The sequence below is a fragment of the Papaver somniferum genome, unplaced genomic scaffold, assembly GCF_003573695.1.
Source record: "Papaver somniferum cultivar HN1 unplaced genomic scaffold, ASM357369v1 unplaced-scaffold_46, whole genome shotgun sequence".
Lineage (NCBI taxonomy): Eukaryota > Viridiplantae > Streptophyta > Magnoliopsida > Ranunculales > Papaveraceae > Papaver > Papaver somniferum.
Window position 1 is genome coordinate 367,134 of NW_020647193.1, and position 71,500 is coordinate 438,633.

A 71,500-nucleotide genomic window follows, 5' to 3' on the forward strand; every position below is an offset into this window, starting at 1 on the left:
TGACCTACATTATATTAAGATGTCATCGAAAAAGACTAAAACAAGCTTTTTTAATGAGCTTTGGATACCTCATTCATAAGTGTTTGGAATGTTGAAGGAGCATTTGTGAGACCGAAAGGCATCACCAAGAACTCGTAGTCCATGATGAGTTCTGAAGGCTATCTTCTCAATGTCACTAGGATGCATCCTCACTTGATGATAATCGGAACGCAGATCCAACTTCGTAAAAAACTGAGCGCGATTAATTCATCCAAAAGCTCGTTAATCACCGGTATAGGAAATTTATCCTTAACTGCATCTAATTTAGAGCCTTATAGTCGACACACATCCGCCAAGAACCATCATGCTTCTTAACTAAGATCACTGGTCATGAGTACGGGTTGTTACTCAAACGTACGACCCCAGTAGACAACATTTCATCAACCAACTTCTCTATCTCAGTTTTTTGGAAATAAGGGAAACAATACGGCTTGATAGAGACAGGTCCTTGTCCATGGTAGAACGAAATCTTATGATCTTGTTCACGTTTAGGAGGAAGTCCTTGAGTTTGATCTAGCACCCTATGATATTTAACAAGAATCCCATGTACTTGTGCATTAGGACGATGCAAAGAATTAGTTGGTGCAGCTGTTAACGAATATAATTGCAAAGAAAGGCCTTCCCTCTTCTTACTTGCAACATGTTGGATTTTCACATCATTAACCACCACATTTTCCGGTGTCGATAACCCTTGCAGAATTACCTCATTTCCATCCACATTGATTCGCATATGCAGTTTGAGTCCTAGTGTACTCAGCCATTGAGTTCCCAAGACAGCATCACAACCCTCCAGAGGTAAAACATAAAAATCAACTAGCATAGGAAATCCTTGTAAGCTTAATAGGGTTTGGAAACACTTACCAAAACTGATTAGCTTCTCACCTGATGCCACCATCTCCTCCAATCGACCACTGAAACAGGCCGCAATCCCACCTTCTGCGCTACCCTTTCACTTATAAAATTGTGAGTACTTCCAGAATCTATGAGTACTGTGATAGCCTTATTACAGATACTACCTTGCACTCACATGGTCTGAGGTGCTAGAGTTCCAACAATTGCGTGCAAGGAAATTTCAGGTGTCTCATCATTTTGGTCGACAACATTATCAACTTCGATTTCCATTTCAATATCATCATCACTATCTTCAATATAAGCTTGAATCATGAATAATTTCTTGCAGCAGTGACCAGGCCCAAATTTCTGATTACACCTAAAACAAATTTCTTGTCTTCTTCGCTCATTAAGCTCATCAGTAGTCATTCTCCTCACAATGGTGCTTACTGAATTTTGTATGTTAACTGTAGTATTTTGGGTAGTAGAATGACGAGGCACTTGATTGATTTTTGAATAACTAGGTGTCTGTTTCATATGTGATTCATCTCTAGTCTCATAGAGACGTGCTAGACTAATGGCATATGCAAGGGTAGTGGGTTTGTTTGCTTGAACATCAGTACGAATATTAGGAAACAAACCACTAGTAAACATACCGACCTGCTGAATTTAAGGTATTGGCCTTGCCTTAGCCAACAATTTTTCAAACTTGATACGGAAGTCCTGAACGGTGGTGGTCTGTCTTAGCTTTGACAACTCCCCGAAGAAATCCATGTATTGATTTGGACCAAATCTAACATACAAGTTCTCCTTATACTCATCCCAAGAAATATAGATAATCTCTTGTTTCAATAGATGGTACCAAAACTGTGCATCTCCTTCGAGGTGGAACCCTACCAAAGGAACTTGGTCTACTAGTGGAGTTTCATGGAGTTTGAACCATTGCTCTGCCTTACAAATATATATAGTTGGATCTTCTCCTATCACAAAACAAGGAAAATCTAATACTACTCATGCAGGTCTAAGAGCTTCAGAAACAAAAATTTTGAGGAATTCTACCTCCAGTAATTGGTCGAGCACCTGATGTTCGTTTTACATTTGTAGAACATTCGGCCTTCTGATTAGTTTGTAGTTCCATAAACTTTTGAAACTGCTCAATCAACACATTCAACTTATTTGCAATTGAGTTTTTCCATTTCTCCATAAAAGTTTCGAATGGTATCTCATGGTCCTTTGATGCTTTCTTTGCTTCATCATCCGGAGACAAACCTGGCTCTGATACCAAATGTTACAGTTCGGAGATTGGGTACCTGTAAACTGTAGACTGAAATATAAAGATCTGAAATATGATAATTAAAAGTAAAGATAAATGAGTTCTTCGAGGGACTCAATCCTCCAACAACATAATATTTTTAATAGAAATTCATTGATGCTTCTCTTGAGAACAGACTGGGATTATATGTCGCACAACCAAAGTTATAGTCCCACCATAATAGGAGACTTCCTAAAAATTAGGAACACTACTAACTACCACTACTACTTATTCAAAGCATTACTAGCTAACAACTACGACTACTTCAACTGAAATTAAGCGACTCACAGAAACAATACTTGATTGGAATGTAACAGTACATCCACCGATTTAGTTCCTTGTTTTCCCAGAGTTGCCGAACTATTAGATAAGTGCGTTGTTGAATCTATTGTCTCAAAATAAATTGAAGTAAAAGAAGTATCCATTCCTTCGCACTCATATACCATCATAGGATATATACTGATTATAAATAATTTAAAGTCAAACTTAGTTCCATCTTATCGGTTTATTCTTTTTCGTTCAGGAAAACGTACGTAAAGCAGGGGAGAAATTCATTCATTTTTATGCCTTATGCCTCATCAAGTAGTGCTAGTATTGACTAAATGACCACCTTAAGTTTATATCAGATTACACTATCAATGAAAAAGCTCATTATCGATACAATTTCAAAAAAAAATTACCTTGTCTGCAGCTGCTGTGCGGAGATTTCAACTCAGGAAGAACTTGTCTCTCACGCATTTTCTCAAACACCTTGCTGGTGATTCATGAAATGCAGTTGCTGGTGATTCGTGAACCCCTGTATCTCCTTCCCTGCATTGAATTCCAAATTTAACATCAACCCAGCTTCCTAATCTATCCCAAACACTCAAACCACACCTTTATATTCTACCACTAGATTAATAACTTATCTGTATAACACCTTCTGCTACCACCATAACCTCCTCCTTTGTAGACACAATTACTGAACCATTTCCACTAATTAATTTTGTTCCTTAAATTTCATTTATACTACCATTAAACGATGAATTCATCTCTGTTACACCTTATTTTTCTTTAGAAATTGAGTCTGCTCTACAACTGATCCAAATTCATCACCAAAACCCAATAACTATAACATTCTAACAACCTGATAAAATCATTAAAAACAGAAGTGGGTTTCTGACAAACCTCTCTTTAAACTGTCTTTTGCGCCTCGTCACCTTCACTACCACTAAATCTTTAATCCAATGATTCAATCTCTTATAAACAACCACGATTAACGTTAATTAGGTTTGATTTGATAAAAATCCCCCAGTTGTCTCTCGATTTTAGCAGAAGAAAAAATTGATTTAGATGAACAAGAGAGAACCATAGAGAAAAAGGAAGAAGAAAAGGAGAATCTATCCCGCTCTCTCTATCTCTTCTGCTATTAGATGGGTTTTCCCCCGTATCATCTAACCATCTAAGCATGTAGACCATCTAATTTCTCTGAGATCTAGATATCTCAGATTACTGATTTTGAGACCAATACATGTGACGTTAATTCCTATGGATGTCCATCTTAGCCGTTCAATTATCTTCGTGATTTCAGCGATCTTAGATTAGGCATTCAGATCGACACACCTGGACAAGATTAACTGTGCTACTGACAGACGTACAGAAAGGGTAATTTAGTAATCTTAACACCTTCACGAGATCTCTCTATACGATTTTGGCGAGATATTGACTAGTTAACACGAGAAATTGACTGAGATAACGGATTCTGATGAAATCCTTTGATTGTCCTAGATTTATAAGAAATAAAAAAGAGGCTTACATTTGAAAACGAGGATCCAGAACAGACCAACTTTTGTATATATTCCAAGTTTTTTCTTTTTATAATAGTATTGCTTCAATAATTTAATAATAGGTCGTTTGGATATTAGTTTAAAAGTAACTTTTCGACTTTTAAAAATTAAAAAGTCGAAAGTCAGTTTGAAGATGCAATATGAAAACGACTGTTATAAGTCAAAAAGTTGCTTATTTTTGGAGCAAATATTCTTTGTTTCCGAGCTTCTTGTCTGTTTTCTTTTCTTTTTTTCTCTCTCTTTCTCACTCATCTCACATACCCCGCATACAACAAATTAGAGATGAAGGAGAAGAGGAGTAAACCCTACTTACGAATTTCAAAGGTTCGATGAGACTTTTTCTAACATTTTTCTTCGATTTTCCTTTAGTTATATTATTTTATTTTGTCCTTCAAATTTTGATCGTAATTTTTTTTTAATATTTTTTTTAATAAAATTATTATGTGTACAATGGATGAGTTGGTAACCTAGCTACAAGTTATGCACCAACACCCTTTTGAATACCAACACCCACTTTATGAAAAATAAAACTGCCTAAACCACTAGCAGCATCATTGTTAACTAAACAATTCTTCAGCCTCTTCAAAAAGGTCGTTGTATCTTCGCCCAAGTCACCTAAGATAGTGAAAGCAAGCACATCGAGCCCATACCCATGTTCAACACATTTTTCCAAATATTTGTTGCGCTTACGCATCACAGCCTTGGAAATAGCCTGCCTAGGGGTGAAGGCACTCACACCACCTCCTGTGAAAGGCGAGACTCCCGTAACATCCATACAAACATCTTGACTGCTTTCCTAATTGTAGACTAGGATATCGAATGGAAGTAAAGCACTACCATCATCAGACAAGAAACCTAACGCCACTTCTTTGCGTGCTGGCACACCCGTCGTGTAACATATATCCGCAAGAACATCACGAACCAAATCATGTCGGAATTTGAGGCCAACATCACTAGCCCAATGCAAAGCATGATCTCCATTTATATCCATTCGCCTGTTACATCTTGAACATTGTGCACGTTCAGCAAATAACAGTATACCCAAACGATAACAAACTACAGGATAGAACTGTTTTGGCCCAAGGCTTTGATTATTAAGCCCGCTGATGGGTATACCTAGAAGATAATACTGAGCGTGTTTAAGCCTATTACACTGCCACAGTACTAAATCTCATTCAGTCATTGTGAAATTGCCAGGAATTCGCTTCTTAACAGCATCGAAGTAGGTTACCGCCAATGAGAGTGCATAGACACAGGTCGATGTTGTAGTTAGAAGTCAAACTACATATGATTATTATTGGAATACTGATAGAATTTTAGTGCCATTTAATTACTACTTCTTCTTTAACTTTTCTTTGATGTTGAGAATAAAGAAATTAAAATAGGCTTGTGGACTAGAAATCCCAATTCAAAGGCTTACTTATTTGGGAGTGCAATGTTCTGGGAGTTTTTTCCATCACGTGAAATTTAGTCCAATTAAGATAGGATGCAGCTTTCAAATGGTTGTTAAATGAATTGAATTAAATTGCCTGTAAATCTAAATGTGTAAGAATGATTTCCGAAGATTGTGAATGGTTTTTAATTCAATCAAGTTCTCAGCCCATCACATGTTTGTGAAAAGAACCTGAAATTTCTGAAAAAAATGTAATCAAATTCTCAGCCTATCAAACTCATTATTGCTTATCATTTTTATGTTGAGGAGGGTTTCCTAGGCTTTATAAAGAGACCAAATTTGCTGAATTCCATCCCCTAATGCATTTTCTATTAGGGACTTTCAAAACTGAAAACTTATGAACATGTGCTGTGATATCCTGTTTTGTCCTGTTTTGTAGAGACTCTTTGATAGAGCTACAAACCCCCATAATTTCTCCTATCATTTTTAGGTTAAGGAGGGATTACTTAGCTTTCCAACAAGACCAAATTAATTTGACCAATTTCATTTTTAGGTTTAAAATCAAACCACCATTTTTTTGAAGAATTCCTCCTTGAGTTCCATGTGCTTTTTTTTCCTGTATCCCCATTATATCCAGAAGCCAGTCACAAGACTCACAAGTAGAATAAATAAGCTAAGGCAGGCCCCTGCAAGCAATACAAGAGAACTTAATAGATATCCCGCGTCTGCAATATGCTAGTAGGATTCAAAATTATAATTGTAATACCACAACATTTCCGCTAGAAAACCACAGTGATCATACAATCTAATTTAATCTAAGGTTTTTATAGTTCATTCATACTATTAGTGTAAGATGCCATTCAAAATCACTGCTAGCACTTACCAACAACAATCTTGTTGACGTTATTATTATTCTGAGTACTCCGACTCTCGGGAAGATCGCTCTGACTCTCGAGAAAGCAATCTGTAATATTATTTCTGATATCAATACTATATCCCTTGTTGCAAGAACAGTTGTAGCTTCCTTCTGTGTTTTTGCAACTACCTCTATCTCCCTTACATACCTCTAGCTCGTTACATTCATCGATACCTGTCCCGCCAAAAAGAAGAGTCAGTTCAATATACTGCAATTGTAGTTTCATTTCATTACTAGCAGAAGAAATCTGTAAATATTGCCTTGACATCCACCAGCAGTACTGCTGTTCAGATAAGGATTTCCTCTATAGCCATTTTTACAGTTACACCGATAACCTTGAGTACTATCGCCTGCAGGTACTGTACAGTCAGTGTTAGGTCCACAGGCATAAAACGTCGAGTTTCTTTTAGCTTCATTGCATGTCTGGAAACCAACGGTCCATTCAATCACCACTGGAACAGTTCCGGTTCCATTATTTTTGAAATCCATGAAATACGACGAAGAAAATTTAAATGATTTTTCTTCAATAAAAAGGCATAACTACATGGATTGAAACTCAAAGTTCTACCGGTATTAGACATGCTTCCAACACTGTAGTTTAAATTTTGAAGTCCAGCTGGGACGGAGGCCTGGCAACAACCGACACCATTGCAAGACCCATCAGTGCTATCTTCTATTTTATCACAGACTGACAAACATCCGGCACTAATAGATCTATTACCATCTGGTTTTAGATACGCCCAGGTATTGCAACCCATACCAACGAACCTGTTTTTTGTATTAGAGAAGGTGAATTTTCCCAAGTAAGCTGTCGAGAATAAATTAGGAGATTCCCTATCTGGACAATCGCTGGCTATGAAGATTTCGGTTATCATATCTCCGTCGAGTATTGATATATTTGAGATATTTAAGTTTTTGCCATAAACTGGCTTGGTGGAATTGAGGAGACTCTCATCGCAACGTATTTCGAAATAATCGTCTAAGAAACAACCAGGACCAATACCGAACGGATAGGGTATGCTAACATTCCCGCAGTGACTTCGGCAACCAGGCTTGGTTATTACTTGGGAACCAGTGATCGGTATTTAGCAGATGCTATGTATATCCACAGTAACAAGACAAAACACTGAAACTTTAAGAGAACTTGCAGAGCCATGGTTTATGAGTTTGGTTATTTTAATGCTTAGGGTACCCATATATATGCACACACCATTCCTTAGCCGGCACAAACTTCGCGATCACAAATCTTTTAATTTGTATTTTTATTTTTATTTCCTGTGAAGCATCATCCTCTGAAACGCATTGAAGATATATCAGCCTTAATTAACAAGGGTTGTTGGGAGGCTTCTAGGAAATGCTGGAGATAACTTATTTAGCAGTGCACTCAATTTCAAAAATATTGCAACCCACACGAAGATGACCTTTTCAAAGGTGAAGATTTTGAAAAAATGAAGAACCGAATGAGCTATTTTGAATGTTCAGTTTGATGTCAACCTTTACAACTGGAACTAAATATTAGTCATTAATTACCTGGTCATTTAAGTTGTGAAGTTGTTATTATCTAGTTACATCACTTGCTATTTTTTTTTTCTTGGTCACTTGCTACAATTGAATGGGCAAACTCTGATTGATGTTGCGCATATCCCTGTCATAGACAATTTCCGTCGATGTTTCTGACTAGTAAAGTTGATTGATGTTGCCAGGTAAGTTGACAATTCCGGTTGATCTTTCTAGGTAGACTATTTGTATCGATGTTGCTACCGGACTGGTGGATAATGTACGACTTCTTCTAGCCGTCTCTGTGATACGGCACGGCGGAAGCAATATGAATGATTAGTAGCACAAGGAGAAGCCACTCCTTAGAACAGTAAACTCACTCTAATTCAGGAGCTACGGCAACTCTAATCCAAGAGTTAAAAATAGACAATGGTTTATAACCAAACTAAATCAATAATATTATCAAGATGATGAGCATCAAGCTGCTTTACAATGAAAGGGAAATGACTATTTATAGCCTGCAAACATAAACCTAGAAATCTAAATATTCCTAAATATTCTAAGAGAATATATTATTCACATAAAAGAAGATAAACCTAATAAAACAAATGATAATCCTAATAAATAAAATGCCATAATTAATAAATATCCAAGATATGGCTATATCTTGGAATATACTTCTAACTTTCCTAATACGTCCCATATCAAGCTCTCCCACTGCGATAAAACTCGTCTCGAGTTTATATTGAAAATGGCAAGTCGATGAAAACAATTTAGAGCTTCCACTAGTAGCACAACTCGGTCTTGAATTATGCATTGGAATTACTAACGATTCAGAACACAATTTTTACATCAAAGTCTTCTTCCCAAATATGGACCAACCAGATAATAACGTCTAACAATCCCGCGACTATAATATAAAAACTCCAAAGAGAACTTCCATGCATAGTCTACTGGGCTTCCATAACTGTTGGTTCCACTACCACAAAACTGGGTATATAGATCTTCATAAGTGCTTTTGGAAACTACGACTTGGGGAAGACTATTATTAAGGATCCGATTGTCTCTTGTCACTAGATTAGTTGACTGGCTCGGTAAGCCTTTTGTAGTTACAGTTGGTAACATATCTTTATCTACTGCTTCTCTCGACGGTCGTTTTCCTGGCATAAGCTTGACTTTAGTGGTTCCCCACACGAATTCACAAATGTTGTCACGAGAACTTGCTCGAACCTCAAAAAACCAGGGAGCACCCAACACAACATCACAAACGTCGATGTCAACTACTTCGCAAAAGATTATGTCGGAGTAACACTTACCAATTGCTATTGGAATTTTGCAAACACCCAGACAAGTAATCAATTCATCTTTGTTGTTCACCCATTTAATCTGATCCGGGATAGGATACCAATCCATTTCCAAACTTAATGATTCAATCATTTTTATAGACACCAGATTTTGTTCACAACCACCATCGATCACATAATTCCAAAGCTTACCTTCCAGTATGTATCGACTACGAAAAGTATAGGCTTGTATCTGCATCTTGATTCTCGCATATAAATTAACTAACTGGAGGGTTTAAAAAAAACTATCCCTTGATGAAACAAACTCTTGTTTGCAGTATAACTAGGAGCAGTAGAGTAAAATATTTAATGGGCTTAGTTTGTATTAACGAGTAAAAATAACTCCCAACGACATATAGTATCTACTGATCTCACGGAACCAATTTCTTTCTTTGACTCTTTTTTTCACCTAATTGAATAAAACAAGGGTTTCCGTAAATCAATAAATCTTTTTTTTTTAATAAAAACATAGAGATCACAGGAATCCTCAACTGATTCTTCTAGGCGACCTTTCAGACGAACAGGAACAAACTTGCTCTGGTAACACCTGATACGGCAGGGCGGAAGCGATATGAATGATTAGTAGCACAAGGAGAATCCACTCCTTAGAACAGTAAACTCACTCCAATCCAGGAGCTACGGAAACTCTAATCCAAGAGTTAAAAATAGACAACGGTTTATAACCAAACTGAATCAATAATATTATCAAGATGATGAGCATCAAGCTGCTTTACAATGAAAGGGAAATGGCTATTTATAGCCTGCAAACATAAACCTAGAAATCTAAATATTCCTAAATATTCTAAGAAAATATATTATTTTCATAAAAGAAGATAAATATTATAAAACAAATGATAATCCTAATAAATTAAATGCCATAATTAATAAATATCCAAAATATGGCTATATCTTGGAATATACTTCTAACTTTCCTAATACGTCCCTATCACTCTGTCTACAAAAGATCGTGTTAATCCTCGTACAGGTATGTGTTAGATTTTGATCATTGTCATTTGTCGTTATCATGAACTTACAAAATTTGTTTTCACTTTATGTCTGAGATGCTAGGTAATTAGAAAAAAAAAATCCTAATGTAGAAACCTCAATCCGTATTAACCATCTTAAGGAAACAGATTTTCCAATGAACAATGTGTGTAAAGACTTAAAGTCCTAGACAAATAAAGCTTCCACGTTGAACGGTGAGGAAATCCTCGATTTCTATTTGCCGAAATAAATCAATTTTGAGTTTTGTGAAACAAGTGTTTTGGTGAGGACATTTGACAATTATTATTGGTTTAAAAAGAATAGGAAAAAGATTAAAATAAGGAAACCAAATTCAGTTTGAAATTCATGAATTGACGGTATATAGGTGAGTACACTTGGCAACGTATGATTGGTTTCAAAATTACAAACTTAAAAGAAAAACATAACTTACCGTGTTTGAAATTTTATGGAAGTCCAAATTCAATTTGGAAATCGAGTAATTACAATATTAGGACTGTTTTTACCAAATTAATATATAAAAGGGGAAAAATCCACATATTTTCCGCAAAAATAAAAGGAAAACTAAATAAAATTTACACGTATCCTCCACCTATTTAATGTATTTCCCCCGCCACACCAAATAAAAAATACATCTCCCTGGGGCCCCCGCGCACACAAAATCAAAAATGCATTGACACAGGATGGGGCGAAGCTCCCGCGCACACCAAGTTAAAAGGAAAAAATAAAATAAATGCACATATTTTCCACTTATTTAATGTATTTGCCCCGCCACGCCAAATCTAATATACATCTCCACGGGGCTGGGCGAAGCCCTGCGCATACGAAATCAAGAATGCATCATCACAGGACGCATACAAAATCAAAAATACATCTTCACAGGGTGAGGCGAAGCCGCGCGTACAACAAATCAAAAATACAATGCCACGGGGCGGGGTGAAACCCCTCGCACACCAAGTTAAAAGAAAAAATATGCGCACCGGGAACAAATCTAGTGAATTATTAAAAGCCTATTAGAGTGCATGTTTGAGTACAAAGATCATTTAATACCCAAAATTTCTTATTTATTTATTTTTTGGCCCTAGATTTAATTGTTTTTAGATTGTGAATTTTATATTTATAAGATTTTTTTTTTTTTTATTGGAAATTTAGGTTATTCACTTCTTTCTTGACATTACATGATGTGGTATGTTTATTTATTACTGACCGGATTGGGATATACAAAAATTTAATTGGACTTGGTTTATAGGATAAGGGGTGTCCAAACAGAATAAAATTACCTAAATACGTTAACAAAATTCTTTTTCTTCCCAACCTCAACATTGTTCATTCTTCTCCCCTACCTAACAACAATAACTTCTTATTTTTCATAGTTTTTTCTCCTTCTACGTCATTAAATCTCAAGAAAACATCTCAAATGAACTCATTCTCCTTCCCAACTTAAAGACCAGTATTTTATTTTGTTGTTTGAATGACAAATGAGGACAGAAAATTGAAATTGTTGATTTGCAGTTATATAGTCGTCAGAGTATCTCTTCATCGACCCCTTGATGACTTTTTAAGTTTTATTTTGGTCGTCAACTTCTTGGGATGAATATCGTGACGACTTTCATCCCTCAAAGTAACATTCATAGGGTCGTCATGATATTCACCCCAAATATTGACGTACGACTAGTTGGCGGATATGATTAGTCGTCAGGTTATGAAAATCTAAATCATGTCGACTAATACTGTCAAAAACTTATTTTACCTATGTTCCATTTTGTAATTAGTTATAGGGTTTTCAAAACCTAACTTGTCGATTAGGTTATTGTTACATTCCCTAATGTGTAAAGATAAGTAAGCACGACTAGATTTTTTCTATTTAGATGCCATTTATGCGCAACGCACGGGGGCACAACTAGTATCTATATAAATGGGTTAAGAGTTTCAGCCCCTATTCATAATCTTATCTCATTTTTGGGTTGTGTTTTTTTTTCTTTTCTTTTGATACCCTAGACTAGTGATCTCTAGAATACTTCCAATCTCCTTAAATTGGAGTGGATTCTGACAATTACGGGGTTCGAATCCCTACCTCCTCAGTGAGGGGAGAATAAGAACCATCAGACCACTTGATGATTTTCATCTCATTTCCAGGTTCAGTAATCCTAATAAGGAGATTCATCGGTTATGGATATGGTAGCATAATCTTATACCCCGTTTGTTTGGATTTAACTCAGTGCTTTGAATTTCGTATGTCATTCGATTCCGCTCGAATTAGATGTGAGGTCATTCTTTTTTAACCTTCTGATGTGAAACTCGAGGTTATACTAGGCTCTCGTTGATATCTTCAATGTGCGATTAACTACCTCACTTTTCCCGTCCGTCTGCGGATGATAGGAGGAACTGAAGTTGAATGCAGTACCATTCAGCTGAAACAATTCTCTCCAGAAAGCACTTGTAAAGGCTGGATCTCTATCACGGACAATTTATCTTCGCATTCCATGCAAACGAAATATATTATCAAAGAAAACTTTAGCTATCCCAACAGCTGTATATGGATGAGAGATGGCAGTAAAATGTGCATACTTCGACAACCGATCAACTACAACAAAAATAGTAGTCTTACCGCTCGATGCAGGAAACCCGTCAATGAAGTCCATATATATGTCTTCCCATATCTGACAAGGGATTGATAGAGGTTGGAGGAGTCCGACAGGTGAAAGTTTTTCAGTCTTATGACGATGGCATGAATCACAGTTCTTTATATACAGGGGGTTAGTCCACGAGTGAGTTGGGGGTGTTTAATGTATTTTGAATCTTGGGGATTTTGAGGGAGTGTAAGAGAGTATAGGGAGTTTGATAGGTTTGGTGTTTTGAGTGTAGGGAGTCTAAGAGACTCTCCCAAAATCTCTACTTTTTTGAGAGATTTGGAGTGAGGCAAAAATACACTGGAAACTCCCTAGAACTCCCCAAAACAAACCAACTCCTTACCATTCTAATTTTTACCACTAACAGGGAGTTTAAGAGTTTGTTTCAAGCTCCCCCACGACTAACGGGGTTTTCTAGGGAGTTTGGGAGACTCTTTTAAACTCTCCCACGACTGACGGGAATTTTGAGAGACTCCTTCGAACTCCCCTACGACTAATGGGTGAAAACCCAACTACACCCAACTCCCACAACTCCCTTGAGGACTAACACACTGATAGTTTTTGATCCTTTTCCTCATTCTCGTCCAGTAGAAATTAGAGCGAATTCTCTAAAAAGTCTTGACGAAACCTTCATTCGTGCTGCCATGAAACTGATCTGCTATATCTGTAATGAGTGGTGAGTGTTCTTCCAAGTAAATTTTATCCTTGTAGAACAAAATGTCATTCACTAATTTCCAAGGTCCTATAGCTAGGGGTGTGCAGAAAAAACGAAACCGCGGATTTCACCCGTATTCGTTCGCAAAATTGCGGGTGAAACCCAATCCGCAAGATCTTTGGGCCGGATACGGGTGGGAATCTCAAATCCGCATGCGGTGCGGTTGCGGTTGGAAAATGAAAACCGCGGATTTACCCGCACCGTAGGACATGAAAGGAATTTGATAGAAATATTAAGGATAGTATGGGAACTATGAGTTTATATATAAACAAGGGAGGTTTTGCAGAACCAACTTAAAAGTGAAGTATTGAAAATTGAGGAATAAACTATGCAAGCAGTTGCTGGAGCTATCAAGGAGTGCGAGCTAAGAAAAATACTTGATGAGGTGTCGCCAAAGAACATTCAGAAGCTTAATAAGCTTATAGCTGCGAATGATGAAGAGATAGGGTTATGACTGCTCATTGGAAACTTAAAACTAGAGAACTGGAAGCACAGGTATGTGTACTTTTCAACACTATGTAAAACTTACATTCTATCTGAGTTTATACTTCACTCTAAAGATTTCATCCATGCTTAGTTATGAATTGTATGGTCTATGATACAGTTGGAGAAACATCGTAGAGCTGATCAAGATGTGAAAAAGAGGGTGTTGAAGTTAGAATTTTGTCTTCGGGATGCTCGAGCACAGACTCGGAAGCTGCAGAGGGTATTAAATCCTACTTCTGTGATTTTTTTTTGACTAAATCCGCGGTTAATCCGCATCCGGTCCGTACAATTCGCTGATCCGTAGAGGTCAAATCCGCGAGTGATTGGGCCGGTCACGGTTCAATTTTCCAAATCCGCAACTTTGACAGTTTGGTTGCGGGTGACCCCTAATCCGCAACCCGTCCGCCTTCCGTTGCACACCCCTACCTATAGCTTCATCTTCTTGTACTAACTGAACAAGCCTTTTAAGGGAGGATCTGACCTGGTTTCGTCTTTTATAACCTCAATCCAGTTGGGCGATGGCAGAGATAGGACATAAGCTTTTTCTTCTTCTAGTTGACTTCTCCTGGAGAGTGCATCATCAATAACATTTTCTTTCCCCTTTTTGTACACAATGGTAAAATCATACCCCATTAGCTTGAGTTTCTGAAATGCTTTTTCAGCGAGCAAACTCCATTGAAACGAATCTTTCTTAAGCATATTCGTAAGTGCAGCTGCAATTTTACCGTAATTCTGGATAAATTTATAGTAATAACCGGTTAAACCCAAGAACCCTCGCAATGCTTTAAGTAATTCCGGCTTTGGCCATTGTTGCATTGTTTCAATTTTTTCTGGGTCTACTGCTACACCTGCACTTGATATTACATTACCTAGGTACCTGACTTCCTTTTGCGCAAAGTCACATTTCTCATATTTGACATAGAGTTGGTGAGATTCTAATATAGAGAATACAATTTCTAAATTATCCTAATGTTCAGACCATGACCTACATTATATTAAGATGTCATCGAAAAAGACTAAAACAAGCTTTTTTAATGAGCTTTGGATACCTCATTCATAAGTGTTTGGAATGTTGAAGGAGCATTTGTGAGACCGAAAGGCATCACCAAGAACTCGTAGTGTCCATGATGAGTTCTGAAGGCTATCTTCTCAATGTCACTAGGATGCATCCTCACTTGATGATAATCGTAACGCAGATCCAACTTCGTAAAAAACTGAGCGCGATCTAATTCATCCAAAAGCTCGTTAATCACCGGTATAGGAAATTTATCCTTAACTGCGATCTAATTTAGAGCCTTATAGTCGACACACATCCGCCAAGAACCATCATGCTTCTTAACTAAGATCACTGGTCATGAGTACGGGTTGTTACTCAAACGTACGACCCCAGTAGACAACATTTCATCAACCAACTTCTCTATCTCAGTTTTTTGGAAATAAGGGAAACAATACGGCTTGATAGAGACAGGTCCTTGTCCATGGTAGAACGAAATCTTATGATCTTGTTCACGTTTAGGAGGAAGTCCTTGAGTTTGATCTAGCACCCTATGATATTTAACAAGAATCCCATGTACTTGTGCATTAGGACGATGCAAAGAATTAGTTGGTGCAGCTGTTAACGAATATAATTGCAAAGAAAGGCCTTCCCTCTTCTTACTTGCAACATGTTGGATTTTCACATCATTAACCACCACATTTTCCGGTGTCGATAACCCTTGCAGAATTACCTCCATTTCCATCCACATTGATTCGCATATGCAGTTTGAGTCCTAGTGTACTCAGCCATTGAGTTCCCAAGACAGCATCACAACCCTCCAGAGGTAAAACATAAAAATCAACTAGCATAGGAAATCCTTGTAAGCTTAATAGGGTTTGGAAACACTTACCAAAACTGATTAGCTTCTCACCTGATGCCACCATCTCCTCCAATCGACCACTGAAACAGGCCGCAATCCCACCTTCTGCGCTACCCTTTCACTTATAAAATTGTGAGTACTTCCAGAATCTATGAGTACTGTGATAGCCTTATTACAGATACTACCTTGCACTCACATGGTCTGAGGTGCTAGAGTTCCAACAATTGCGTGCAAGGAAATTTCAGGTGTCTCATCATTTTGGTCGACAACATTATCAACTTCGATTTCCATTTCAATATCATCATCACTATCTTCAATATAAGCTTGAATCATGAATAATTTCTTGCAGCAGTGACCAGGCCCAAATTTCTGATTACACCTAAAACAAATTTCTTGTCTTCTTCGCTCATTAAGCTCATCAGTAGTCATTCTCCTCACAATGGTGCTTACTGAATTTTGTATGTTAACTGTAGTATTTTGGGTAGTAGAATGACGAGGCACTTGATTGATTTTTGAATAACTAGGTGTCTGTTTCATGTGATTCATCTCTAGTCTCATAGAGACGTGCTAGACTAATGGCATATGCAAGGGTAGTGGGTTTGTTTGCTTGAACATCAGTACGAATATTAGGAAACAAACCACTAGTAAACATACCGACCTGCTGAATTTAAGGTATTGGCCTTGCCTTAGCCAACAATTTTTCAAACTTGATACGGAAGTCCTGAACGGTGGTGGTCTGCTTAGCTTTGACAACTCCCCGAAGAAATCCATGTATGATTTGGACCAAATCTAACATACAAGTTCTCCTTATACTCATCCCAAGAAATATAGATAATCTCTTGTTTCAATAGATGGTACCAAAACTGTGCATCTCCTTCGAGGTGGAACCCTACCAAAGGAACTTGGTCTACTAGTGGAGTTTCATGAGTTTGAACCATTGCTCTGCCTTACAAATATATAGTTGGATCTTCTCCTCACAAAACAAGGAAAATCTAATACTACTCATGCAGGTCTAAGAGCTTCAGAAACAAAATTTTGAGGAATTCTACCTCCAGTAATTGGTCGAGCACCTGATGTTCGTTTTACATTTGTAGAACATTCGGCCTTCTGATTAGTTTGTAGTTCCATAAACTTTTGAAACTGCTCAATCAACACATTCAACTTATTTGCAATTGAGTTTTTCCATTTCTCCATAAAAGTTTCGAATGGTATCTCATGGTCCTTTGATGCTTTCTTTGCTTCATCATCCGGAGACAAACCTGGCTCTGATACCAAATGTTACAGTTCGGAGATTGGGTACCTGTAAACTGTAGACTGAAATATAAAGATCTGAAATATGATAATTAAAAGTAAAGATAAATGAGTTCTTCGAGGGACTCAATCCTCCAACAACATAATATTTTTAATAGAAATTCATTGATGCTTCTCTTGAGAACAGACTGGGATTATATGTCGCACAACCAAAGTTATAGTCCCACCATAATAGGAGACTTCCTAAAAATTAGGAACACTACTAACTACCACTACTACTTATTCAAAGCATTACTAGCTAACAACTACGACTACTTCAACTGAAATTAAGCGACTCACAGAAACAATACTTGATTGGAATGTAACAGTACATCCACCGATTTAGTTCCTTGTTTTCCCAGAGTTGCCGAACTATTAGATAAGTGCGTTGTTGAATCTATTGTCTCAAAATAAATGAAGTAGAAAGAAGTATCCATTCCTTCGCACTCATATACCATCATAGGATATATACTGATTATAAATAATTTAAAGTCAAAACTTAGTTCCATCTTATCGGTTTATTCTTTTTCGTTCAGGAAAACGTACGTAAAGCAGGGGAGAAAATTCATTCATTTTTATGCCTTATGCCTCATCAAGTAGTGCTAGTATTGACTAAATGACCACCTTAAGTTTATATCAGATTACACTATCAATGAAAAAGCTCATTATCGATACAATTTCAAAAAAAAAATTACCTTGTCTGCAGCTGCTGTGCGGAGATTTCAACTCAGGAAGAACTTGTCTCTCACGCATTTTCTCAAACACCTTGCTGGTGATTCATGAAATGCAGTTGCTGGTGATTCGTGAACCCCTGTATCTCCTTCCCTGCATTGAATTCCAAATTTAACATCAACCCAGCTTCCTAATCTATCCCAAACACTCAAACCACACCTTTATATTCTACCACTAGATTAATAACTTATCTGTATAACACCTTCTGCTACCACCATAACCTCCTCCTTTGTAGACACAATTACTGAACCATTTCCACTAATTAATTTTGTTCCTTAAATTTCATTTATACTACCATTAAACGATGAATTCATCTCTGTTACACCTTATTTTTCTTTTAGAAATTGAGTCTGCTCTACAACTGATCCAAATTCATCACCAAAACCCAATAACTATAACATTCTAACAACCTGATAAAATCATTAAAAACAGAAGTGGGTTTCTGACAAACCTCTCTTTAAACTGTCTTTTGCGCCTCGTCACCTTCACTACCACTAAATCTTTAATCCAATGATTCAATCTCTTATAAACAACCACGATTAACGTTAATTAGGTTTGATTTGATAAAAATCCCCCAGTTGTCTCTCGATTTTAGCAGAAGAAAAAATTGATTTAGATGAACAAGAGAGAACCATAGAGAAAAAGGAAGAAGAAAAGGAGAATCTATCCCGCTCTCTCTATCTCTTCTGCTATTAGATGGGTTTTCCCCCGTATCATCTAACCATCTAAGCATGTAGACCATCTAATTTCTCTGAGATCTAGATATCTCAGATTACTGATTTTGAGACCAATACATGTGACGTTAATTCCTATGGATGTCCATCTTAGCCGTTCAATTATCTTCGTGATTTCAGCGATCTTAGATTAGGCATTCAGATCGACACACCTGGACAAGATTAACTGTGCTACTGACAGACGTACAGAAAGGGTAATTTAGTAATCTTAACACCTTCACGAGATCTCTCTATACGATTTTGGCGAGATATTGACTAGTTAACACGAGAAATTGACTGAGATAACGGATTCTGATGAAATCCTTTGATTGTCCTAGATTTATAAGAAATAAAAAAGAGGCTTACATTTGAAAACGAGGATCCAGAACAGACCAACTTTTGTATATATTCCAAGTTTTTTCTTTTTATAATAGTATTGCTTCAATAATTTAATAATAGGTCGTTTGGATATTAGTTTAAAAGTAACTTTTCGACTTTTAAAAATTAAAAAGTCGAAAGTCAGTTTGAAGATGCAATATGAAAACGACTGTTATAAGTCAAAAAGTTGCTTATTTTTGGAGCAAATATTCTTTGTTTCCGAGCTTCTTGTCTGTTTTCTTTTCTTTTTTCTCTCTCTTTCTCACTCATCTCACATACCCCGCATACAACAAATTAGAGATGAAGGAGAAGAGGAGTAAACCCTACTTACGAATTTCAAAGGTTCGATGAGACTTTTTCTAACATTTTTCTTCGATTTTCCTTTAGTTATATTATTTTATTTTGTCCTTCAAATTTTGATCGTAATTTTTTTTTAATATTTTTTTTAATAAAATTATTATGTGTACAATGGATGAGTTGGTAACCTAGCTACAAGTTATGCACCAACACCCTTTTGAATACCAACACCCACTTTATGAAAAATAAAACTGCCTAAACCACTAGCAGCATCATTGTTAACTAAACAATTCTTCAGCCTCTTCAAAAAGGTCGTTGTATCTTCGCCCAAGTCACCTAAGATAGTGAAAGCAAGCACATCGAGCCCATACCCATGTTCAACACATTTTTCCAAATATTTGTTGCGCTTACGCATCACAGCCTTGGAAATAGCCTGCCTAGGGGTGAAGGCACTCACACCACCTCCTGTGAAAGGCGAGACTCCCGTAACATCCATACAAACATCTTGACTGCTTTCCTAATTGTAGACTAGGATATCGAATGGAAGTAAAGCACTACCATCATCAGACAAGAAACCTAACGCCACTTCTTTGCGTGCTGGCACACCCGTCGTGTAACATATATCCGCAAGAACATCACGAACCAAATCATGTCGGAATTTGAGGCCAACATCACTAGCCCAATGCAAAGCATGATCTCCATTTATATCCATTCGCCTGTTACATCTTGAACATTGTGCACGTTCAGCAAATAACAGTATACCCAAACGATAACAAACTACAGGATAGAACTGTTTTGGCCCAAGGCTTTGATTATTAAGCCCGCTGATGGGTATACCTAGAAGATAATACTGAGCGTGTTTAAGCCTATTACACTGCCACAGTACTAAATCTCATTCAGTCATTGTGAAATTGCCAGGAATTCGCTTCTTAACAGCATCGAAGTAGGTTACCGCCAATGAGAGTGCATAGACACAGGTCGATGTTGTAGTTAGAAGTCAAACTACATATGATTATTATTGGAATACTGATAGAATTTTAGTGCCATTTAATTACTACTTCTTCTTTAACTTTTCTTTGATGTTGAGAATAAAGAAATTAAAATAGGCTTGTGGACTAGAAATCCCAATTCAAAGGCTTACTTATTTGGGAGTGCAATGTTCTGGGAGTTTTTTCCATCACGTGAAATTTAGTCCAATTAAGATAGGATGCAGCTTTCAAATGGTTGTTAAATGAATTGAATTAAATTGCCTGTAAATCTAAATGTGTAAGAATGATTTCCGAAGATTGTGAATGGTTTTTAATTCAATTTCAAGTTCTCAGCCCATCACATGTTTGTGAAAAGAACCTGATGAAATTTCTGAAAAAAATGTAATCAAATTCTCAGCCTATCAAACTCATTATTGCTTATCATTTTTATGTTGAGGAGGGTTTCCTAGGCTTTATAAAGAGACCAAATTTGCTGAATTCCATCCCCTAATGCATTTTCTATTAGGGACTTTCAAAACTGAAAACTTATGAACATGTGCTGTGATACCTGTTTTGTCCTGTTTTGTAGAGACTCTTTGATAGAGCTACAAACCCCCATAATTTCTCCTATCATTTTTAGGTTAAGGAGGGATTACTTAGCTTTCCAACAAGACCAAATTAATTTGACCAATTTCATTTTTAGGTTTAAAATCAAACCACCATTTTTTTGAAGAATTCCTCCTTGAGTTCCATGTGCTTTTTTTTCCTGTATCCCCATTATATCCAGAAGCCAGTCACAAGACTCACAAGTAGAATAAATAAGCTAAGGCAGGCCCCTGCAAGCAATACAAGAGAACTTAATAGATATCCCGCGTCTGCAATATGCTAGTAGGATTCAAAATTATAATTGTAATACCACAACATTTCCGCTAGAAAACCACAGTGATCATACAATCTAATTTAATCTAAGGTTTTTATAGTTCATTCATACTATTAGTGTAAGATGCCATTCAAAATCACTGCTAGCACTTACCAACAACAATCTTGTTGACGTTATTATTATTCTGAGTACTCCGACTCTCGGGAAGATCGCTCTGACTCTCGAGAAAGCAATCTGTAATATTATTTCTGATATCAATACTATATCCCTTGTTGCAAGAACAGTTGTAGCTTCCTTCTGTGTTTTTGCAACTACCTCTATCTCCCTTACATACCTCTAGCTCGTTACATTCATCGATACCTGTCCCGCCAAAAAGAAGAGTCAGTTCAATATACTGCAATTGTAGTTTCATTTCATTACTAGCAGAAGAAATCTGTAAATATTGCCTTGACATCCACCAGCAGTACTGCTGTTCAGATAAGGATTTCCTCTATAGCCATTTTTACAGTTACACCGATAACCTTGAGTACTATCGCCTGCAGGTACTGTACAGTCAGTGTTAGGTCCACAGGCATAAAACGTCGAGTTTCTTTTAGCTTCATTGCATGTCTGGAAACCAACGGTCCATTCAATCACCACTGGAACAGTTCCGGTTCCATTATTTTTGAAATCCATGAAATACGACGAAGAAAATTTAAATGATTTTTCTTCAATAAAAAGGCATAACTACATGGATTGAAACTCAAAGTTCTACCGGTATTAGACATGCTTCCAACACTGTAGTTTAAATTTTGAAGTCCAGCTGGGACGGAGGCCTGGCAACAACCGACACCATTGCAAGACCCATCAGTGCTATCTTCTATTTTATCACAGACTGACAAACATCCGGCACTAATAGATCTATTACCATCTGGTTTTAGATACGCCCAGGTATTGCAACCCATACCAACGAACCTGTTTTTTGTATTAGAGAAGGTGAATTTTCCCAAGTAAGCTGTCGAGAATAAATTAGGAGATTCCCTATCTGGACAATCGCTGGCTATGAAGATTTCGGTTATCATATCTCCGTCGAGTATTGATATATTTGAGATATTTAAGTTTTTGCCATAAACTGGCTTGGTGGAATTGAGGAGACTCTCATCGCAACGTATTTCGAAATAATCGTCTAAAAACAACCAGGACCAATACCGAACGGATAGGGTATGCTAACATTCCCGCAGTGACTTCGGCAACCAGGCTTGGTTATTACTTGGGAACCAGTGATCGGTATTTAGCAGATGCTATGTATATCCACAGTAACAAGACAAAACACTGAAACTTTAAGAGAACTTGCAGAGCCATGGTTTATGAGTTTGGTTATTTTAATGCTTAGGGTACCCATATATATGCACACACCATTCCTTAGCCGGCACAAACTTCGCGATCACAAATCTTTTAATTTGTATTTTTATTTTTATTTCCTGTGAAGCATCATCCTCTGAAACGCATTGAAGATATATCAGCCTTAATTAACAAGGGTTGTTGGGAGGCTTCTAGGAAATGCTGGAGATAACTTATTTAGCAGTGCACTCAATTTCAAAAATATTGCAACCCACACGAAGATGACCTTTTCAAAGGTGAAGATTTTGAAAAAATGAAGAACCGAATGAGCTATTTTGAATGTTCAGTTTGATGTCAACCTTTACAACTGGAACTAAATATTAGTCATTAATTACCTGGTCATTTAAGTTGTGAAGTTGTTATTATCTAGTTACATCACTTGCTATTTTTTTTTCTTGGTCACTTGCTACAATTGAATGGGCAAACTCTGATTGATGTTGCGCATATCCCTGTCATAGACAATTTCCGTCGATGTTTCTGACTAGTAAAGTTGATTGATGTTGCCAGGTAAGTTGACAATTCCGGTTGATCTTTCTAGGTAGACTATTTGTATCGATGTTGCTACCGGACTGGTGGATAATGTACGACTTCTTCTAGCCGTCTCTGTGATACGGCACGGCGGAAGCAATATGAATGATTAGTAGCACAAGGAGAAGCCACTCCTTAGAACAGTAAACTCACTCTAATTCAGGAGCTACGGCAACTCTAATCCAAGAGTTAAAATAGACAATGGTTTATAACCAAACTAAATCAATAATATTATCAAGATGATGAGCATCAAGCTGCTTTACAATGAAAGGGAAATGACTATTTATAGCCTGCAAACATAAACCTAGAAATCTAAATATTCCTAAATATTCTAAGAGAATATATTATTCACATAAAAGAAGATAAACCTAATAAAACAAATGATAATCCTAATAAATAAAATGCCATAATTAATAAATATCCAAGATATGGCTATATCTTGGAATATACTTCTAACTTTCCTAATACGTCCCATATCAAGCTCTCCCACTGCGATAAAACTCGTCTCGAGTTTATATTGAAAATGGCAAGTCGATGAAAACAATTTAGAGCTTCCACTAGTAGCACAACTCGGTCTTGAATTATGCATTGGAATTACTAACGATTCAGAACACAATTTTTACATCAAAGTCTTCTTCCCAAATATGGACCAACCAGATAATAAACGTCTAACAATCCCGCGACTATAATATAAAAACTCCAAAGAGAACTTCCATGCATAGTCTACTGGGCTTCCATAACTGTTGGTTCCACTACCACAAAACTGGGTATATAGATCTTCATAAGTGCTTTTGGAAACTACGACTTGGGGAAGACTATTATTAAGGATCCGATTGTCTCTTGTCACTAGATTAGTTGACTGGCTCGGTAAGCCTTTTGTAGTTACAGTTGGTAACATATCTTTATCTACTGCTTCTCTCGACGGTCGTTTTCCTGGCATAAGCTTGACTTTAGTGGTTCCCCACACGAATTCACAAATGTTGTCACGAGAACTTGCTCGAACCTCAAAAAACCAGGGAGCACCCAACACAACATCACAAACGTCGATGTCAACTACTTCGCAAAAGATTATGTCGGAGTAACACTTACCAATTGCTATTGGAATTTTGCAAACACCCAGACAAGTAATCAATTCATCTTTGTTGTTCACCCATTTAATCTGATCCGGGATAGGATACCAATCCATTTCCAAACTTAATGATTCAATCATTTTTATAGACACCAGATTTTGTTCACAACCACCATCGATCACATAATTCCAAAGCTTACCTTCCAGTATGTATCGACTACGAAAAGTATAGGCTTGTATCTGCATCTTGATTCTCGCATATAAATTAACTAACTGGAGGGTTTAAAAAAAACTATCCCTTGATGAAACAAACTCTTGTTTGCAGTATAACTAGGAGCAGTAGAGTAAAATATTTAATGGGCTTAGTTTGTATTAACGAGTAAAAATAACTCCCAACGACATATAGTATCTACTGATCTCACGGAACCAATTTCTTTCTTTGACTCTTTTTTTCACCTAATTGAATAAAACAAGGGTTTCCGTAAATCAATAAATCTTTTTTTTTTAATAAAACATAGAGATCACAGGAATCCTCAACTGATTCTTCTAGGCGACCTTTCAGACGAACAGGAACAAACTTGCTCTGGTAACACCTGATACGGCAGGGCGGAAGCGATATGAATGATTAGTAGCACAAGGAGAATCCACTCCTTAGAACAGTAAACTCACTCCAATCCAGGAGCTACGGAAACTCTAATCCAAGAGTTAAAAATAGACAACGGTTTATAACCAAACTGAATCAATAATATTATCAAGATGATGAGCATCAAGCTGCTTTACAATGAAAGGGAAATGGCTATTTATAGCCTGCAAACATAAACCTAGAAATCTAAATATTCCTAAATATTCTAAGAAAATATATTATTTTCATAAAAGAAGATAAATATTATAAAACAAATGATAATCCTAATAAATTAAATGCCATAATTAATAAATATCCAAAATATGGCTATATCTTGGAATATACTTCTAACTTTCCTAATACGTCCCTATCACTCTGTCTACAAAAGATCGTGTTAATCCTCGTACAGGTATGTGTTAGATTTTGATCATTGTCATTTGTCGTTATCATGAACTTACAAAATTTGTTTTCACTTTATGTCTGAGATGCTAGGTAATTAGAAAAAAAAAATCCTAATGTAGAAACCTCAATCCGTATTAACCATCTTAAGGAAACAGATTTTCCAATGAACAATGTGTGTAAAGACTTAAAGTCCTAGACAAATAAAGCTTCCACGTTGAACGGTGAGGAAATCCTCGATTTCTATTTGCCGAAATAAATCAATTTTGAGTTTTGTGAAACAAGTGTTTTGGTGAGGACATTTGACAATATATTATTGGTTTAAAAAGAATAGGAAAAAGATTAAAATAAGGAAACCAAATTCAGTTTGAAATTCATGAATTGACGGTATATAGGTGAGTACACTTGGCAACGTATGATTGGTTTCAAAATTACAAACTTAAAAGAAAAACATAACTTACCGTGTTTGAAATTTTATGGAAGTCCAAATTCAATTTGGAAATCGAGTAATTACAATATTAGGACTGTTTTTACCAAATTAATATATAAAAGGGGAAAAATCCACATATTTTCCGCAAAAATAAAAGGAAAACTAAATAAAATTTACACGTATCCTCCACCTATTTAATGTATTTCCCCCGCCACACCAAATAAAAAATACATCTCCCTGGGGCCCCCGCGCACACAAAATCAAAAATGCATTGACACAGGATGGGGCGAAGCTCCCGCGCACACCAAGTTAAAAGGAAAAAATAAAATAAATATGCACATATTTTCCACTTATTTAATGTATTTGCCCCGCCACGCCAAATCTAATATACATCTCCACGGGGCTGGGCGAAGCCCTGCGCATACGAAATCAAGAATGCATCATCACAGGACGCATACAAAATCAAAAATACATCTTCACAGGGTGAGGCGAAGCCGCGCGTACAACAAATCAAAAATACAATGCCACGGGGCGGGGTGAAACCCCGCACACCAAGTTAAAAGAAAAAATATGCGCACCGGGAACAAATCTAGTGAATTATTAAAAGCCTATTAGAGTGCATGTTTGAGTACAAAGATCATTTAATACCCAAAATTTCTTATTTATTTATTTTTTGGCCCTAGATTTAATTGTTTTTAGATTGTGAATTTTATATTTATAAGATTTTTTTATTTTTTTATTGGAAATTTAGGTTATTCACTTCTTTCTTGACATTACATGATGTGGTATGTTTATTTATTACTGACCGGATTGGGATATACAAAAATTTAATTGGACTTGGTTTATAGGATAAGGGGTGTCCAAACAGAATAAAATTACCTAAATACGTTAACAAAATTCTTTTTCTTCCCAACCTCAACATTGTTCATTCTTCCCCCTACCTAACAACAATAACTTCTTATTTTTCATAGTTTTTTCTCCTTCTACGTCATTAAATCTCAAGAAAACATCTCAAATGAACTCATTCTCCTTCCCAACTTAAAGACCAGTATTTTATTTTGTTGTTTGAATGACAAATGAGGACAGAAAATTGAAATTGTTGATTTGCAGTTATATAGTCGTCAGAGTATCTCTTCATCGACCCCTTGATGACTTTTTAAGTTTTATTTTGGTCGTCAACTTCTTGGGATGAATATCGTGACGACTTTCATCCCTCAAAGTAACATTCATAGGGTCGTCATGATATTCACCCCAAATATTGACGTACGACTAGTTGGCGGATATGATTAGTCGTCAGGTTATGAAAATCTAAATCATGTCGACTAATACTGTCAAAAACTTATTTTACCTATGTTCCATTTTGTAATTAGTTATAGGGTTTTCAAAACCTAACTTGTCGATTAGGTTATTGTTACATTCCCTAATGTGTAAAGATAAAGTAAGCACGACTAGATTTTTTCTATTTAGATGCCATTTATGCGCAACGCACGGGGGCACAACTAGTATCTATATAAATGGGTTAAGAGTTTCAGCCCCTATTCATAATCTTATCTCATTTTTGGGTTGTGTTTTTTTTTCTTTTCTTTTGATACCCTAGACTAGTGATCTCTAGAATACTTCCAATCTCCTTAAATTGGAGTGGATTCTGACAATTACGGGGTTCGAATCCCTACCTCCTCAGTGAGGGGAGAATAAGAACCATCAGACCACTTGATGATTTTCATCTCATTTCCAGGTTCAGTAATCCTAATAAGGAGATTCATCGGTTATGGATATGGTAGCATAATCTTATACCCCGTTTGTTTGGATTTAACTCAGTGCTTTGAATTTCGTATGTCATTCGATTCCGCTCGAATTAGATGTGAGGTCATTCTTTTTTAACCTTCTGATGTGAAACTCGAGGTTATACTAGGCTCTCGTTGATATCTTCAATGTGCGATTAACTACCTCACTTTTCCCGTCCGTCTGCGGATGATAGGAGGAACTGAAGTTGAATGCAGTACCATTCAGCTGAAACAATTCTCTCCAGAAAGCACTTGTAAAGGCTGGATCTCTATCACGGACAATTTATCTTCGCATTCCATGCAAACGAAATATATTATCAAAGAAAACTTTAGCTATCCCAACAGCTGTATATGGATGAGAGATGGCAGTAAAATGTGCATACTTCGACAACCGATCAACTACAACAAAAATAGTAGTCTTACCGCTCGATGCAGGAAACCCGTCAATGAAGTCCATATATATGTCTTCCCATATCTGACAAGGGATTGATAGAGGTTGGAGGAGTCCGACAGGTGAAAGTTTTTCAGTCTTATGACGATGGCATGAATCACAGTTCTTTATATACAGGGGTTAGTCCACGAGTGAGTTGGGGGTGTTTAATGTATTTTGAATCTTGGGGATTTTGAGGGAGTGTAAGAGAGTATAGGGAGTTTGATAGGTTTGGTGTTTTGAGTGTAGGGAGTCTAAGAGACTCTCCCAAAATCTCTACTTTTTTGAGAGATTTGGAGTGAGGCAAAAATACACTGGAAACTCCCTATAACTCCCCAAAACAAACCAACTCCTACCATTCTAATTTTTACCACTAACAGGGAGTTTAAGAGTTTGTTTCAAGCTCCCCCACGACTAACGGGGTTTTCTAGGGAGTTTGGGAGACTCTTTTAAACTCTCCCACGACTGACGGGAATTTTGAGAGACTCCTTCGAACTCCCCTACAGACTAATGGGTGAAAACCCAACTACACCCAACTCCCACAACTCCCTTGAGGACTAACACACTGATAGTTTTGATCCTTTTCCTCATTCTCGTCCAGTAGAAATTAGAGCGAATTCTCTAAAAGTCTTGACGAAACCTTCATTCGTGCTGCCATGAAACTGATCTGCTATATCTGTAATGAGTGGTGAGTGTTCTTCCAAGTAAATTTTATCCTTGTAGAACAAAATGTCATTCACTAATTTCCAAGGTCCTATAGCTAGGGGTGTGCAGAAAAAACGAAACCGCGGATTTCACCCGTATTCGTTCGCAAAATTGCGGGTGAAACCCAATCCGCAAGATCTTTGGGCCGGATACGGGTGGGAATCTCAAATCCGCATGCGGTGCGGTTGCGGTTGGAAATGAAAACCGCGGATTTACCCGCACCGTAGGACATGAAAGGAATTTGATAGAAATATTAAGGATAGTATGGGAACTATGAGTTTATATATAAACAAGGGAGGTTTTGCAGAACCAACTTAAAAGTGAAGTATTGAAAATTGAGGAATAAACTATGCAAGCAGTTGCTGGAGCTATCAAGGAGTGCGAGCTAAGAAAAATACTTGATGAGGTGTCGCCAAAGAACATTCAGAAGCTTAATAAGCTTATAGCTGCGAATGATGAAGAGATAGGGTTATGACTGCTCATTGGAAACTTAAAACTAGAGAACTGGAAGCACAGGTATGTGTCTTTTCAAACACTATGTAAAACTTACATTCTATCTGAGTTTATACTTCACTCTAAAGATTTCATCCATGCTTAGTTATGAATTGTATGGTCTATGATACAGTTGGAGAAACATCGTAGAGCTGATCAAGATGTGAAAAAGAGGGTGTTGAAGTTAGAATTTTGTCTTCGGGATGCTCGAGCACAGACTCGGAAGCTGCAGAGGGTATTAAATCCTACTTCTGTGATTTTTTTTTGACTAAATCCGCGGTTAATCCGCATCCGGTCCGTACAATTCGCTGATCCGTAGAGGTCAAATCCGCGAGTGATTGGGCCGGTCACGGTTCAATTTTCCAAATCCGCAACTTTGACAGTTTGGTTGCGGGTGACCCCTAATCCGCAACCGTCCGTCCGTTGCACACCCCTACCTATAGCTTCATCTTCTTGTACTAACTGAACAAGCCTTTTAAGGGAGGATCTGACCTGGTTTCGTCTTTTATAACCTCAATCCAGTTGGGCGATGGAAGAGATAGGACATAAGCTTTTTCTTCTTCTAGTTGACTTATCCTGGAGAGTGCATCATCAATAACATTTTTTTTCCCCTTTTTGTACACAATGGTAAAATCATACCCCATTAGCTTGAGTTTCTGAAATGCCTTTTCAGCGAGCAAACTCCATTGAAACGAATCTTTCTTAAGCATATTCGTAAGTGCAGCTGCAATTTTACCGTAATTCTGGATAAATTTATAGTAATAACCGGTTAAACCCAAGAACCCTCGCAATGCTTTAAGTGATTCCGGCTTTGGCCATTGTTGCATTGTTTCAATTTTTTCTGGGTCTACTGCTACACCTGCACTTGATATTACATTACCTAGGTACCTGACTTCCTTTTGCGCAAAGTCACATTTCTCATATTTGACATACAGTTGGTGAGATTCTAATATAGAGAATACAATTTCTAAATTATCCTAATGTTCAGACCATGACCTACATTATATTAAGATGTCATCGAAAAAGACTAAAACAAGCTTTTTTAATGAGCTTTGGATACCTCATTCATAAGTGTTTGGAATGTTGAAGGAGCATTTGTGAGACCGAAAGGCATCACCAAGAACTCGTAGTTCCCATGATGAGTTCTGAAGGCTATCTTCTCAATGTCACTAGGATGCATCCTCACTTGATGATAATCGGAACGCAGATCCAACTTCGTAAAAAACTGAGCGCGATTTAATTCATCCAAAAGCTCGTTAATCACCGGTATAGGAAATTTATCCTTAACTGCAATCTAATTTAGAGCCTTATAGTCGACACACATCCGCCAAGAACCATCATGCTTCTTAACTAAGATCACTGGTCATGAGTACGGGTTGTTACTCAAACGTACGACCCCAGTAGACAACATTTCATCAACCAACTTCTCTATCTCAGTTTTTTGGAAATAAGGGAAACAATACGGATTGATAGAGACAGGTCCTTGTCCATGGTAGAACGAAATCTTATGATCTTGTTCACGTTTAGGAGGAAGTCCTTGAGTTTGAGCTAGCACCCTGTGATATTTAACAAGAATCCCATGTACTTGTGCATTAGGACGATGCAAAGAATTAGTTGGTGCAGCTGTTAACGAATATAATTGCAAAAAAAGGCCTTCCCTCTTCTTACTTGCAGCATGTTGGATTTTCACATCATTAACCACCACATTTTCTGGTGTCGATAACCCTTGCAGAATTACCTCCTTTCCATCCACATTGATTCGCATATGCAGTTTGAGTCCTAGTGTACTCAGCCATTGAGTTCCCAAGACAGCATCACAACCCTCCAGAGGTAAAACATAAAAATCAACTAGCATAGGAAATCCTTTTAAGCTTAATAGGGTTTGGAAACACTTACTAAAACTGATTAGCTTCTCACCTGATGCCACCATCTCCTCTAATCGACCACTGAAACAGGCCGCAATCCCACCTTCTACGCTACCCTTTCACTTATAAAATTGTGAGTACTTCCAGAATCTATGAGTACTGTGATAGCCTTATTACAGATACTACCTTGCACTCACATGGTCAGAGGTGCTAGAGTTCCAACAATTGCGTGCAAACAAATTTCAGGCGTCTCATCATTTTGGTCGACAACATTATCAACTTCGATTTCCATTTCAATATCATCATCACTATCTTCAATATAAGCTTGAATCATGAATAATTTCTTGCAGCAGTGACCAGGACCAAATTTCTGATTACACCTAAAACAAATTTCTTGTCTTCTTCGCTCATTAAGCTCATCGGTAGTCATTCTCCTCACAATGGTGCTTACTGAATTTTGTATGTTAACTGTAGTATTTTGGGTAGTAGAATGACGAGGCACTTGATTGATTTTTGAAGAACTAGGTGTGTGTTTCTTATGTGATTCATCTCTAGTCTCATAGAGACGTGCTAGACCAATGGCATATGCAAGGGTAGTGGGTTTGTTTGCTTGCACATCAGTACGAATATTAGGAAACAAACCACTAGTAAACATACCGACCTGCTGAATTTAAGGTATTGGCCCTGCCTTAGCCAACAATTTTTCAAACTTGATATGGAAGTCCTGAACGGTGGTGGTCTAGCTTAGCTTTGACAACTCCCCGAAGAAATCCATGTACTGATTTGGACCAAATCTAACATACAAGTTCTCCTTATACTCATCCCAAGAAATATAGATCATCTCTTGTTTCAATAGATGGTACCAAAACTGTGCATCTCCTTCGAGGTGGAAACCTACCAAAGGAACTTGGTCTACTAGTGGAGTTTCATGAAGTTTGAACCATTGCTCTGCCTTACAAATATATATAGTTGGATCTTCTCCAATCACAAAACAAGGAAAATCTAATACTACTCATGCAGGTCTAAGAGCTTCAGAAACAAAATTTTGAGGAATTATACCTCCAGCAATTGGTCGAGCACCTGATGTTCGTTTTACATTTGTAGAACATTCGGCCTTCTGATTAGTTTGTAGTTCCATAAACTTTTGAAACTGCTCAATCAACACATTCAACTTATTTGCAATTGAGTTTTTCCATTTCTCCATAAAAGTTTCGAATGGTATCTCATGGTCCTTTGATGCTTTCTTTGCTTCATCATCCGGAGACAAACCTGGCTCTGATACCAAATGTTACAGTTCGGAGATTGGGTACCTGTAAACTGTAGACTGAAATATAAAGATCTGAAATATGATAATTAAAAGTAAAGATAAATGAGTTCTTCGAGGGACTCAATCCTCCAACAACATAATATTTTTAATAGAAATTCATTGATGCTTCTCTTGAGAACAGACTGGGATTATATGTCGCACAACCAAAGTTATAGTCCCACCATAATAGGAGACTTCCTAAAAATTAGGAACACTACTAACTACCACTACTACTTATTCAAAGCATTACTAGCTAACAACTACGACTACTTCAACTGAAATTAAGCGACTCACAGAAACAATACTTGATTGGAATGTAACAGTACATCCACCGATTTAGTTCCTTGTTTTCCCCAGAGTTGCCGAACTATTAGATAAGTGTGTTGTTGAATCTATTGTCTCAAAATAAACTGAAGTAGAAAGAAGGTATCCATTCCTTCGCACTCATATACCATCATAGGATATATACTGACTATAAATAATTTAAAGTCAAAACTTAGTTCCATCTTATCGGTTTATTCTTTTTCGTTCAGGAAAACGTACGTAAAGCAGGGGAGCAAATTCATTCATTTTTATGCCTTATGCCTCATCAAGTAGTGTTAGTATTGACTAAATGACCACCTTAAGTTTATATCAGATTACACTATCAATGAAAAAGCTCATTATCGATACAATTTCAAAAAAAAAATTACCTTGTCTGCAGCTGCTGTGCGGAGATTTCAACTCAGGAAGAACTTGTCTCTCACGCATTTTCTCAAACACCTTGCTGGTGATTCATGAAATGCAGTTGCTGGTGATTCGTGAACCCCTGTATCTCCTTCCCTGCATTGAATTCCAAATTTAACATCAACCCAGCTTCCTAATCTATCCCAAACACTCAAACCACACCTTTATATTCTACCACTAGATTAATAACTTATCACTATAACACCTTCTTCTACCACCATAACCTCCTCCTTTGTAGACACAATTACTGAACCATTTCCACTAATTAATTTTGTTCCTTAAATTTCATTTATACTACCATTAAACGATGAATTCATCTCTGTTACACCTTATTTTTCTTTTAGAAATTGAGTCTGCTCTACAGCTGATCCAAATTCATCACCAAAACCCAATAACTATAACATTCTAACAACCTGATAAAATCATTAAAAACAGAAGTGGGTTTCTGACAAACCTCTCTTTAAACTGTCTTTTGCGCCTCGTCACCTTCACTACCACTAAATCTTTAATCCAATGATTCAATCTCTTATAAACAACCACGATTAACGTTAATTAGGTTTGATTTGATAAAAATCCCCCAGTTGTCTCTCGATTTTAGCAGAAGAAAAAATTGATTTAGATGAACAAGAGAGAACCATAGAGAAAAAGGAAGAAGAAAAGGAGAATCTATCCCTCTCTCTCTCTCTCTCTCTTCTGCTATTAGATGAGTTTTCCCCCGTATCATCTAACCATCTAAGCATGTAAACCATCTAATTTCTCTGAGATCTAGATATCTCAGATTACTGATTTTGAGACCAATACATGTGACGTTAATTCCTATGGATGTCCATCTTAGCCGTTCAATTATCTTCGTGATTTCAGCGATCTTAGATTAGGCATTCAGATCGACACACGTGGACAAGATTAACTATGCTACTGACAGACGTACATAAAGGGTAGTTTAGTAATCTTAACACCTTCACGAGATCTCTCTATACGATATTTTGGCGAGATATTGACTAGTTAACACGAGAAATTGACTGAGATAACGGATTCTGATGAAATCCTTTGATTGTCCTAGATTTATAAGAAATAAAAAAAGAGGCTTACATTTGAAAACGAGGATCCAGAACATACCAACTTTTGTATATATTCCAAGTTTTTTCTTTTTATAATAGTATTGCTTCAATAATTTAATAATAGGTCGTTTGGATATTAATTTAAAAGTAACTTTTCGACTTTTAAAAATTAAAAAGTCGAAAGTCAGTTTGAAGATGCAATATGAAAACGACTGTTATAAGTCAAAAAGTTGCTTATTTTTGGAGCAAATATTCTTTGTTTCCGAGCTTCTTGTCTGTTTTCTTTTCTTTTTTTCTCTCTCTTTCTCACTCATCTCACATACCCCGCGTACAACAAATTAGAGATGAAGGAGAAGAGGAGTAAACCCTACTTACGAATTTCAAAGGTTCGATGAGACTTTTTCTAACATTTTTCTTCGATTTTCCTTTAGTTATATTATTTTATTTTGTCCTTCAAATTTTGATCGTAATTTTTTTTTAATATTTTTTTTTAATAAAATTATTATGTGTACAATGAATGCGTTGGTAACCTAGCTACAAGCTGAGCACCAACACCCTTTTGAATACCAACACCCACTTTATGAAAAATAAAACTGCCTAAACCACTAGCAGCATCATTGTTAACTAAACAATTCTTCAGCCTTTTCAAAAAGGTCGTTGTATCTTCGCCCAAGTCACCTAAGGTAGTGAAAGCAAGCACATCGAGCCCATACCGATGTTCAACACATTTTTCCAAATATTTGTTGCGCTTACGCATCACAGCCTTGGAAATAGCCTGCCTAGGGGTGAAGGCACTCACACCACCTCCTGTGAAAGGCGAGACTCCCGTAACATCCATACAAACATCTTGACTGTTTTCCTAATTGTAGACTAGGATATCGAATGGAAGTAAAGCACTACCATCATCAGACAAGAAACCTAACGCCACTTCTTTGCGTGCTGGCACACCCGTCGTGTAACATATATCCGCAAGAACATCACGAACCAAATCATGTCGGAATTTGAGGCCAACATCACTAGCCCAATGCAAAGCATGATCTCCATTTATATCCATTAGCCTGTTACATCTTGAACATTGTGCACATTCAGCAAATAACAGTATACCCAAACGATAACAAACTACAGGATAGATCTGTTTTGGCCCAAGGCTTTGATTATTAAGCCCGCTGATGGGTATAGCTAGAAGATAATACTGAGCGTGTTTAAGCCTATTACACTGCCACAGTACTAAATCTCATTCAGTCATTGTGAAATTGCCAGGAATTCGCTTCTTAACAGCATCGAAGTAGGTTACCGCCAATGAGTGCATAGACACAGGTCGATGTTGTAGTTAGAAGTCAAACTACATATGATTATTATTGGAATACTGATAGAATTTTAGTGCCATTTAATTACTACTTCTTCTTTAACTTTTCTTTGATGTTGAGAATAAAGAAATTAAAATAGGCTTGTGGACTAGAAATCCCAATTCAAAGGCTTACTTATTTGGGAGTGCAATGTTCTGGGAGTTTTTTCCATCACGTGAAATTTAGTCCAATTAAGATAGGATGCAGCTTTCAAATGGTTGTTAAATGAATTGAATTAAATTGCCTGTAAATCTAAATGTTTAAGAATGATTTCCGAAGATTGTGAATGGTTTTTAATTCAATCAAGTTCTCAGCCCATCACATGTTTGTGAAAAGAACCTGAAATTTCTGAAAAAAATGTAATCAAATTCTCAGCCTATCAAACTCATTATTGCTTATCATTTTTATGTTGAGGAGGGTTTCCTAGGCTTTATAAAGAGACCAAATTTGCTGAATTCCATCCCCTAATGCATTTTCTATTAGGGACTTTCAAAACTGAAAACTTATGAACATGTGCTGTGATATCCTGTTTTGTCCTGTTTTGTAGAGACTCTTTGATAGAGCTACAAACCCCCATAATTTCTCCTATCATTTTTAGGTTAAGGAGGGATTACTTAGCTTTCCAACAAGACCAAATTAATTTGACCAATTTCATCTCTTATTGAGTTTTGTACAATTTTTTTGATTATGGTCTGCCGAAACTTCAACTTTCTGAAAAACGTTAATTTCTGAAACATCGCTTATTGATGTAGTTTTTACAGTGGTAAGAAAAAGTGGTTAGTTAAAGATGTGATTGTAGACTTAAATTTGAAAACTAAAAAAAAAAAAAAAACTTAATTGAAGTTGATATCAATATCTTAAAAAGCACCGACCCTCAGGATTCCACCAATCTCCAATTTTTATGTGATTTTATCTAATCAATATTCATGCAACACTTTACGTTAAAGTGATTCTAATATTTTGCAAAGGTAGATTTTTAGAATACCAAGTGTATTTCGAAAGCATAGAATATCAAAAACCCAAGTCTAAGCGTAATCTATCAAGAGAAATCACAATTGTTTAGGAAAAATCATTCAATCAATTTTCAATCAAAGCAAATAATCATAAAAGAGATTGCAAAAATAAATTAAATAGAAATTACCACACAAATCATGGAAAATTGGCTTCCTCCGCCACCTCAGTGATTGGGTTTAGCTCCTATGATTAATCACTTGTTCAAATTACATGTTTATAGCCCAAAAGATGATTAAAAGAATGAAAGAGAGCTAACACAGAGATTCGCAACGGTTATAAGTGTTACAAATCAACTACTTACTTTTACACTCCAGTGACACCCTTTATGCCGTAAACTACCAGAGTGATGTAGAGTAGAGACTTGGAATATATCAAATTGAATGTCTTGTATAATTTTAGAGAAGAATATATATAGTCTACTGATTTCTAAAAGTAATAATTCTAAATAAAGCTATTCCATTGTCTTCCGTACAGAATGACTTGGTTAGAGAAATTTACAATATCAAGATTGTGAAAATCAAGAATGCCCAACTCTCTTGGAAGATATAACTTAAAAGTTTCCTTAACCCAAACGTGTTTTAGCGTGTCTTTCAATACATGTAGTGTAACCTTACCTAGAGGCGTAAATTGGGATGTGCTAGCACGACCACAGCCCAGCACAGCCCATCACGCTAAAATCTGAGCCCATCCCAGCACGTGATTTAGCCCAGCACGGCCCAGCATGTTAGTTTCATGGGTTGTGCTGAGTTAGCCTAATCGGCACAGTAGCACAACACAGCATGCGGCACGGATAAGCACGTGGTCCAGCACTGCACGTTAGGAAAGCACGTCATAGCAAGGACAAGTACACCATATAAGAAGGCATAATCCATCACATTTTGTGTAAATTTCTCAAAAGAGTCACTATTCTAGCTAGTTTTTGACATTTTATGCTAGCTTATTTTTATAACAACACACATAATACCTAAATATTTGGAAAATATATTTTATTTTGACATTTTATGCTAGGTTATTTTTATAACAACACATATAATACCTAAATATTTGGAAAATATATTTGAATATCGTTGTTATAATGTCATTACCTATATTTGACTAGAACATTAATTTACATGAGAATGATCCAATTTTATATTGATGGGTTATTTCTTTTTATTGAATAAACTTGTTAATTTTACTTAAAATAATTTCAAATGATATGTTGTCTATTTAGATTCTCATGATAATGTCCGACTTAATGTATACCATTAAGTGATTTCAAATTATTTATAACACGTGTGCCAGCACGCCACAGCACGGCCCAACACGTTTATTTGTGTATTATGCCCGTGGGCGTGCTGTGCCTAGTTTTTGACTAGTAAATCACAGCACGCACAACACGTTTAAATCGTTGGCACAGCACGGCACATGGCACGTAAAGCACGCGACTTCGTATACCGGGCTGTGTCGGGCTAGCACGTTTTACACCTCTAACCTTACCTCTATAAAGACCATGAGTATTTTGCATCTTTAAGTAACAAAAACATCCATTGTACTCCATTGGATACAAGACCTTAGTACTATTATAACTCGAAACAAACTCATCATCACCCGAAAGTTGAATTATTCGAAACTTCTCATCGTGGAGATCAAATGCTACCAAAGCTAAATCATTATCTTTCTTGCATTCTGGTTCATATGTTGCCATCTCGTAAAACATAGTTCCATTACAAGAGATTGATGGTACATATGGAAATCTTTTTAGTGGGGGCTGTTTTGGCCATGGGTTATTAATCTTTTTTTTTTGCTCGATAATGACAAAATTGTATTGATAGAGACCAAGAAATACAACCCAGATCTCCATTTACTGAAAGAGATCAAAACAATGGAACTAAACTAGTGTTCCACCCAAAAACACGAAAGAAAATAGAAAAAAACATGGAAATTAATGAGGATCAAAAAATTTATGACTCCAGTTAACAATCCCATCATTAATTGCAACTCCCTGCATAGACGTATGAACGGAAGCCCAGTGAATAGTCTGAATTTTTATCTCGGTAATGATAGCTTCGCTTGTTTTTTGAATCCCTTCAAAAGTACGAGCATTAGGCTCCTTGCATAAACTCCAAGTGATGCTAGCAGGTAATCTATCCCAAAGTTCCTTAGCTTGAGAAGAGAGATGACGGCTCTTCCAATTTTTCAAAACCTCTAACACAGTCAGCTGCAGAGACCCCGTAAAATTAGCGCTGGAAAGAAAGTAATGCCAAACCTCAACTGCAAAAGGACAAGTCAAGAGCAAATGATTCGCATCTTCCGCAAAAAGATCACAAAGCTTGCAAATATTTGGTCGTGGGTTGCCGGAATTAGTAGTCAGAGCACTACCCCTCTTCTGCAAGTTATCTAAAATAGGGAGACGACCTAGAGCGGCCTGCCATAAAAAGAACCCCACCTTATGAGGCCATTTAGTAGACCAAATTTTCTCTTTTGGGAATGAGACCACATCTGTATCACCAACTTCAAGCTCGTAAGCAGATGCCACAGTGAATAATCCTGACTTATGGTTCTTCCAAATCATCACATCCTCTTCCAATTCATCTATAGAAGAATTCTGAAGAACTAGTAATAGATAAGAAAGTTCTTGAATTTCAATATCATAGAGTCTTCTGTGAGAAACCCCCAAATCCCAAGAAAAAGAAGAAAGAGAAGTAGAACAACATTGCTTAATAGAAGCTCCTTTAAGGATAGACAATTGGTAGAGATTAGGATATAAATAAGAGAGAATACCTTCATGGAGCCACTGATCTTCCCAAAAGCGCACTGTTTCATCATTTCCAGCCTTAAATTGCACATTATTAAAGATATCATTGGAGACAGAGTATATATATCGCCATACACTAGAACCATCAACCCCCTTTGGTGGTTTAGTTTTCCAACCCAAATTAGTAATTCCATATTTTTCGCTAATGATTTTAAACCACAGCGAATTTTTCTCCCTTCCTAGCCTCCACCACCATTTCATGAGCATCGCTCTATTAAAATGAGAAAGACTTCTTATACCCAAGCCTTCCCTATTCAAAGGTTTACAAACTGTAGACCACTTGACCCACTTGTGTTTCTTTCCCCCGTTACAATCGTCCCACATAAAACAGCTAATCACTTTTTCAATTTCTTAATAACAGACTTGGGAGCCATAAAGAGGGAAAAAAAGTAAACAGGTAGACTAAGTAAAACACTTTTAATTAAAGTGAGCTTACCCGCTTTTGAGACAAATCTTTTCTTCCAATTAGCCAACCTATTCTTACACAATTCAATGATCCTATCCCAGTTTGTTGCTGACCTTGAATTATCACCAAGGGGCATTCCAAGATAGATGGCAGGCAAAGATTCAGAAGTGCACCCAAAAACTTCAGCTAACTCATTAATATTTGAAACTTCGCCAACACCGAAGACCCTGCACTTAAAAATTTTTGTAGGAAGACCAGAAGCGTATTGAAAAACAAGAAAAATATGTTTTAAGAGTTGAATTTGATCAACAACAGCATCCATAAAAACTAAATTATCATTTGCAAATTGCAGATGAGTAACTTTAGTGCCATTATTAGCAACGAAAAAAAACCCCAAAAGACCCTAGGCAGAAGCCTTCTCAACATGATATTGAGCACCTCAAAAACAAGTAAGAACAGAAAGGGAGAGAGGGGTCTCCCTGCCTGAGACCCCTTTGACTTGAAAATTTATCATGGGAAGAGCCATTAACAAGGATAGAAAAAGGAACATTTTCTATGCAACCCTTAATCCAGGTTCTCCACCGATCTCCAAAACCCATTCGAAGCAAAACTTCATCAACAAAAGACCATTTCACATGATCAAACGCCTTTTCAAGATCAACTTTGCAAATTATTCCAGGCTTCTTTTCTTTGATTCTAGAATCTAGACATTCATTAGCAATGAGGATGCTATCAGTGATTTGCCTACCCTTAATGAAAGCACTTTGGTGATTAAAGATGAGCTTTGGTAACATAATCTTGAATCTCTCCGCTAGAGCCTTTGAGATAGCCTTGTAAATTCTACCGGTAAGACTAATAGGACGAAGGTCTTTGATTTCCTCCACATTAGACTTCTTAGGAATTAGAGAAATAAAAGTGTATTTGAGTCTCCAATTAATAGCTCCCCATCTCTCAAAATCCCTTACCACCTTCATTATATCATTCTTCATAAAGTCCCAACAACTAACTATAACGGAGACTTGAAAGCCATCCGGACCTGGAGCTTTATCTTGTCCTAGATTTTTAAGAGCTAGTTGTAGGATCAGAATTTCGCGACAACGATACGCTCGCGAAATTCTTAACAACGCATTACAAAAATGTCGTAGAGCACTTTGAGAAACGATACAATAGGTGATATTAGCTTAAACATAAGAAAAATGTAATAACTTTGTGAAGATTAGAAGATCTGCGAAATTAACATTTGTACAGATCCGAAATTAGGGGAAATGTTAGCTGTACATTAGCTGTCATCCACTATGTAAACACCTATATAAAGAGAAAGGCAAGAGAGAGTAAAGTGGGGATAATCAGAAAGAGAGCCACACTTTTGGAGAGGATACATTCTGTAGAGAGAGAAAGTAGAATTGGTTGTATTATTATTATCTTCTTCTTCCTCCTTCAAGAACCTAGAGCTCCAAATACTCATTAATGGAGTCTCCATGTAATCAAGATGTAATTACAAATAATCATAGTAAAACCTAACCCCGTGGATGTAGATAAAATTGATCGAACCACGTAAATCTTGTGTCTCTTTACAATTTTTGCATTCTTATGATCATTTTTATGTTTAGATCTACAAATTATTACAAGGGGTATGTTGTAGGATTTCCTGCAACTACATAATAGCGCTAGAAACAGGGAACGAGTAAAAGATTAATCCTTCCTGTAACTTGTTGATTCAAGAAATTTTCATGAAGATTAGCTATTGTTCATATTTTTCTAGATCTACAAAATTTAGGTTCAAAAATGGAAATTTTATGGAAGAAATCACACTTTCAGGGAGTAAACATCATCAACAATTCAAAGACATGAAAAGAGTGAGAGAAAAAGTTAGTTGTTGTGGTGAAATTTAAGGAGAAAATGGAAGTTTCAGTGGAAGATTTTCATGTTCAGGAGAAGAAGGCAAATGTGAAAAAAGTTAAGGAAGGACGAAGAAAATATAAGAGGCAGATGCTACAATTTATATCACAAACAGAAATTCGCACAGATGGTTTGAGCTGGAGTGAGTAAGCGATAGGTCACGGGTTCGAGTTTCGCAGAGACACATATTTTTCATTTTCTTCTCATTTGCATGGGAGAATAAAAGAATAAGAGAAAAACATTGTGCGTTTATTTCGCAAAGAGATTCTTGAACAGTTGGTCAAGAGAACAATATGTACGTTCGTGGTCGCAAGTTCGAACTTCCCTACTAGCATAGTTGTCTTCTTTTTACAGATAGGGAAAATATGAATAATTTCGCAATATTGTTTCATTAGTTCGTAAACAACAGGTAGCACAGTTTGGTCAAACTTTGCTAGAGTGAGTTGTAAGACTCGAGTTCGAATCCCTCATCAAGCTTAATTTTTCGCACATTTTTGAAATCCTAAAGGCGAAGAAATGGAATAAAGTAGAACATTGTGTGTTGCTTTCGCAAGCAACAAGTAGCGCAGATGGTTAGAGAAGGAGTATGTAAACTAGAGGACATGGGTTCGATTCTCCCTGTGACCAGATAATTTTTGCTTCGCAAATATTCATTTTGCAGAGTTGATATTTAATTACTTCGCACAGTCTTTGATTATTTTGCAAGAGAGGGTTAGCACAGTTGGTCAAGAGGCATGAATGCAAGCAGCAGGTCGTGGGATCAATTCTTGCTTCTCGCATGTTTATTTTTATTATGCGAAATTTATACAGAATTGCCTCTTACACAGTTGGAATTTGATTACTTCACAAGAACTTTGATTATTTCGCAAAATAGGCTTAGCACAGTTGGTATGATGCGAGAAAATCCAAGAAGCAGATCAAGGGTTTAAGTCTCACTTCTCACACTTTTTTTTGCTGCGCACAACAACAGCGACTCACATGAAAGATAAATACCACCTCCTTGAACATTTTACTTTATACTAGGAACGAATAAAAAGATTTTTGATTTGATTTACAAAAAGCGATTCAATCGCACGATTACAAAGATTTAAAGATTTCAAATATTATAAAGATTGCTAAGATTTCAAGATTACAAAGACTTCAAAATTACAAAGATTATGAGATTTCAAATTACAGAAAACTGAGAAAATTCAATTTATATATTTTTCTAGAATATTTCTTTTGCAGAGAATAAAAAGATTTTTGATTTGATTTACAAAACGCTATAGAATCGCAGAATTACAAAGATTTCACAGCTACAAAGATTTCAGAGTTACCATGTATTAGAATTTCTCTTGAATATTTATTTTGATTCAAATAATATGATATTATGAGAATGAAATAATGAATGAAAGAGATGACATAAATGAAAGAATGAATGAAAGAGATGACATAATGAATGAAAGAGATGACAGAATGAATGAAAGAGATGACAGAAATGAAAATATGAATGAGAGAATAAAGAAACGCGAACATTTTGCATAAAAAAAGAGACGCGAAAATGTCGCAGAAACGCGAATAAAATTTCGCAGACAGGGGCGAACCTTTATGGCGTACACCCTAGTTCGCGAATAAAATTTCGCAAGAGGCAAATGTAAAACCTAAAGTACGTCATATAAGGGGGTATCTGTTGCATGGTTCAGGGAAAGGTTACACCGCCCCCGGAACCTGAGTCATGGAGATTTGGGGTCAATAAAGCCCATCCGGGAGAGGCACCTTGGATTCTCAGCTTAAGCATATGACTTAGGTTGGGCGACTAAGGTAATAAGGACTCTCCCAAGGAGTGCAGAATCTGATCAAGGCGTCGAGGTACACGGTTGAGTCAAGAGTGCCAGGGGCGTTTGAAGCGTCCTTGCCATTCTTGACAAGTCTTGGCTTATACTGCACTCGGCCCGAAGAAAACCCCACTTAGGGTGCAGCCTCGTAACCATAAGCCCTATAGGTAAAAGGGATAAGAGGCTGCGAAAACAACTGGTTGTTGTTAAGACTAGATGGGAGGATCTAACCTTGTATGGTAGAAGTACGCCTCTTTGAAGGGGAAGCCAGGGGGAAGATAAGGGCGGCACCCTCCATTAGGGAGCTGATAAGTGTCTTAAGACGCAAATGTCATGAGGCTTTTTACTCGCAAGGGTATTAAGACTTGTCATATTTGTGCTACAATCCTGAAGAGGCAATAATACTAGAAAAAAAGATAAGACGAGATCAATGGGTCATTACATGAAAGTGTTAAGACGTCCTGCGATTTCGTCGCAAGACGACAATGTCATGGGGCTTTATTTTCGCAAGAATATTTAGGCCTGTCATATTGTTGCAACAATCCTGAAGAGGCAATAATACAAAAGAAAAAGTTAAGGCAAGATCAATGGGTTTTTGCATGAAAGTGCAAAGACGTCCTGCGATTTTGTCACAATGACAAGAGGTGGAAAAATAAGACCTTTAACTAGGAAGGCAAAATAAGACCACATAAGAAAATGAGTAAGCAAGTAATCTTGCAAGAATGATTATATGTAAGAAAACAAGCTTGCGAATATGTACATGGAAATGAAACTGAGGCAATGAAAATGCCGTAGACTTGGTATTATGATCATACTGTTGTGAGATACTAATAGTGCAGGAAAGAGGAAAGATGAAAAACAAGTAAGAACTTGTGAGGAACAATAACTACACGAAGAGGAATGCATACACTAAAGAAAAAGCCATAAAATTAAGAATGGAAGCAATTTAAAGCTACATCAATTTTAGACGGCAAAATGAGCTAAGTAACACAAACATTAACTATACATTGCAATAGATAAGCATTCTCATCATACAAGCATCATACTCGCATCATAAAAGCATTGCACAAGCATTTCATGGCATAAACATCGCATACACATTTCATAACATAATCGTCACATAAGCATTAGATTCGCAGAATTATTCAGAATTTCGCAGAATTATTCAGAATTTCGCAAAATTGTTCAGAATTTCGCAGAATTGTTCAGAATTTCGCAGAATTATTCAGAATTTCACAGAATTGTTCAGAATTTCGCAGAATTGTTCAGAATTTCGCAGAATTATTCAGAATTTCGCAGAATTATTCAGAATTTCGCAGAATTGTTCAGAATTTTGCAGGATTGTTCAGAATTTCGCAGAATTATTCAGAATTATTCAGAATTTCGCAAAATTATTCAGAATTTCGCAGGATTATTCAGAATTTCGCAGGATGATTCAGAATTTCGCATAATGATTCAAAATTTCGCCAAATGTGTCAGAATTTTGCAGAATGTGATTATTCCGAACGATATGATTATTTCGCTCAATTATTTCACACAATTATAAGCAACTTGAAGAGATTATACTATCGCATGAGCAAAACACATGAGACATAGGCAAGATAAGAATAAGGAAACAATTCACACATTCAACATTTTCTCAAAGATTCTACCCTCATAGATAAAGAACAGAGGCAACTATGGATTACCAAGAAAACATTTTATGTTCTTTATCTTCTCGGCAAGAATCACCAAAAATGGAGTAATAATTTCGCATCAATAGAGGCAATACTTATTATTCTCATTCAAGGACGGATACTTCTTATATTTCGAGAATTGAGTATTTCTTATACTTCATCAAGGATACTTCATGCTTCTTATACTTCTTCAAAGATACTTCATGCTTCTTATACTTCTTCAAGGATACTTCATACTTCGCATACTTCAAAAGATGATACTTCTTATTTACTTCGCAACATTCCGGAACTTCACAAAAGAATAGAGACAAGTACGTACTTTTCAAGTCCAATATTCTTTTGCTCGTTCCTCCAAAAACTACAACAAGGTGGATTTTTCCTTAAAGATCGCTCTTCAAGCAATTTTCAAGAAAAAAGAGGCAAGATGTAGGATCAGAATTTCTCGGCAACGATACGCTCGCGAAATTCTTAACAACGCATTACAAAAATGTCGCAGAGCACTTTGAGAAACGATACAATAGGTGATATTAGCTTAAACATAAGAAAAATGTAATAACTTTGCGAAGATTAGAAGATCTGCGAAATTAACATTTGTAAGCTTGCGATACCGCAAGCCAGATCTGAAATTAGGGAAAATGTTAGTTGTACATTAGCTGTCATCCACTATGTAAATACCTATATAAAGAGAAAGGTAAGAGAGAGAAAAGCGGGGATAATCAGAAAGAGAGACACACTTTTGGAGAGGATACATTCTGTAGAGAGAGAAAGTAGAATTGGTTGTATTATTATTATGTTCCTCTTCTTCCTCCTTCAAGAACCTAGAGCTCCAAATACTCATTAATGGAGTCTCCGTGTAATCAAGATGTAATTACAAATAATCAAATTGATCGAACCACGTAAACCTTGTGTCTCTTTACAATTTTAGCATTTTTATCATCATTTTTATGTTTAGATCTACAAATTATTACAAGGGGTGTGTTGTAGGATTTCATGCAACTACACTAGCAAAATTTCAGCATCATCCAGGTTTCTCTCTAGCCAACTAGCATCAGAAGAAGAAATTGTGTTAAAATTCATACCTTCAAGCAAAACCCGCGAGTCATCATCAGAAGAAAAAACTTTTTGGAAGTGATCAACTATCCCATCCTTTATTGCAATTTTTCCTTCCACCCATGCCCCATTTATCTTTATTTTGGCAAAGTGTTTCTTCTTCTTCTGATTCTTGCTATTTGATGAAAGAAACGGGTGTTTCTTTCTCCCTCTAAAAACCATATCAATCTAGATTGCTGAAGATAAAGAAGTTCTTGCATATCAACCAAGGTCTCGTAATCTTTCCTTAACTTGTTTAGAGAAATCAGTTGATCCGGTTGAAGTCCTTCATCTTCATCACCCTGCTGGTCTAACCATTGAATTTCCCTGAGCTGCGACTCACATTTAAGTTCAATATTTCCGGAAACATTCTTATTCCAGTCTTTGATTTTATACTTCAACGCCTGAAATTTTTCAGCGAGAACAAACCCAGCAGACCCCTCAATATTGTTTAGTGCTACCTAGTGTATAGATGTAATATCCATACTCATGATACACGTGATCATACTCACCCTTATTTTTCATGATACACATTGATCTTATAGTTGCTCAAGATGTGATATCCAAATCAAAATCCACTAATTTGTTCACATATACCCACCTTATCTTTGAAACGGGAGAAAATGATTAACTTGTCATGCCTACTAGGGTTACAAATTTCAAGTGAGAAATAAACCCATTCGTCATCATAATATTCTCGACAGGCATAACCATTATTATTCCAATAACAAGCTAAACCATTATGATACTCACCCCGAATACTCTCTAGGGTTTTTGTTCTTTGACTTCTATAGAGCTTGAGTTGTTGATTGTGAGGGCTACTACCATGTTCTTCTTTCCCCAGATAATATGATCTGTTATTATTGCGATAACCTAAAAAATTAAATATGGAATTTGCCTCTTTTGAGATTCAATAAAGTGATGTTTGTTGAATTGTTGATCTTTATTTTTTAAGATAAACCATATATAACTGAACTTGAGCAAAGCTTTAACAGGCAGTTTGTAGAGTATCTGCAGAAGTATGTCTTCATGAATACCGTCAGAATCAGAAGCAGTACAAGATTTTACCTTCTTCTTCCTCTTTTTTTGTAATTGTGGATGTGGGGATAGTTCCAGCATCTTGATTCTTCTTCCTTTGCGTAAATTACTTCTTCCTTGAATGATAATCTAAACAAAATAAGGAATATCCTTCTGTGTGGTGTGTACTATGTACCAATCAATGAAATACTGCTTTATCTTATACTAATATATATAAAGAAAAGAAGTATTTTGGTTGGTCACAAAAGGACAATATAGCTTGGTGTAACCTTGATATTACTAATATGACCTTAAATATTAATCACTACTATACATATGTACGAAGGTTAAAAAGGTATATCAAATTAATACTTACATATTCAACCTTATATATTATCATATTCACAGAAATGCCATTGTTATAAAAAATACATCAAATTTTTTACAAACTTGATATCTTTCGAAATACACATATGATTTTTGTAAAATTAACATATTTGGAAAGCTCTATGAAAAACCTACATAATGAGTACAAATAAGAATTCTAAATTTTATTTTTTCGAAAAAAATATCATTATTATCAAATTGGGTGTGGTTAAAAAAGTAAAATTCAAGCATGTGCGTCGCACATGTGGCATCACTGATAATGTATAAAAAATACCTTGTGCTTTGCCTTTATAAGTGGCATACGTCTATTTATTTATAGGAAGGAGAATCAATTATATATGTGTGGCATCACAACATCGATTTAAAGGAAGTTGATCAAAAGAAAAGCGCTTATTTTGGCATCGATAATGACAGCCTCGGGCGCGGATCCTCTGTGCCCAAAATTGTCTGTTTTTCTGTTCCAACTTATTAAAGAGCGCCACGTGTTTTCAGCAGTTACTACGGTATCTAACTATGTTATCATTAGCTGTCTATCTTCCTCATCGTCCTCCCCGTCGTATCAAAATATAGTCGATGATCACTTAAAATAGATTCTTTCTAAAATCTCCATTCCTGAATTAATAAGTTATAATCAGATGAAAAAAAAAACAAATCTAATGCACCCATCGTTAACAAAGAACCTAATTTATGAGAACTATTATGATCTATGCAACCCAAATCAAATTTTAAAAGGATTTAATAGATAAATTTCTCAAGTCAATTAACTAGAAAATTAAATGGGTTAATTGGTTTTTAGTAGATTTGGACTTAACCAGGTCAATGGAAGTCAACGTCATTTTCAGGTACCAACCCCTAAGTTGGACAAATGTTAGACCAAACACTAATGTTGGACAAAATGTAAGTACCGAATACCAATTAACCCAAATTAAATTCATATTTTAATCTTTATGATGAACATCTATGATTTTATTAAAATTGATTCTCTTCCATGACCATGAGTATTCATCCCGTTACCGAAATCTTTTATGGTTGCGAAAGAAGAATCATACATCTACGGACTTGACAAGAGATCATCATATTGCTGTTTAACGAATTTGGCTCTCACAGACATGAATCTAATCTTCATCTCCTTGAAGAATACAGTCAAAACCCAATTTCAGATTTCCACTCCTGCTTCTAGGTACTTAGATATATTTTTCCCTCAAGAAATTTTCATAGATTATTAAATCGGTAGCGTTTTTTCCTAACTAGATTTAGTAAATTCAATTTCAGATTAAGAAATTTAGAAAAAAAGAGATGAAGAAGCAGTATGGATCCAACATATACTCCTTCTAATAATCTAACGGCGTTACGCACTACAAATAATAAATAAACACAATGAGACACGTGGCGTTCAATAATAGGGTGGCACAGAGGAACAGAGGATCCTCAGCCAACAGCCTCAGCGTCGGGTTTCTTGCTGGTAAAAGTGTGAGCGTTTCTCTCCGACCGTAAATTCCAACAAATACTTGCGCAGGGATCATTTTCATCTAATAACATTATAATCAACGAAGTGACGAACTTAAAACAATAAATTCAATTAAATACAAACACACAATTAAACAATGCAACTTATTTTGGTACTTGTTTACATTCGTCATACCAAGTACTTATTCTTCTGAGAAAACTGGAAACGTAATTAAAATCAACAATACAAGTAATACAATACATATTTAGTTATCAGCCGCTCATTTCAAATGGAATTTGAGTAATTTCGAAAAAACTTTACTAATAAGGCAGTGCTCCGGCATAATTTCCATGAGGATAATACTCGCAAGCAATGAAGAGATCACCTGTATCACATTTAATCTGTGCACAACCAATGTGAATAGTAGTTCTCCATACAACTTGGGTATAATCTGAACAGTCTTTACCTACAGCACAAGTATTATCCGGATAGGTATACCATTGCTTTCCAGACACCCAATAAGCTACGGCATCTGCAGCAGTGATATTACGAGGACCGGAGTAGATTGTTTCTCCAAAAGACCAACGTTCTGAATAAAGCAATTTGCAGTCTGCACGTCTATCTTCATCAATGTAACCTCTAGCGAATACAGCCAAGTTGCGGTCCCATGTAAGTGGTGGTACTCCTACTTCGGCCCTAGCTGCATTGTGACCATCCAAGATTTGTTCCATGAATAGTGTACCGTTGAGTTTAGCATCGCTGGTTTGGATGAAGCTAACCAAGAGCAAGAGAGCTGCCAGAGAAAATAGTAGTGAAGCTGAGGAAGCCATGGAAATAAGAATGAGTTTTTTTTTTTTTAACTTTTCAAGTAGTGTAAGAGATATTTTTCATGAACTGTTGATTGATATGATTTGTTTCACTGACAAGAGAAGTATTTATAGTGTTTAGAAATAAGTATTTTCTAATTGTTTTTTGGGTTAACTTATAAAGATCATTTGCATGAAAAGTGGAACGTAAATTAGGGTTACGTTTTCCTTTTCCTTTTTTTTTTGTTAGTACAGTTTGAAGATTACAACAGAGGATAGCTAGCTGGATAAAAGTTATAAGTACAAACCACGGTTAAAGAATGATGACTTCGTTTAGTTCCTAGACATTTCTGACTTTTGCTTGCGCAATGCCTGATCGTTTTTAACCTAGCAGCCTCACATGTCACAACCAACCTTTTTACATGTTGTTGGTACTGATGATATTTGCCCAAGAAACTTGATATGTTGGTACTGATGATATTTGCACAAGAAAGTTGATAAAAAACAAATTTTCTAAATTAGTTACTTTTATTAAATGTGACTTATACTTCCTAATGGTTGATTGCAAGGAGGCTTTCTAGATCAAAAACAAACAAGCATTGCACCAAGCAATTTTAACCAAATAAGTTTATCCAACTCACAATTTTTATCCAAATAAACATATGCAAGTTTTCAATTATAAAAGTAAATGTTTCTACCATAGAGGGAAACATGTCCATTTAAGAAAAGAAGAAAAAATAAACATATGATACGCCAACAAAACCAAGGGAGCTTTGGGTTTCACTGTATTGTACGTACAGAGGTAATGCCCACTTTCTTTTATCATAGCGAGCAAAAAGAAGGGAGATCGACTCGTTCTAACAGGATCGATTGTCTATTTTTGCAACTGATAGGGCCAAGATTAGATTTTATTTTTAGAGATACGGTTGGATCAGCAATGGACCTAATCCAACCGCCTGGTTCTGCTAAAAAAAATTGCACTAAAAAAATAAGAATAAAAAAACATAATCCCAGCCTAAAGTTCAAAAAATTGTGGGGATTGGTTCCTACAGGTGGTCATCCATTCTGATAACAAGAAAGAGATATCTCATGTCCCAGTCATGCTAAGGTCTTTATGTTTCCTTTTTTCCAAAAATTAAATAAATAACACCAAAAACAACTCAATAATGCGACCGTCTGCTAATTTTTTGGGGCCCATCTCATACCGATATGAGAGGGGTTGTTTTTTATATTGTTTGTCTAGAATCACTCATTTTTTCCTCTACAAGTGTAAGAATCATATTGTAAAAAGCTTATCGGGCAGTAGGCAGCAAGTACAGATCCAAATTAAAACCAAAAGAAAAAAAGCTATGGAACAACTTTTACAAACACCAAGTTTTCACACCAGTAAGTTGTGAAGCACCGACACGTGAATATTGGCGACGTGTTCGCGTCAGACGCATGCCGGACATAGGATGCGGGTGGGATACCGACACGATGCGTATTTTGAAGGTCTGTACTCCATTTTACTAGTTGAGTAATCTAGTATGTTAGGGAAATAAATATTAATTTTCTACTAATAGGCTAACCTAACGGTATGAAATTGAGTTCTTTTTATGTATTTGCAAGATTAATGTATTGATGTACTAATATGATCCTCGTATATAAAAATTACTTAATCGACATATATATAAACGTGACCGCGTCCCGATGCTTGCGAATTTTGCCGGTCTTTGTATACATGTTGTGTCGTGTTCGTGTCCCATGTCCGTGTCAATGCTTCCCAGCCAGCAAACCAAAACTAACAGACACTAACCCCAATTGGACTTAACATTGTACCTTTCAAGGCTGCAAAATTTATGTTCCAGGAAATCCTTGAGACCGTCCAACAATCGGATTCGTATTGCAGATGAAGTCTTCCAAAATGAGTTTATTCCTATCCGTCCAGATTGTCCACGTGATGGCAGCTGGAAGATTTTACATGAAACTTGCTCAACTGCAGACAGATTATTGCACTAGCATTTTCCTAAGGTAGACTTTGTCCCCTTTTAGCCGTTGGCTTAAGGGAAAGCAAGGGTATAGGATGGACGGTTGAGTTGGAGTCTTTTTTAAGATAGGAATCTATCTCCTAACTATCGCTAGTTGCTACTCTAGCTTTCACTCATTCTTTGAGTGTTTGACTAATCAAATCTGCGTATGAAGATGTGTAAATTTTATGTTAGTATTAAACTTAGGGTAGCTAACGTGAACAGGTCCATCCGCTCATGGCCTCATGGGTATCAACTTTTGGAGTACGTTTCTTTTTCTTCTTTATATTTTTTGACCGACCACTTGCTTAGCAGTCTTCTATGCTTCCTAATTCCTGTCCATCTATGATCTGTCCTTCCAACATATACTAGTAATGAGGAGGTTGTGATTAAGAAGGCCATACTTTTTCTATATTCCTGGTCTCTTAATGAGAAAGTGTTTGAGTCGATAAACTCATCTGAGGTTATGAACAATTGTATTCAGTATTAACTTAGCTTAGTGGTAAATTCTTGTTCTCAGATTTTTTGGTTTTCTTTGCTCTGAGCTCTTATTATTGTATGGCTAGGGTGGTATAAGCATCTTATACCCTCTCTTTTTCGATCAATGCGCTCCTTTTTTTTGCCAGTCAAAAAAAGAATTAGTAATTAAGTTAACGAAACAACAAATTAGTCAACTACAGGTAACAAGTAAACAACTTTTGGATATTTTCAGATGGTTTAGAAAAAAAAAACAGTTGATGCCTGATGAGATGAAAAGAAGATAAAGGAATAGTGTCAACCGTGCAGGTAGGCATGAAGTCTAAGTCGAAAATTCGAATTTGGAAAGTTTTTTACCAGGTCAGTTGTGGTCACCTGGCAGCTTAGGACAGCAATCCAAGTCAAAGAAGCGCCAACTTATCCTGTGCAATTCATGGATAGAATTTTAGATTCTGATGGCCACTGTTGAATACTTAAATGAAGCTGATACAGATTTTGCAGTTATTGCAGTTAAATCTCTCTTGTATCAGTGGGGACTTCCATTTAAGGTGTTTGGAGGATTATACTTTGAAATCTTGGTGGCTCGTTGGGAGGAAAAGCTTTACCCGTAACGATTGGAATGTCTATAACTCCGGTGTCTCTACCTTTTGTATGCTTGGCATCTTCTGAGATGGTGCAATCCTGTTTAGTCTTGTAATTTTGTACTTTTTCCTTTTGTCAATTTTAATCCCCCTTTGAAAAAAAAAGTTAAATACTTGAATCGACACTCATAATAGTAACACATTATTCTTACAGTTAGCTTTCCTTCAATTACTGTCTGTTCATTACAGCTAATAATATTACATCTAATAACAGTTGTATTTATTACTAACTGTTTCTATTATTAGCCTTGTCTAGGATTATCACATGTGTATGGTCTGCGTGAGTTACTTCTTTTCTCGGTCTGTATTTATTACAGTGTACGGACTTCTTTGTCTGTAATGAAAGTTTATCTTCTGCCCCTCTGCATCTGTTACTATGGTATCAGACGAATCTCGATCCAATATCGCTTTTTGCAACAATTATTCTACTCTGATCCTTCTTCTTCTATCATCTTCATACAATCTTCGTCCAATATTCTTCAAACTCATCTTTACAGTAAAATTGCTTTGGAATTTATACCTAGATCTACATTCTTCTCAATTTCTTGATTTTCTTGAAACTTTCTTTGAATTTCTTCTTTTATCTTTACAAATTTCATATCTTTTTCTAACGGAAAATCCAACCTCTCACTCAGTTTCTAAAGTTCCAATTAATCAACTCACTAGTATTGTCTAATTAAAATTCAAGGATGATAATTTTCTCATCTGGAAAGCTTTGATGCTTCCTGTTATTCATAAATTCAAGATCATGAAATATATATATCTTGTGAATGTCCAGTACAGTTTACAACTCGTGCAAATGCTAATAATGGAATAGAAAATCCTTTATATACTGATTAGATGGATGAATATTTAACTATCATGATGTGGATAAACTCAACAATCTCTGATAGTGTCATCTCATATTTTGCTTCTGCAACTTCTTCTTTCGAGTTATTTAAAGATATATCTGATCGCTTTGCTAGAACTTTGTAGATGGTGGATTTTCGACAAAGGCTAAATTCGTAAACTCATAATTATACGAAGTTCTGATTCAGCAATCAGACGTGAGTATCGAGACACGGGTATCTCATCGAATTCTCAACGGAGAGTACTTTCTCTCAGAGTACATGTAGATATGTAGTCTCACGACTGGACAACGGCATATCTCATGAATACTGAATACTTTCAGTAATTATTTCTATATAGCATCACGAGATGGACGGCTACTAGACAGCTTGCTCTGCTAGTATAGAGAGATAACGTCTTCAGGAACAAACAACAAGTTTACCCTGACTATATAAAGGATATGACTTACCGGCAAGCTCATATCGGGATAATTAATGCTCCTAGACAGCTTGCTCTGCTAATATAGAGCCACAAAGTTAATTATTCCTAATTACAATTGCTCTTATTCCATGGTCGAATCCACGACTGGTCCCATGGAATGGCAATGACGATTGTTCTGATTCTATGATCGAATCCACGACTTGATCTCATAGAATAGCAATAACTATATTATCTCATTACTCCGATTTCATGATCGAATCCACAACTGGTCTCATAAATGGTAATAGATAAATCTTAATTACTCCGATTCTATGGTCGAATCTACGATCCCATGGAATGGTAATGCTCACTTTATTATTCTGAATTCGTAGTCGAATCCTCAGCTGATCTTACGAATTAATAATAAACATCTTATTGCTCAGTTTTGTGAATTATTCTCCACCGAATTCCACAATTAGTAATAAATAATCAACGACCGGGCGTCTGAGCTACCTCTAAGTAAGCCCCGATTCAAATGGTTAAGGTGTATTCAACGATGATACACTAACAGTCACCGCACGAACGAGTATTTCAAAAATACAACGAAACGATGAACCTTTGCAAAATAGAGAAGAAAATAATAAATAATTAAAAATATTAACCAGGGTGCTGGGAGCACGGACACACGACCGACCGACCGTGCCGTGGTCAATCCCACCCAGTTTTATATTTTTAATGCATTTTTATTATTTTCCATGATTTGATGAAAATTCTCTCATTTTATCAAATCTCCTTCGTCTCGAGGATACTTCTCGGTTTCATGGTACTTCCATAAATCCATAAAAAATACTATAAAATTAAGGAAAGGAGTGGGGGGCGTGACCATTGGCCAACCGGCCATGCCTTGGTCCCAACCGGCCCCACACCCCACGGTTTCTTATTATTTTATTATTATTATTATTTCTCTAATTTCATGAAAAAACTCCTTGATTTCATGGTATTTTGCACAAATCATCAAGTAATAATAAAATAAAATAAATTATGAAAACTTGTGGGACCGGGCCTTGGCCGGCCGGCCATGCCCTAGCCGGTCCCACACGCCCCTTTGTGTTATTATTTTATTATAAGTTTTCCTTGAATTCATCAAATTCCTTGATTTCATGGTATTTCTCTCAAATTAGGAAAAATTCCCTCAAATCATCAAAATACGTAAAAATATTAAAAAATTAGGGAAACTCGTGGGACCGGTCCATAGCCGGCCGGCCATGCCTCCATGGTCTCACACGCCCTTGTTTTATTATTTTAATATTTTTTGCTTCCCTGAACTCGTGAAAACTCCTTCAATTCATGGAAACTCCCTAAATTCATCAAATTTCTCAAAATTCATGATTTTTTCATAAAATCATCAAAATATTATAAAATTAAGAAAAAGCACCACGGGACCGTGGTCACGACCAGCCGACATGCCTTGACCACGGAGGTCCCACGCCTCCTCATTCCTTATTTTATAATTATTTTTCATCATCTCATGGTGTTTTCCTCAGTTTTGTCGAAACCCTAATTTTGGCGTATTTTCTCGAATGGATGCTCAATTGCACGCCAGAAAAAATATCAAAATTCTCAGGACTAAGACGCGGACGCCTTGGGGACACGGGCACACTATCTTGACCGAACAATATTGTCTCTTTGGCTCACGGAAGCCGGTCCCATCAATTTTCTCAGTTTTGACCTAATTTGCACAATTGCTCGTATTAGGTCCAAAACTCTCCCAAACACTTTGGATTTTCATGAAGTGATCGTCAGGCGGTCACGGGACAATCCAGGGCCGATTTCATGACTCCATGGTCGGTCCCTTGCCTCGTCATAATTAATTAGGTTTTCTCACCTAAGGCTCAGACGAGCATTTTTGAATAAATGATTAAGCCAGAATTTAATCATTCTTCCACCAACAAATCGTCAACTCTTCAGGAGTTCTTTGTATTTGCTCACGTGAGCATATGACCACTACATGGTTGATCCACGGTCCCATGTAGTCGCTCCCTCCTTCGTCCCATGGTTGATATTCTGACGAACCATGAATTGATCATCAACTGATCAAATTAGGGTTTCTGAATCTAAGGATCATCATTCCAGATTCTAACCTTAATAATTTTACGACGGCCTCATGGTCATTAATTTTATTAATTATGCTCTGTTCAACGACCAGTATTCTAATTAATATTTTTGGTACGCTGCCAATAATCCATCAGATGAGCAACACATGCTCATACGATCAATTCATAACATGAGCAACACTTGTTCAGATGAGGAATATTTTCTCAATATTGGTTCAACAATCAATATTCAAGGATCCATCGAATGAGCAATACTTGCTCACTTCATCGTAAGAACTATACCTCTGTCTCATGACATGTTCAATTCATGAGTTTCAGAACATCATGTTCAACTCAACGACTACATGGACTCATCGTCCCATCAAACCACGAAGTCATCAATTGACTAACAAACCACGAGACGTCAATCGTGTCACCTAGGGGGATATCACTTAGGGTTTTGGTCTGGCGGTCGACGGCATGTGTGTTCAAACACACGATGGAATGTGAGCAAGTCGTGCAATCAGTTGAAGGAATTCACGAGGTAGTGGGTGGAAAATCGACCAAGTCTCCACACGTTGAGCAACTGGTTTCAAACACGATCTCCACTTCCCCACTCCTTGATTCCATCAACTGTAACACTTCATGGAATCATGGTGTCTAAAATTCCAGCAATATAAATAAGTCTCTGAATCATGATTGAATCATCGGCATCATCAGTATCATCAATCTCACGTCAAACTGACAACACGAGATCATCAACTCATCAATTGAGCAACTACTCTCAATTGAGAAATTTCAATAACTCAGAGCTTATCGTATTCAGAATTCACACACCCACAATCTTTTATTACCATTGATTCCACATATTTCTCAGCTTCCCTCCTACAGATCAACCCATCCTCTCTTGTGACCGAATTTACTCTGGAACGGTCATTATCTTGATTTAGGCCGGAGTACTACAGATTGATCTCTCGAATCTAAAGCACCCCCTTTGCAGTGGTGCATCTGTGTGAGGTTTAACATTTCGCTCGGTTCGAGGAGTCTACTCCGTACGGTCGTCTCCCCAATTACTTAAAAACCAGCAAATCGTTTTTCCCCATCTACAGATTGGCGACCACAGTAGGAGATCATTCTCTCGGTTGCAATCTCACAATTTCATAAGATGGTTGATCTCAGGTCGGGTTCAGTTACGAATCCTAACACAAACCGTGCTACCACTAGCAACAACAACAATCAGAATATCCCAGAGACAATTCCGACCTCCAACACTGATGGTGGTGACACTACTCCTCCTCACGCCGAAGGTCATCCACTGTCCAGATGATACCCTTAAGAAGTCAGAGGAGATCCACCACCTACCATTTATGATCTTATCAAAGCGCAAGAGACTCTTGCAAAGAACCAGACTGACATGGCTGCTACACAGAATGAGTTGTGTAATTATCTCAAAACTCTTACTGACAAGATGTCAGAGAAGACTCAAGAGAAGGGAAAGGAGAAGGATAAATCCTCAGACGACGGTCCTGAAGTAATTTCAATTCATACAGTAGAAGAAGACGAAGTCCACAAAACTGCTGCAGACAACTCATCAGCGAAGGGATCATCGAATTTCATCACTCGCGAGGATCTGGAGCACCTTTTGGAGAACCGTGAAAAAGATAAAACATCGCATGACCATCGTCATCAACCTCCTTATCCTGCCGCTACGCAGAGGATTCCACTCCCCAGAGGTTACATTTCTCCAACCTTCACCTTATATGATGGAACTGGAAATGCTCGGGAACATGTCTCTCGTTTTCTCGAAGCCCTGGGAGAATATAAACATAATCATGTCGTTCGTCTCAAGGAATTCTCAAAATCTCTGAAAGGCAGAGAATACACATGGTATAACAACATTGCACCAGGGACTATCAACAATTGGGGAGAAATGGTTAACGCATTAAACAGGAAATACTTCTTCGTGTCAGAACAAGTTACCCTCTACGACCTTGGAAGAATGTTTCAGAGGGTCAGTGAAAATCCCAATGATTATGTGAAAAGATTCATAGTCCAAGCCCTGGATTGTCATGACCCAAACGTCACGTAGCAACAACTGGTGGACTTTTTCATCAACGGAATGCTCCCAGTCTACAGGGCCTTGCTAGAAAACCTTCGATTCCAGACTTTCTCAGAGCTTCACGAAGCTGCGAAGAGGTCGGAAACCACTGCACCCGCTCTCTTGGAAAGAGCAAAGTCTACAAAGACTGAAGATTCAAAAGACACTCGAGGAAGCAGTATAACCTGCAAACTTCAACAAATGCTGTCGCGAAAGGGAGTAAGCGAAAAGAAGAACCACAACACAAGCAGACTTCCTCCACCCCTTCAAAGACACACAAGAAGGAGAATTCGAAAATCCCTCCTCAGCATACGGAAGATCCAGAAGCACCTGATTTTCCCTGTTCAATGGAAGAAGTTAATGAACTACTTTATGCCTGGATTCAAGACGGAGCAATCAAATTCCCTTATGTCAAGAAAGAACCAACTGAAGAGTCCATGGAAAATCCTCGGTATTGTCGCTTCCATAGATACATCATCCATCCCACGAGTGATTGCAAAATTTTGAAGCGCATATTCAAAGAAAAGGTCGAATCAGGAGAGCTCAACCTGGGGACTGAGGGGGTGCACAAAAACCCTCCCAGTCAGAACTTTTACCATCTCTGAACCTCCTGTAAAGGAAACGGTCCAATCTCTATCGAACATATCTGCGAGTTGTTGTATCTTTCGAAAGCTCAAAGGAAAGACATATTTGCTGCGCTGAACCACATCGTGTCCGGAAGACGTCCGCTGATCCAAGAGACCACCACCGGACCTTCAGCCAACGACACAGAAATGTATGACTGGGGACTGCTCACCACAGTGCACGTTAAAGGAAATGAGTTCAAGAGTGCGTTCGTCGATGTTGGTACCGCCGTTAACATCATCCCTTTGAAAACTCTCAGAGATTCTGGTATTACTCGACGGGAAGCCACCCCCGCTCCCATAGGAATCAGGGACCACGAAGGAATCTCCAGGAACGCATACGGCTTCATCACTCTCAAAGTTACGGAAATATTGATCGGCACTGAGGCCAAGTTTTTCATAATCCGGGAAGACCCTGCATACGACATGGTCCTTGGGAGAACTTGGATTCATGCTGAAAGGACAATGATGCCTTCAACACATCCTGTCATCGACAAGGATTCTGAGTTTGAAGACGAAGCAGAGGACGCACCACCGTTTGAGCATCTGGAAGAAGTAACAGCTCTGATGGGACTTACGCAGGAACTTGGAGAAAATCCGCACACCTTTGTCAGAAGGTTTCAAGCTCAGGAAAGTCTTATTTCTCCTCATGCTCCAATATTACCAATGTTCAAATACGCTACTATGGTCCAGGGACTTCTCCCCATGAACAATTTAGCAGTAATCAAAAGATATGAGTGGGTAATTTCACCTAAGCAATATTACACTCAATGGTAGGGTTCATAACTTACTCAAATCGGTCACTCCATCGAGAGATTTATTGTTGAAGACCTGGCTAAGCATGATCAACACTATGCTGGATACTCTCTTCCGCGCGAGTGTCCATATGTGCCACAATCGTGGAATTCTGTCAAACGGGGAATTCCGAGTCAGCGGAAGATATTCAAGGCACGATCGACCAAACCTAACAAGTTTCATGAAGGGGACCAGTTTCTTAAAGCAGTTCAGCACGGTCTTCATTCTACAAGGAACTCCAATTGGGAAGGACCATTCATGGTCGCTAAGTCTGTGGACGGAGGATACTACAAATGGACTAACACAGAGGGCAGAACTCTACCAGTAATTCACGAAAATTGGCCCAAGGCGTTTATCTGAAATTATTGGACATTTAAGGTATTGGGCGTTTGAAGCACTCATGGCGTTGGGATTTAACATTTAGGATTTTCTTTCATTTGTATTTCAATTCCTCCAAAACATTTGCAATACTTGCAATCAGTATTAGAATTCAACAATTTGTCAAAATTTAGTTCATATTTCGTAAAAGAAAATCTCTATCAAATCTACAAGAAAATCGTGGACCATCAGTCAAAAACCATCTAAATATCAAAATCCAAGTATAAACCTCACATCTCTCAGAAGTTCAGAAGTTCAAGAGATCAGCAAGAAAAGGCTTTCGCTCATCAGCATCCTTCAAGATTTGCAGAGCCGCCCTCTCCTTGTTCAACTCCTCGGTCAGCTTGGAAATCTTGTCCTCCTTCTCCTTCACAGAATCATTGGGAAAGGGTATGTTCTTCTCACATGAATCCTTGATAACGTTTATTTGCTTACGAAGCCATTTCACGTTGAGGCCAAGTCTTTCTGAATTCTCCAAGTTAAACTCCCAATCAAAGAGTATATCTGGAGTCACGGTATTCCTGGGTCTCGTATGCATATCACTCACGACACGCAAGATAACGCCTACATGCATGGTTAAAGCATAAGCACGCCTAGGGTTCCTGTCAACGATTATGTGGCCAAACTTATTCCATATCGTCTCGTACAAGCGTGCATATCCAATGGGAACGCTGAATCCACCGACCAGTTCATGATACGGGAGTGAAGTCTTAAAGGTAGGATCGAAAGAAACCCCTGAATTTGGATATTCATACACTATTATACGGTTCTCAATCACTGGAGCGGCTTCCACGACCAAAGAAACAGTTCCTTCGGTATTCTCCGATGCTATCTCGGTTTCTTCTATCACTGAGGCAACAACCATATGGTTTTCCATAACATCAGCGGCGACCTTCTCATGGCCTTTAAGTGCAGGGATGACTGTCTCTTCATCAATAACTTCGGAAGGGTTATATTTGTCATCATTGGCTCCAGTATCCTCAACTTCGGTATTTAGCACCTAATACGAAGATTACATGAGATTAGAGTCACGAAACCAAAGGAGATTATAAAACACAGTATACCAGCAAGGAAATATCACCAAAGTTCATCATACTACATTCAAGGCACGAGCGAATAACATGAAAGTCATGAAAACACATTTTACGATGAGTTCGTCTGAAGAAACTGAACTCTGCCCTGTACTAAGAGACGAACTGGGAGAAATCTACAAGGAATATCAGGATGTGTCATATGCCATTCTCTTCGTATGGATGTCCAATATGACATGTCAAAATTTCATGACAATCCGATGAACGAGCGAGTACATGTGCCCAAAATATCAAGTGACGCGCAATCTGAAAAAGTTCTGGAAGTCTCCTGGAAGTTTACTATTTCGCCTTTTTCAGGCTTTGAACGTGCTCAAAACTTAAAAAGCTTCTTAACTAAAGCTTGGAAATTTTCCGGTATTGAATTTGCACATGCAGATTGTAAAAATCCGACTCCGGACAAAGATTTTACAGCGTTTTTACTAAAAGCTGGGTTCTGAATTTTCTGACGACGAAGTTCGACTAAGTTTTCATATATTCACATGGGTTCTCATTAATTCATTCACTAGTCAGCACTTTTATACTTCTATGAAGAATATACAGGATGAATACATACTTGAGGAGTCTTCAAAGGAACATCACTTCCATCTGTCTCCGAATCTTGGGAATTACCTCCATTCCCATTCCCAGAGGATGATTGAGTTCTAGAATTCTCCATTTCCATAACGAAATCCTCCTGTACACGTCCTTTACAATCAATATTTTCATCTATGAAGCACCACATTTGAACATGTGAAGAAATACTTACAGTTTTTCGTCACTCAGCGATTGCTTGTTCAGTAGCAGAAAATTGAAGACCTTCAATACTCGATGGAGTAAAATTCTACAACAAAATTAACAACATTGGATTCATGATTCTAATGTTAATAGCAATGAAAGTCACGGTGAGAAATATTGGGAACTCACCAAATCACCAACTGGGGACTTTACGATATTGGGTAACAACTTATTACCTTTATGCATGCCTTCTCCGGCATGAATAACCGCCTCAGTCTCTGAGAAATCTACACTGATTCAAGGTCGTATATTACGACCGTCCTGTGGTGAAATCTAGTAATGTAATCAGAATGCAGTTCTTATAACTTCGTGAAGATTATATGAAGAAACATACCTGAGAGAATCCTGGAGACGACTTTCGTTTATCACCGGAAAGATACTTCAATCTTGGTCGACTGGAAATCATCTCAGCCGAAGGAAGATCCTTGAATGGAGGTCTGGGAAATTTTACAAAGCCACGCAAATGCCCAAGTTGCTGATCCCATAATTCTACATAACCTGGGGTTACATAGGAGAATCTATCAGAACCAGGAAACCAGTAGCTACTCCCATCCACGTGAGTATGATCCAAATGAGTCCTGAGTTACTCAACTGATGGCTTCCTTCTCCGTATGGTTGGAACACACTGATCCATACCCATTTGTCGAGATGCTCTATCAATGTTATACTCCTCCACTGAAAGCTCTCCAAACGTGGCTGATAGCAAACGACCGGGGTTGCAACTCAACATGAAAGATCTTTCGCCATCACTCAGATGCGCACCAGACGTCAAACTCGTGCTTTCTCCAGTATTGAAAGTCATCGGCTGAGAAACATAATCAGGGACTGACACCCGCGGGCGAAAATTGAACTCAGATTCTTCATCTAACACATCAATAAAGCGTATTTTGGAACGAGACTGCTTTGTGGACCAACGCATAATCCTAGCATTATCTTTCTCATGGAAAGTATGGAGCGCATCAGTATTCGGTCCTTGCAGAACATTACGTAGAGTAGGTGCATAATTCTTAAAATGCTCCCACATCAAAGATTGAAGAAACATCGTGTTGGCATAACACTTAATCTTCATAGAGCCGTTCGACACACTAGAGTCTATAATCAAGGAGTCCAGGTTGTAATACAAGGAGCCTAAGAATAAACTACCTATCGGAAGTTGCTCACCTTGAGCCATCTTAATAGTAAATGGAATCACAAAAGGCTTCAACAAGTTTCCACTGTCTTCAAAAACGTCTCTGGACAACCATAAACATAAGAAAGCAGCAATGGGTAACATACCATCGATGGGTTTATCAGAAACCTCGTCTTTGGGCCACCAGTGTGTCAACCAAGAAGCATAGCATCCTTTACTACCAGCCTTATTAGCTTTCTCCATTGCAGCTGTCAAGACATGAGAAATGGCGGTCTCCTCATCCGAAAGATCCCCAGGAAGATTGCCCGTGATCGGGAGATGCATCAGAGCCGCCACGTCTTCCAAGGTAATGGTAAACTCTCCCCATCTACATATGAAAGTGTGAGTGGGAATGCACCAGCGAGCAAACAGAGCCACAATACCACTTGCGTCATGATAAATGAACAACTCTCCAGAAGCTTGAATAGATATCGTCACCCGCGCCTGGTCGAGCATAGTCCTCACATGAGGAAAACCCAACATATGCCTCGCCCAGCCGACAAATTTATCCAAAGGTCGTCGTGAAAGCTTAAACTCTATGATTGATTAGGTGAAGATCCCTCATTCAAGAAAAAATTGAATCACTGTCTTAGGAGTCACCAATTTCTTCTGAGTAACAGTTCTGGGATTTATCAAAAGACGATACACTGGGGATTTCAAATGTTGCTCAGCTCCTGGAATATATTTTTCAAAGAATGCATCATCTATGTTCGGGACATTCTTAATCCCAGGGATTTCATCTTCGTCTCCCCCAACAGAAGTTTCATCCATGCATGTCTCATCTATGGAGATACCATCATCAACGCACATATCTTCCCTCGAGGCGACGTCAGCTTGGGAATTGGTCATCTTTGTTGAGTAGCTGAAATGGTTCACACTACATTCTACTTCAGTATGTCGTCCAGATATAAATCAAGCAAATACAAGAAAAAATGGTAACTCTTAACTCTTACCTTTTATACTTCCACTAAAATAGTGATAGTAATGCTAGAGTTAACACCTCAAAATCGTTCGTCTCTTCGAAAACTGCAAAAACGAACGAAACTTTATTTAATTTCCGAAACTGATTTTTCATGAAATCACGGACACAATTTTCATAATGTGAACATTCGCACAACTGACCTATGAAGTTTACAACAATAAAATATTTCATCATAAATATATTGTCTATCTTCGAAGGTTCCTCAAAACACACGCTTTGATTTTTCGAAAAAAGCAGCAATTAATGCAACTTGCATACATAAACTCTCAAGGATTTTATTTAATGAAAACAAACTCATGAAAATAAAATATATCATCATATTTTGCAAAATATATGTCACGGCTGCATATATATATATATAAAAAAATATATATTTTTCCTTCGTATCGTCGTTATTTGTCTTTAAAACGAAGGTTTATTTCAAAAATATTGTGAAAGCTCACATCTCATACATATGATAAAGTTTTGTATTTATATGAAATCTCATAAGAAAAATTTTATCACTGGACACAAGTTCATCATACATATTTTCCTTCGTGTCATCATTATTTGTCTTTAAAACGAAGGATATTTCCAATTTCATGAAAATTCACTTCTTTTATGATGAAACCTTGGTATACATGAAAGCTCATACACTAAGTTTTATCACTGGACCTAGGTTCATATTAAAAAAAATCTCTCCTAAATCAGGGATTATAGTTAGTTTTCAAAACTAACGATCGAACGAACATACATTTTCAAAAAACGAGGTTTTTTTCATAAAACTCACACTAATATACACACATATATATAACTTCATCATGATCAAAGCATGAACAACTCATGAGGAGCATAACCATCAATAAAAAAAAAAAACGTACCTGGGAGCGCCAGCCGGAAATTGGCCGACGGCGGCGGGAATCTTCTCCTGCTGGCGTGAAGGTGCAGAGATGATGGAGAATTGGTCGTGGGAAAAAAAAAGGATTAATCCCTTTTATATCAATTTTATTTCCAAAACCTAATTTTCTAAGGATTTCCTTATTGGGCCCGACCCGCGAATCCTAACCGACCACGGACTCGTCGTCCAAACCAGCGGTTCAACACCAATTTATGCTCATCAAACGATGCTCCAATCATGACACTGAAGCCTTCATCAATTCGTAGTTTGCTCATGCTCTCTAAATCCGGTAATGTCTCAACTTAGACTAAGTTCAATTACTGGTATAATTATTTATGGACGGAAAATCACCATTTAATGTTGACTGAGGAACACAGCTTTCCTCAGTAAGCAGGGGACTTAATGTAGATGGTGGATTTTGGACAAAGGCTAAATTCGTAAACTCATAATTATACGAAGCTCTGATTCAGCAATCAGACGTGAGTATCGAGACACGGGTCTCTCATCGAATTCTCAACGGAGAGTACTTTCTCTCAGAGTACATGTAGATATGTAGTCTCACGACTGGACAACGGCATATCTCATGAATATTGAATACTTTCAGTAATTATTTCTATATAGCATAACGAGATGGACGGCTCCTAGACAGCTTGCTCTGCTAGTATAGAGCGATAACGTCTTCAGGAACAAACAACAAGTTTACCCTGACTATATAAAGGATATGACATACCGACAAGCTCATATCGGGATAATTAATGCTCCTAGACATCTTGCTCTGCTAGTATAGAGCCACAAATTTAATTATTCCTAATTACAATTGCTCCTATTCCATGGTCGAATCCACGACTGGTCCCATGGAATGGCAATAACGATTGTTCTGATTCTATGATCGAATCCACTACTTGATCTCATAGAATAGCAATAACTATATTATCTCATTACTCTGATTTCATTATCGAATCCAAAAATGGTCTCATAAATGGTAATAGATAAATCTTAATTACTCCGATTCTATGGTCGAATCTACGATCCCATGGAATGGTAATGCTCACTTTATTATTCTGAATTCGTAGTCGAATCCTCAGCTGATCTTACGAATTAATAATAAACATCTTATTGCTCAGTTTTGTGAATTATTCTCCACCGAATTCCACAATTAGTAATAAAGAATCAACGACCGGGCGTCTGAGCTGCCTCTAAGTAAGCCCCGATTCAAATGGTGAAGGTGTATTCAACGATGATACATTAACAGTCACCGCACGAACGAGTATTTAAAAAATACAACGAAACGATGAACCTATGCAAAATAGAGAAGAAAATAATAAATAATTAAAATTATTGACCAGGGTGCTGGGAGCACAAACACACGACCGACCGACCGTGTCGTGGCCAATCCCACGCCAGTTTTATATTTTTGATGCATTTTTATTATTTTCCATGATTTGATGAAAATTCTCTCATTTTATCAAATCTCATTCTCTCGAGGAAACTTCTCGGTTTCATGGTACTTCCATAAATCCATAAAAAATAATATGAAATTAAGAAAAAGAGTGTGGGGCGTGACCATTAGCCAACCGGCCATGCCTTGGTCCCAACCGGCCCCACACCCCACGGTTCCTTATTATTTTATTATTATTTCTCTAATTTCATGAAAAACTCCTTGATTTCTTGGTATTTTGCACAAATCATCAAGTAATAATAAAATAAAACAAATTATGAAAACTTGTGGGACCGGGCCTTGGACGGCCGGTCCCACACGTCCCTTTGTTTTATTATTTTATTATTAGTTTTCCTTGAATTCATCAAATTCCTAGATTTCATGGTATTTCTCTCAAATTAGGAAAAATTCCCTCAAATCATCAAAATACCTAAAAATATTAAAAAATTAGGGAAACTCGTGGGACCGATCCATAGACGGACGGCCATGCCTCCATGGTCCCACACGTCCTTGTTTTATTATTTTAATATTTTTTGCTTCCCTGAACTCGTGAAAACTCCTTCAATTCATGGAAACTCCCTAAATTCATCAAATTTCTCAAAATTCATGAATTTTTCATAAAATCATCAAAATATTATAAAATTAAGAAAAAGGCACCACGGGACCGTGGTCACGACCAGCCGACATGCCTTGACCACGGCGGTCCCATGCCTCCTCATTCCTTATTTTATAATTATTTTTCATCATCTCATGGTGTTTTCCTGAGTTTCGTCGAAACCCTAATTTTGGCATATTTTCTCGAATGGATGCTCAATTGCACGCCAGAAAATATCAAAATTCTCCGGACTGAGACGCGGACGCCTTTGGGACACGGGCACGCTATGTTGACCGACCAAGATTGGCTCTTTGGCTCACGGAAGCCGGTCCCATCAATTTTCACAGTTTTGACCTAATTTGCACAATTGCTCCTATTAGGTCCAAAACTCTCCCAAACACTTTGGATTTTCATGAAGTGATCGTCATGCGGTCACGGGACAACCCAGGGCCGGTTTCGTAACTCCATGGTCGGTCCCTCTCCTCTTCATAATTAATTAGGTTTTCTCACCTAAGGCTCAGACGAGCATTTTTGAATAAATGATTAAGCCAGCATTTAATCATTCTTCCACCAACAAATCGTCAACTCTTCAGGAGTTCTTTGTATTTGCTCACGTGAGCATATGGACACTACATGGTTGATCCCCAATCCCATGTAGTCTCTCCCTCCTTCGTCCCATGGTTGAAATTCTGACGAACCATGAATTGATCATCAATTGATCAAATTAGGGTTTCTGAATCTAAGGATCATCATTCCAGATCCTAACCTTAATAATTTTACGACGGACTCATTGTCATTAATTTTATTAATTATGCTCGGTTCAACGGCCAGTATTCTAATTAATATTTTTGGTACGCTGCCAATAATCCATCTGATGAGCAACACAGGCTCAGACGATCAATTCATCACATGAGCAGCACTTGCTCAGATGAGGAATATTTGCTCAATATTGGTTCAACAATCAATATTCAACGATCCATCGAATGAGCAATACTTGCTCACTTCATCGTAAGAACTATACCTCTATCTCATGACATGTTCAATTCATGAGTTTCAGAACATCATGTTCAACTCAACGACAGCATGGACTCATCGTCCCATCAAACCACGAAGTCATCAATTGACTAACAAACCACGAGACGTCAATCGTGTCACCTAGGGGGATATCACTTATGGTTTTGGTCTGGCAGTCTACGGCACGTGTGTTCAAACACACGATGGAATGTGAGCAAGTCGTGCAACCAGTTGAAGGAATTCACGAGGTAGTGGGTGGAAAATCGACCAAGTCTCCACACGTTAAGCAACTGGTTTCAAACACGATCTCCACTTCCCACTCCTTGATTCCATCAATTGTCACACTTCATTGAATCATGGTGTCTAAAATTCCAGCAATATAAATAAGTATCTGAATCATGATTGAATCATCGACATCATCAGTATCATCAATCTCACGTCAAACTGACAACACGAGATCATCAGCTCATCAATTGAGCAACTACTCTCAATTGAGCAATTTCAATCACTCACAGCTTATCGTATTCAAAATTCACACACCCACAATCTTTGATTACCATTGATTTCACACATTTCTCATCTTCCCTCCTACAGATCAACCCATCCTCTCTTGTGACCGAATTTACTCTGGAACGGTCATTGTCTTGATTTAGGCCGGAGTACTACAGATTGATCTCTCGAATCTAAAGCACCCCCTTTGAAGCGGTGCATCTGTGTGAGGTTTAAAATTTCGCTCGGTTCGAGGAGTCTCCTCCGTACGGTCGTCTCCTCAACTCCTTAAAAATCAGCAAATCTTTTTTCCCCATCTACAAACTTCTTCTGCTCATGCTATTCAATTAAAAACTAAGCTGATGAATGTCAAGAAAGGAAAATTTTTTATTTCTGCTTATACTAAAGAAATTAAGATGATCACTGATCAGTTAGCTGCTAATGCATCTATTATTTATGATGATGAAATTGTTGTTGTTACGTTGGGTGGATTGAACGCTGATTTTAATTCTTTTGATACATCAGTGAGGAATATAAATCCACTGCTACAAGTCTTGAATTACATAACTAACTGCTTAGTAAAGAGTAGTTATCAATACTAAGACTGCTAGTTCATAAGTTGAGTCCACAAATAGAGATTCTTATGCTTCTGGCAGTAACAATGGAAGAGGTAATTCCAGAGCTTTTTCTAGAGGAGCTCGTGGTTCTAATTATGGAGATGTTTTGGTAGACGTAATGGTGTATTGCCTTCTCCAACATCAAATATTGCTTATCCTGCTTCTGTGGCTAGGCCTCCTTCTTTTAATTATGGTAAGAGATCTAATTCAATATCTTATAGTGAGAGATAAATATGCCAAAATTTTCACAAATATGGTCATGCTACTGATGAGTGTTGGAATAGAATTAACTTTTCCTATCAAGGCAGAAATCCTCCAAGGAATCTACAACCTATGCTTGCTTCAGCAAATGTTATGGGTCAGAATCCTTGACATGTAGATTCAGGTGCAACACATCATTTAACCGCAAAAGCTTCTAACATTAACTTCAACTTCTACTTATAGAAGCAATGATACTATAACTACATCTAATGGTGAAGGTATGAGAATAAACAAAACTGGATCTTCTATTGCTTCAGTACCAAATCAAAAGTTTACTTGAAAGAATATTCTACATGTTCCTATAGCTTCAAAAAAAATAAATTTTAGTTCATAAGTTTTACTAGAAACAACAATAGTTCTCTGACATTTACTTTAAATCATTTTCCAGTTAAGGATGTGAACTCATGGCAGATCTTCTTTCAAGGACTTAGTGAGAATGAACTTTATCCTCTACATGGCAACATTACTTCTCCACTGACAACTACAGGTTTTTCTTTTAATAAAGCTTCTTCAACAACATGGCATCTTAGATTAGCTCATCCATCTTTTCAATCTCTTAGTAGGATAGCTAGGATTTTAAATTTTTCAGATAAAACTCTTCATTGCACCGAGTGTCAAAAGTCTATAGGATTTATAAGCAACCTTTTTATATGTCCATGTCATCTACTACTACACCACTACAATTGTTACACCTGGATGTATGGGGTCCTGCACCTGCTGTTTCTGTTAATGGATTCAGATATTATGTGGATATGATTGATGACTTTACCAAGTTTTGTTGGGTCTATCCTTTATCTCTTAAGACGGATTTCAAGATTATTTTCATCAACCTCAAAACCTATATACAACACCTACTAAATTCTCAAATAAAAACAATTATGACTGATGAAGGAGGAAAGTTTGTTCATAATTCTTTCAAATATGTTTTACTCAACAGTGGTACTTTTCATGAAATCACTTGTCCACACACACCTGAACAGAATGGTGTGGCAGAATGAAAACATAAACATCTTATAGAGATTACAAGAATCTTTTTATATCAAGTTGCTTTGCCTTATGAATTTTGGTTCGATGCCTTGTCTACTGCAAACTTTAATATCAACAGAAGACTAGCTAGATCGTTATCCTTCTCAACTCCTTTTCAGTATTTGTTCAATAGAGAACCAGATTATTTCTTTCTCAAAACTTTTGGATGTTTGCGTTTTCCTTGGTTAAAACCTTACACCGAGAATAAACTACAACCAAGGAATGTGAGGTTTGTTTTCCTTGGTTATAGTGCAAACCACAAGGGCTACAGATGTTTAGATCCCTATGTTAGGAAGGTCTTTGTCTCAATACATGTTGTGTTTCATGAAGAGAGTTTTCCTTATAAAGATAAAGATCTTTATATACAGAGAGATGTTGATTCTCCAATTTTTATAGGATATCCTAGTACTCCTGCTTCTTTGGATATTTCTATAATTATCACAGATACTTCTACACTAAGTGATACTTCATTAAAAAATATTTCTGATACTTCTACTTCATCAGTACAGTCTGTATCTGGGAAACATTCTTATATGACAACAAGAGCCAAAGCTGGTGCTTTCAAACCAAAGGTATTTCTCTCAACAAAATATGCTTTATCTGCTTCTCACCTGTCTCATTTTAATAATATCATTCCTACATGTTATTATCAAGCTTCTAAGATAACTGTTTGGTTAATTGCTATGAAGAAAGAAAATACTTCTCTAAAGGAGGCTGGAACTTGGTCTATAGTACCTCCAAATTCAAATAAAAATCTAATAGCGTTGTAAATGGGTGTTTAAAATTAAGTATAACCCTGGCGGCACTATAGAAAGACACAAATCTAGGTTAGTGGCAAAGGGATTTCATCAACTTGAGGGTTTTAATTTCACTGACACCTTTAGTCGAGATCTAAAACCTGCAACCATTAGATTAGTACATTCTATATCTATTAACTTTGATTGGAACATCAAGCAATTATATGTTAGTAATACTTTCCTACATGGAGACATAAAAGAAGTGGTATATATGAAACAACCTCCTGGTCTTGAAAATAAGGAGCACCCTGATTATGTTTGTAAATTGCACAAGTCATTATATGGTATAAAACAGGCACCTAGAGCATGGTATGAAAAACTTATGGATGCTCTAGTTGTTATTGATTTTCATACTTCTCAAGATGATTCTTCATTGTTTGTTCAAAAACTTGGTTCTAAGCTCACTATTATTCTAG

At 37.1% G+C, this 71,500-nt stretch overlaps 6 protein-coding genes, 3 long non-coding RNA genes and 1 pseudogene across 11 annotated transcripts; 1 reads left to right on the forward strand and 9 right to left on the reverse strand.

Moving 5' to 3' along the window:
- Window positions 1–312: 312 nt before the first annotated feature.
- LOC113342710 lies at window positions 313–3,526 on the reverse strand. The gene is made up of 3 exons (XR_003356794.1): window positions 3,350–3,526; window positions 2,863–2,992; window positions 313–2,187 (listed from the first exon to the last, which is right to left on the reverse strand). It is a non-coding gene; the product is annotated as an uncharacterized LOC113342710 (long non-coding RNA).
- A 900-nt stretch (window positions 3,527–4,426) lies between these two features.
- On the reverse strand, window positions 4,427–7,743 carry LOC113342704 (wall-associated receptor kinase 2-like). Of its 2 annotated transcripts, XR_003356788.1 has the most exons (5): window positions 6,886–7,743; window positions 6,578–6,769; window positions 6,285–6,491; window positions 5,972–6,087; window positions 4,434–5,003 (listed from the first exon to the last, which is right to left on the reverse strand). XR_003356788.1 is itself a non-coding variant. In XM_026587158.1 (4 exons), exons 1-4 carry the CDS (start codon window positions 7,190–7,192, stop codon window positions 6,029–6,031), a joined length of 765 nt encoding a protein of 254 aa, XP_026442943.1. In that variant the 5' UTR covers window positions 7,193–7,742; the 3' UTR covers window positions 4,427–6,028. The 2 variants fall into 2 exon arrangements, 1 of the variants encoding a protein (XP_026442943.1); XM_026587158.1 differs by having other exon boundaries at window positions 4,427–6,087; window positions 6,886–7,742.
- A 6,089-nt stretch (window positions 7,744–13,832) lies between these two features.
- LOC113342673 lies at window positions 13,833–14,243 on the forward strand (annotated as a pseudogene).
- A 194-nt stretch (window positions 14,244–14,437) lies between these two features.
- Window positions 14,438–15,159, reverse strand: LOC113342674 (uncharacterized mitochondrial protein AtMg00860-like). The gene is made up of 2 exons (XM_026587137.1): window positions 15,040–15,159; window positions 14,438–14,956 (listed from the first exon to the last, which is right to left on the reverse strand). Exons 1-2 carry the CDS (start codon window positions 15,157–15,159, stop codon window positions 14,438–14,440), a joined length of 639 nt encoding a protein of 212 aa, XP_026442922.1.
- A 1,736-nt stretch (window positions 15,160–16,895) lies between these two features.
- On the reverse strand, window positions 16,896–18,496 carry LOC113342649. Its single transcript, XR_003356774.1, has 3 exons — window positions 18,320–18,496; window positions 17,832–17,961; window positions 16,896–17,153 (listed from the first exon to the last, which is right to left on the reverse strand). It is a non-coding gene; the product is annotated as an uncharacterized LOC113342649 (long non-coding RNA).
- Window positions 18,497–19,402: 906 nt separating this feature from the next.
- Window positions 19,403–22,265, reverse strand: LOC113342711 (wall-associated receptor kinase 2-like). Of its 2 annotated transcripts, XR_003356795.1 has the most exons (5): window positions 21,859–22,265; window positions 21,551–21,742; window positions 21,258–21,464; window positions 20,945–21,060; window positions 19,403–19,972 (listed from the first exon to the last, which is right to left on the reverse strand). XR_003356795.1 is itself a non-coding variant. In XM_026587160.1 (4 exons), the coding sequence occupies exons 1-4, from the start codon at window positions 22,163–22,165 to the stop codon at window positions 21,002–21,004; spliced, it is 765 nt and encodes a 254-aa protein (XP_026442945.1). In that variant the 5' UTR covers window positions 22,166–22,265; the 3' UTR covers window positions 20,833–21,001. The 2 variants fall into 2 exon arrangements, 1 of the variants encoding a protein (XP_026442945.1); XM_026587160.1 differs by lacking the exon at window positions 19,403–19,972 and having other exon boundaries at window positions 20,833–21,060.
- A 7,136-nt stretch (window positions 22,266–29,401) lies between these two features.
- Window positions 29,402–30,123, reverse strand: LOC113342675 (uncharacterized mitochondrial protein AtMg00860-like). Its single transcript, XM_026587138.1, has 2 exons — window positions 30,004–30,123; window positions 29,402–29,920 (listed from the first exon to the last, which is right to left on the reverse strand). Exons 1-2 carry the CDS (start codon window positions 30,121–30,123, stop codon window positions 29,402–29,404), a joined length of 639 nt encoding a protein of 212 aa, XP_026442923.1.
- A 274-nt stretch (window positions 30,124–30,397) lies between these two features.
- Window positions 30,398–33,541, reverse strand: LOC113342655. Its single transcript, XR_003356777.1, has 3 exons — window positions 33,295–33,541; window positions 32,807–32,936; window positions 30,398–32,125 (listed from the first exon to the last, which is right to left on the reverse strand). It is a non-coding gene; the product is annotated as an uncharacterized LOC113342655 (long non-coding RNA).
- Window positions 33,542–38,182: 4,641 nt separating this feature from the next.
- LOC113342676 lies at window positions 38,183–40,435 on the reverse strand. Its single transcript, XM_026587139.1, has 3 exons — window positions 39,900–40,435; window positions 39,492–39,688; window positions 38,183–39,405 (listed from the first exon to the last, which is right to left on the reverse strand). Exons 1-3 carry the CDS (start codon window positions 40,433–40,435, stop codon window positions 38,183–38,185), a joined length of 1,956 nt encoding a protein of 651 aa, XP_026442924.1.
- An 8,675-nt stretch (window positions 40,436–49,110) lies between these two features.
- On the reverse strand, window positions 49,111–49,620 carry LOC113342677 (pathogenesis-related protein 1B-like). Its single transcript, XM_026587140.1, has one exon. The coding sequence runs from the start codon at window positions 49,618–49,620 to the stop codon at window positions 49,111–49,113; it is 510 nt and encodes a 169-aa protein (XP_026442925.1).
- Between the last annotated feature and the right edge of the window lie 21,880 nt (window positions 49,621–71,500).

What these genes read in the sequence shown, in the direction of transcription:
- LOC113342704 (XM_026587158.1), bottom strand. Translation starts at nt 7,192, where the DNA reads ATGATAACCGAAATCTTCATAGCCAGCGATTGTCCAGATAGGGAATCT. An exon ending in TACTGCTGGTGGATGTCAAG is followed by an intron (nt 6,492 to 6,577) that starts GCAATATTTACA and finishes TTGGCGGGACAG; the next exon opens with GTATCGATGAATGTAACGAG. An exon ending in CGTCAACAAGATTGTTGTTG is followed by an intron (nt 6,088 to 6,284) that starts GTAAGTGCTAGC and finishes TATTGCTTGCAG; the next exon opens with GGGCCTGCCTTAGCTTATTT.
- LOC113342674 (XM_026587137.1), bottom strand. Translation starts at nt 15,159, where the DNA reads ATGCATCCTAGTGACATTGAGAAGATAGCCTTCAGAACTCATCATGGA. An exon ending in TCCAAACACTTATGAATGAG is followed by an intron (nt 14,957 to 15,039) that starts GTATCCAAAGCT and finishes TCTGAACATTAG; the next exon opens with GATAATTTAGAAATTGTATT.
- LOC113342711 (XM_026587160.1), bottom strand. Translation starts at nt 22,165, where the DNA reads ATGATAACCGAAATCTTCATAGCCAGCGATTGTCCAGATAGGGAATCT. An exon ending in TGGAAGCATGTCTAATACCG is followed by an intron (nt 21,743 to 21,858) that starts GTAGAACTTTGA and finishes GAACTGTTCCAG; the next exon opens with TGGTGATTGAATGGACCGTT. An exon ending in TACTGCTGGTGGATGTCAAG is followed by an intron (nt 21,465 to 21,550) that starts GCAATATTTACA and finishes TTGGCGGGACAG; the next exon opens with GTATCGATGAATGTAACGAG.
- LOC113342675 (XM_026587138.1), bottom strand. Translation starts at nt 30,123, where the DNA reads ATGCATCCTAGTGACATTGAGAAGATAGCCTTCAGAACTCATCATGGG. An exon ending in TCCAAACACTTATGAATGAG is followed by an intron (nt 29,921 to 30,003) that starts GTATCCAAAGCT and finishes TCTGAACATTAG; the next exon opens with GATAATTTAGAAATTGTATT.
- LOC113342676 (XM_026587139.1), bottom strand. Translation starts at nt 40,435, where the DNA reads ATGAAGGTGGTAAGGGATTTTGAGAGATGGGGAGCTATTAATTGGAGA. An exon ending in TGTTCTTACTTGTTTTTGAG is followed by an intron (nt 39,689 to 39,899) that starts GTGCTCAATATC and finishes TTTTAAGTGCAG; the next exon opens with GGTCTTCGGTGTTGGCGAAG. An exon ending in AAGATTTGTCTCAAAAGCGG is followed by an intron (nt 39,406 to 39,491) that starts GTAAGCTCACTT and finishes TCTGTTATTAAG; the next exon opens with AAATTGAAAAAGTGATTAGC.
- LOC113342677 (XM_026587140.1), bottom strand. Translation starts at nt 49,620, where the DNA reads ATGGCTTCCTCAGCTTCACTACTATTTTCTCTGGCAGCTCTCTTGCTC.